At 35.4% G+C, this 72089-nt stretch overlaps 2 protein-coding genes and 1 long non-coding RNA gene across 3 annotated transcripts; 1 reads left to right on the forward strand and 2 right to left on the reverse strand.

The window, feature by feature from the left end:
* Window positions 1-29219: 29219 nt before the first annotated feature.
* Window positions 29220-34241, forward strand: LOC138337517 (uncharacterized). Its single transcript, XM_069287430.1, has 9 exons — window positions 29220-29420; window positions 30105-30917; window positions 31030-31542; window positions 31610-31909; window positions 32111-32233; window positions 32317-32741; window positions 32889-33024; window positions 33253-33833; window positions 33910-34241. Exons 1-9 carry the CDS (start codon window positions 29220-29222, stop codon window positions 34136-34138), a joined length of 3321 nt encoding a protein of 1106 aa, XP_069143531.1. The 3' UTR covers window positions 34139-34241.
* A 919-nt stretch (window positions 34242-35160) lies between these two features.
* LOC104648504 (uncharacterized) lies at window positions 35161-36069 on the reverse strand. The gene is made up of 2 exons (XM_010325827.2): window positions 35719-36069; window positions 35161-35601 (listed from the first exon to the last, which is right to left on the reverse strand). Exons 1-2 carry the CDS (start codon window positions 36067-36069, stop codon window positions 35161-35163), a joined length of 792 nt encoding a protein of 263 aa, XP_010324129.2.
* A 19951-nt stretch (window positions 36070-56020) lies between these two features.
* Window positions 56021-58252, reverse strand: LOC104648442 (uncharacterized). Its single transcript, XR_742476.4, has 2 exons — window positions 56742-58252; window positions 56021-56428 (listed from the first exon to the last, which is right to left on the reverse strand). It is a non-coding gene; the product is annotated as an uncharacterized lncRNA (long non-coding RNA).
* Between the last annotated feature and the right edge of the window lie 13837 nt (window positions 58253-72089).

The following is a 72089-nucleotide window of genomic DNA, read 5'->3' on the forward strand; positions in this document are numbered from 1 at the left end:
TTTTAGAAGTATTTTAACGAATTCATTCGTTAAAACTTGCCCTATTTCTACTTATCGAACTAAGAAGGTAGTTGATAGGAAAAGAATTATCAACATAGATTTAGTATACACTATCTAATAGGCTAGTTTTGATTTGTGTGAAGTAGTAACTAAGACATACATCGAATATGATGCTTAATATGAGGTAAAAGGTAAGGGTTAGTAAATTAAACACATGTAGTCGGACCAAGGTGCAGAGTGAAATTCTCTAGTTTCCAGACCAAGGAATTAGAAATACATAACTCACCACTTTGCATGCAAGACACTAGGAAAGAATTGTTATAGCTAGGATTACCATGTTGTGAACCTAATGGAACTACTTATACCCTAGTTACTCTCATCACTTGATAAACACCAAAATTCTAATCTTGCTACTTGTTTTACTTAGAAATAATTGAACACTTTTGTTTAAAAAAACCCTCCCTTTAATTAACTATTTTCGAAAAGGACTTGACTAAATATATGTAATTGTAGACTAAAGTTAAGTCTAAATCATTTTCCTGGTGGGATCGACCCCAACCTAACAATTGGGTTCTTTACTTGATACGACCACTTATACTTATTTAGGGAAGTATAATTTGAGCGTATCAAATTTTGGCGCCGCTGCCGGGCTAAGTGACTTTTAGATTAATTTTAAGCGCTATTACCAAATTTTAGTCAATAATTTCCTAATTTTACTTTTTTTTTGTGTATTTCAGGTATAGCTCAAGTGTATGCCAAGTACACGCCATTGAGGAGAACCAGTGCTTCCATTTGATCCTGAACTGAACCGTACACTCCACAGAATGAACGAGCCACACAATCTTGATAATATTGGTGATAGGATCAACAATCAACTCACTCCGCCGGTTGATGCTCATAACAAAGTGATCGTGAAAAACCTTGATGAGGGTGCTCTGAGGAGACAACCTCCTGCACCACACCCTCAAGAGTATTATAGGGGAAATGTTAACATAGCCGATTCGGCTGAACCTCTTGTCCTACCTCCTTTACCACAAGGTCATTAATTTGTGGCAACTATTAGCTTGTTGTAGATGCTCACCACTAGCGGTTTGTTTTCGGGGCTACTATATGAGGATCCACATGATCACATCGCCAAACTGAGGTCAGTGTGCAAGAGTTATGTAGGGAGGCCGGAGTTGGACATGGATATCATTGGATTAAGGGTGTTACCTCTCTCACTGACAAGAGAGGTGGCAATTTGGTTTATTGAGTTACCTTATAATTCAATCTATACTTGGGAGCAGTTGAGAGATATATTCCTAGCACGGTATTACCCGATTTCTAAAAAGCATAACCACAAAGATAGGGTTAACAACTTTGTGGCATTGCTTGGAGAGATGGTAAGTAATTCTTAGGATAGGTTCACCTCTATTCAGAGAAGTTTCCCAAACCACTGCATTGATGATGAATCGTTGAAAGAGTACTTCCATCGGGGCAAGATGATAACAACAGGGCGGTACTTGATACGTTTGTGGGTGGTTCTTATGGTTAATGAACTTATGCAGATATCGCGAAAAAGTTGGAGAAAATTTCCCGAAACAACAAGGCTTGTAGCACTAGGGAGTTGGACACTGGGAGAAACACCTTTGTAGTGCAAACTACACACAACCCGGCCGCAGATGAGATTCTTGAAGAGATGGCTAAAATGAGAACTGAGCTTGGGTTAATATTGAAACATGTCACAGGGGTGCAGAGAAAGTGAATGCGGTGAATTATTTGACTAATCCACCACCGTCGGTAAATGAATTTTACTCTAAGGAAAACTCTTATGTAGTGAATTGGTGCAAAGGTCAAGGAAATTAAGGTATGAACTATGGGAATTACAATCGAGAGGATCACTATGTTCTAGATGGCAACTACAACCGCAACAATAACTTCAACCAGGGTAACTATGATAACAAAAACGATCAGAGTGGGCCCTATGTTCAACCTTAAAGTCGAGAAGTTGCTCCTAGGGATGGTGGATGTAATATGGCGCGAGTTGAAGATATGTTGTAGAAAATGATGAGGAGGTTTGATGCTAATGATGAGCACATCAAAAAGTTGAGAGGTGATTTAGCGAATTTTAGGAAAAAGGTGGATGCATATGCAATCTCAATCAAGCATATTGAGTTGCAAATGGCCCAATTGTCTTATACTGTGAACCCACACTAATCGGGTACTCTTTCCTAGAAATACCATCCAAAATCCAAAAAATGATGGACATTGTATGATAGTAACTACTTGAGGGGGTAAGCAAACCATTGACCCACCTATGCTGTCTGGTGTAGAAGATGAGATGAGAGGAGATGATGTGGTAGAGGAAGTTAAATGTGAGTTGGTAGACATATCGAGGAAAGAAGTTGAGATACCCCAAAAGGTGACTCCCATTCCTAGACCACCACCTTCCTAGACCACCATCTCAATTCTCGCAAAGATTGGTGAAAAAGACCGAGGATGGTAAATACCGGTGTTTTATTACTATGTTAAAACAACTTTCCATCAATGTCTCTTTGATAGAAGCTCTTGAACAAATGCCCGGTTACGCCAAGTTCATGAAAGATATGGTCGCTAAGAAGAGATCGGTTAGTTTTGAGGATGATGATCGGATGCAACACTGTAGTGCTATTGCTACAAGGTCTCTTGTGCAAAAGAAAGAAGATCTGGGTGCTCTCATTATTACATGTACAATCGGGTTATTACACTTTGCTAAAGCATTATGTGATTTTGGGACAAGCATAAATCTCATGCCTCTCTCTATTTACAAGAAGTTGGGTTTGGGTGACCCAAAGCCCACTGCAATGCGGCTACCGATGGCCAATCGAACGGTGAAAAGGCCTATTGGGATACTCCCTGATGTGCTGTTGAAAGTGGAGTCATTTATTTTTTTGCCAATTTTGTGATTCTTGATTACGAGGTGGACTTTGAGGTGCCTATTATTCTTGGGAGGTCGTTCCTTGCTACCGGTCTTGTCTTGGTGGATATGGAGAAAGGGTAGATGAAGTTTTGATTGAACAATGAAGAAACGACTTTCAACATTTGTAGGTCCATGAGGCATAGTGGTGAGCTCCAATTGGTATCTACGATGTTCTACAAGGTTGAGAGTTCGTCCGAGGTACAAATAGAAGAGATTCTTGGTGTTGAGGCACTAGCGTCAGTGATCATAAATTTTGAGAGTGATTTTATCGAAGAGTATGGGTCATTGGTTGCGGCACTTGATTGAGGTGATGTTAGGTTCAAACCAAAAAAGTTGGAGTTAGATATGACACATTGTGAGTCTCCACCCGCGAAACCATATATTGAGGAGGCCCCAAAATTGGAGCTTAAGGCTCTACCACCTCATCCGAGGTATGTTTTCTTGGGAAAAAGTGACACTTTGCCGGTAATCATTGCATCAAATTTTAATGTGGAGCAAGTGGAGTGTCTTGTAGAGGTGTTGAAGAGGATCAAACGAGCCATTGGTTGGACTTTTGCAGACATTATTGGGATTCCACCTGGTATTTGTTCACATAAAATCCAACTCATGCCCTATCATAAGCCAAGTTAGAGCATCAAAGACGGTGAAATCCACCTATGCAAGAGGTAGTGAAGAAGGAGATTATTAAGTGGTTGTATGCCGAGGTCATATATCCGATTGCCTATAGTAGTTGGGTTTATCCTGTTCAGTGTGTACCCCAAAAGGGGAGGGGGGGTAGAATGACTGTGGTACCTAATGAAAAGAATGAGCTTATTTCAATGAGACCGGTGATCGGATGGAGAGTTTGTATTGATTACCGGAAGTTGAATGCATGGACTGAGAAAAACCATTTTCAGATGCCTCTCATGGATCAGATGTTGGATAGGCTTGCAGGAAAGGGGAGGTATTGTTTTCTTGATGGGTATTCGGGTTACAATGAAACCTATATTGCACCGGAGGATCAAGAGAAAACCACCTTTATTTGTCCTTATGGAACTTTCACGTTCAAGAGGATGCCTTTTGGGTTGTGTAATGCACTGGCTACTTTTCAGAGATGTATTATGTCGATATTCTCCGATATGGTGGAAGACCTATTGATGTGTTTATGGATAATTTTTTAGTGGTTGGCGACTCCTTTGAGTGTTGTTTGAATCACTTGGCCAAGGTTCTGAAGAGGTGTGAAGATTGCAACCTTGTGCTAAATTGGGAGAAATGTCACTTCATGTTGAAAGAGGGTATTGTATTGGGTCATCGCATCACAGAGAAGGGTATAGCAGGTTGATCGAGCCAAAGTTGAAGTGACAGAGGAACTTCCTCCACCCATCTCTGTAAAAGGTGTGAGGAGTTTTCTTGGGCATGCAGGATTCTATCGGAGGTTTATCAAGGATTTTCCAAAAATTGCACATCCTCTATGCAAGTTACTTGAGAGAGAGTGTAAATTTTATTTTGATGAATCTCGTCTGAAAGTGTTTGGTGAGTTGAAAGAGAAGTTGGTGTCTGCACCCATTATTATTTCCCCGAATTGGAGTAAGCCATTTGAGGTGATGTGTGATGCTAGTGGGGTTGCTCTTGGTATAGTTTTGGGTCAAAGAAGGGATAAAATCCTTCACCCTTATTACGCTAGTAAGGCCCTTAATGAAGCTCAAAAGAAATTGTGACTGATCAAGAGCTCCTTGTGGTAGTTTTTGCTTTCGAGAAATTTTGCTCCCATTTGGTTGGCACGAGAGTCATTGTGCATACTGATCATTCTTCTTTGAGATACTTGATGGAAAATAAGGATGCAAATCCAAGGTTGATTATATGGGTGTTACTGTTGCAAGAATTTAACTTTGAAGTGAAAGATATAAAAAGAACTGAAAATGAAGTTGTCGATCACTTGTCGCGATTAGAAGATGAAGCTATGCAAGAGTTGGGTGAAAAGGCTGCAATTGATGATACTTTACTTGATGAGCATGTTTTGGCCGCTTCTCTTGACTTGATTCCATGGTTAGCCAATTTTGCGAATTATTTGGCTAGTGATATAGTACCATAGGACTTGTCCTTACATCAAAGGAAAAAGTTCATGCATGATATGAAATATTTATTTTGGGATGAGACATATTTATACGGGAGTTATGTTGATGGTCTTATTTGCCGTTGTGTGTCGGAAGTTGAGATGTTAAGTGTTTTGGAGGCATGCCACTTCTCGCCTGTGGGTGGGCATCATAGTGGTATCCGGACTGCCCATAAAATCTTGCAATGTGGCTACTATTGGCCAACCATCCACCAAGATGCTCATGAGTTCGGTAAGGCATGGGATAGGTGCCAAAGAGAAGGAGATATTTCTAGAGGCAAGAGCTCCCTTTAAATCCCATTTTTGTAATTGAGTTGTTTGATGTGTGGGGCGTTGACTTTATGGGCCCTTTTGTGAGTTCTTGTGGGATGAAATACATTCTTGTGGTGGTTGATAATGTGTCAAAATCGGTGGAAGCCATAGCACTTGCAAACAATGAAGGGTAGAGTGTTACCGTGTTCTTGAAAAAGAACATATTTTCCAGATTTGGCACCCATAGAGCCATTATTAGTGATGGAGGAGCCCACTTTTGCAATAAGTTTTTCAAAGGGTTGTTAGAGAAATATGGGGTTCGCCACAATGAAGCCACTCCTTACCATTCTCAAACTAGTGGGCAAGTTGAGGTGTCAAACAGAGAAATCAAGCAAATTCTGGTGAAAACGGTGAATGCTAGTAGAATGGATTGGTCAAGGAGGCTTGATGATGCTCTTTGGACCTACCGACAACATACAAGACTCTCATAGGTATGTCTCCATACCAACTTGTATAAGGGAAGGCTTGTCACTTGCCGGTTGAGTTAGAGCATAAAACCATGTAAGCAATGAAGAAACTGAAGATGGATTGGAATGAATCAGATGAAGAGAGATTAAATGGGTTAAATGAGCTTGATGATTTTCGCTTGAAGGCATATGAAGGTTCATCCCTCTATAATAAAAAAAGATGAATAAGTACCATGAACAAAATATTGAAAGGCGCAAATTTGCAGTTGGGGTTTGGTGCTTTTGTTCAACTCTAGGTTGCGCTAATTTCCAGGCAAACTCAAGTCCAAATGGACTAGTCTATTCTTGATCACTCAAGTGTTCCCTCATGGTGTGGTTAAGTTGTAGAATAAGTAGGGTGCAAGGTTCAAGGTCAATGGGCAAAGAATCAAAATCTACCTTGGGCATGCAGAAAATGCGAATGAAGTGGTTAAGGCATACCATCTTGATGAAGTCCAAGTAATCAAGAGTCGTGCGTCGTGCTGCGACGTTAAATCAAGCACTGATTAAGAGGCAACCCAATATGTATCCTCTACCCAACATTAGGTTTTTCTTGTCTTTATAGGAATAGTTGCATTATTTCGGTTTTTACTTAATGTCATGGCTGGATTTTTAAAATTTCTTTTAGAGTGTTGGATAGAGAGTAGTCTAGGGTCTGTGTCTAAAAAGTGTCCAGAAAGTACAAAAAGAATGGCTTATTGGGTGCTCAATGTGCAAGGACGAAACCTAAAGAAATCTGCAAAAATTGGTCTGGTGCACTGATCTATGGACCCATTGACGGACCGTAGATGGCGTCCGTGGATCCCAGGTATGATTTTTATTTTTTTCTAAGTTAGGGAACAGTCAACGGACCATCATTTGACTTACTATCCATCGGCGGGAAATCGTTAGTTCCCTAGAACCCATGACCCGACCCGACCCGACCGGCTACATATTAAAATAACACCTTTTCAGTTACCCCCACCTTTTTAAATTCTCCCCAAACATTTCCCTCCCCTTACTCTATTACTCCCCTACTCACTCCCACACTAAATCCACCATAATTCCCTTCTAATTTTCCATCTTCTCTAAAAATCCCTAAGTTTCCCAAACATTTCTCTCCTAAATTCCCATCCTTTTCTTTTATTTTCCGATCCGTGTGTGAAGGCGGGCTCGGTGTTGTTATTGCAAAGTTCATCCTTACATTCACTCCACTACAGCGTACATGTATGCCAATCTCATCCGCTCAATGAATTCTCATTCATTTGCATGCAAAAATGATGAAATTGTACGTGGGTCTTGACTTGAGGACAAAATTGCATGATTAACCTATTAAAAATTGGGTCCCTTGTCCCTTAAAATGATGGAAAGTGAATGTGTTGGGGGTGCTAGTGTCTAAATGAACTCTGTTATGTGTTTTGTGGTTTTTTGACTTAGGGCTTGATGGTCTCTTAGAATCTAGGATTGAAATTGGAATAATCTAAGCCCTAGGAATCACGAAATAGTATGTTGATTGCTATATGAACATGATGTGTCTTGATATGCTTGAAATTGTCCTTCGAGGGGTGCTAAAAATGTTTAACAAAATCTATCTCTGACCAAAAATACAAGACCCCATCTACGGACCATCGGTCAATCGACGGACCATCAATGGGGTCCGTCATAGCTGCATCCTATATTTGTTTAACTCTAAGACGAAGGAAGTGGTCTACGGTCCATTGATTGATCGACTGGTCGTTCTGCACATCCATTGTTCCTAAGTGAAACCATATTTTCTGCTGCATTTTAAATTTTTCTAGGTGTCCAACGACGGAAGTGGACTTCAACAGTGGACCATTATGCACGTCCATTGTTTCTAACTGCAAGCACGGTGGACCTGTAACTTCAGAATTTTTCTAAGTGTCCACCGACGAAGCCTATCGATGGGCCGTCGTTTCATCGCCAAACTGTCGATAGTGCCCGCCGTCCTGTTCTGCAATTTTGCACTTAATTGTGCCTTTTGTTCCAAATTTGATTTTGCTTCTCTTGTGTATATAGGATGATTACAATAAATCTAATAACTCTTCCTTGAAGGTACCAATGGCCCCCAAGCCGGATTTAGTCTATTTCAGAGGACAGTCCAAGTCCATGGCACCTTCATGCCGGATGGTGATTGTCTCGTCAAAAGATGAGCGTGATCCCGAATGCGTGCCACCAAGCACCCAGACCGGACACATGCTTCTAGGACCACTCAGGGTACGCCCAAGAAGGTGGCGTCTGACGTAGTCACTGTCTTCTAGTCTGATGAGGAGCGCATATTGACCGACATATCCTCTAGGTTTGCCTCGGGTTTTGCAGGAGCATCTGGCTGTTAGGAGACTTCCGATGCTGAGTCGCCCCACTCTATAGGGTCAAATGAAGCCACCGTCTCAGGTTCTGGTTTAGAGGGTGCCACTTTTCCGGATGCACCTGCCCACCCTGCCTCGTTTGATGAGGCCCAGAGTTTGGAGGCTGCTCCGTCACCCCCACATGAGGATCCTTCACCGATTGATGATCAGCCTAACCGGTGGTGCATAGAGGGGCAACACCAGATATATTGGGACACCACGCTGCTCCATGATAAGGGCATCATGACTCGAACTCTAACAGTTAAGCGATGGGTTCTTATAATGAGTCTACACACGGTCCCTGCCATACATGATATCTTCACCCGCCACCAGCTTGAGTGGATGGCTAGGAGCGTGGGACGCTACAATGAGGAGTTGGTGCGAGAGTTCTACGCTTCTTACGTAGCGACTCTCATTTCTTCTTTGGATAGGCTATCTAATCCCGCCAAAAAGGCAACACTTACCTATGTTCGAGTCTGTGATCGCCGGGTGGACATCTCTTTGCCCACCATTCGCTATTTCTTATATGGTGATGATACTGATTCAACCAAGGTCCCCCTCACCCCCAAGTTTGACTATAGGTGGGATGTGATTAAGCAAGGCCATTTCCAGCGAGACAAGAATCTGAGAGAGACCATCAAGAGGTAGATTTCCCAACACATATCCGTAGACCATGAGGGCGCAGACTTGGTGTTGGACCCAGAGGCATTTTAAAGAAGGCCAACCTCACGTTTGCAGCCAAGCACTGCCTATCCCCCACATCTGCGGACAACATACTTACATGGAATAGACCGGTCTTGGTTGCTGCTATGGTTGCGGGGTTCGAGGTTGATTTTTCGAGGTTATTGCTGGGCAGTCATCCATGAGAGGACTTTTAAGGCCTCGACGACTCACTCCTTTCCCTATATCATTTTCGATTTGTTAAAGGTTGCTGGAGTACCAATTTGGCACATTGATGATCTCCGGACTCCTACTTAGACAATGGACATCGATTTCATCAGGGATGAGGCCATGAGGCGACACCAAATAGGAGGCCCCGAGTGGAGGTGCAGCCGTTGGGTGAGAACCTCGCAGATACGGTAGAGCAAGCCCAAGGGGCTGATCATGCTACTTCATAGCCTACTGACACCATCCTGATTGAGTCTGTCTCGAGCACTAGTGGAGCATCGAGTTCCTCTTAATCTACACCATCATCAGCACTGGTCCTGATTGCTAGGATCCAAAAGCTAGAGGCTCATATGGACACATTGCTACATCATATCTAGCCTTGGATGCATAAGTCCATTGCCGAGGATGAGGATTGAATTGAGAATATGATTGCCCAGTAGATTGAGCAGAAAATTCTTGCGGTCCACCAGCGCCTCGATGAGTTTGAGTTTAGAGTCCTCGCTCGGCCATCCCTCACTATTGATTTGATGACTCTCCAGGCTGCTGTGGCGAGTCTGAGGAATGATGTGGATGCCATTTTGAATGTGTGGGTGCTCGAGTCTGAGGCCACACCTGCGGAGCCTGCTGAGGATACGGTTCTTGCTGCACTGTTCACAACCTCTACTGCACCATTGCCCCTACCACATGAGCGTGCCAAGAGGCACCAATCCAGAGAGAGTGAGGAGGATCGGGATAGGAACAAGGAGCACACTGAGTTGGAGGCCGCGAGAAGAGCTTTTTTGTTAGATGAGGAGGCCCGGCAGATGAAGGCGCGTGAGTTAGCTGCTAGGGCGTCTAGCTCAAAGCTTGATGATGTTGAGAGGAGCACCACTGAGGGTGCTGACATTGTTGAGGATACTACTGATGGTGTCCCTACTACTAATGGAGCGGGTTCCGGGAAAACCGACCCGCTAGCTTATTGATCGTCGGCACTATGCACCTCAGGTTTGCTTCACCTACCACCTTGGGTTATATTTCTTATGCATTGGGGAAAATTGCATGCTTTCTTGTTGGGGTGGGGTAAATGGAAAGTGAGTGGTAGGGTGAAGTCTGAGTAGCCCAACTCACGATCGTGTCTTGGGGTTTTCTAGCATGTGTTCTTTTGCCCCAAGAGACTGGTTATTTTACTGTTGAACCGGAATGTTTATTATCTTGTACAAAGTATGAGTGTGAAATCTAAAGTATGATGGCTAAATACAATGATATCCCTTTCTAAAGAGAATGCTTGCATGATTAGGTATAGTGAATGTGGAATGTGTTGGATCTAAGCATGACATAAAGATACACCATTGAATGACCCTCCATCTAACACTAAAAATAGGTGTACGATAATATGTTAGGGTAATGAGGTGTTAAGAGAGAGTGAGGAAAGTTGAATAGTCCAATGTGGGAACATAGCTAGAACTTTCCCGGTTATTCCTACAAAAAGTAATCTGTGATAGACAATTAGGATAGGATCACAGACCCTTGTTATAGTTAGCCAATATTTATCCTAAATAAAATAAAACCAAATGAAATTGATCCCTTTTTTATCCAAATATTTTGAGCTTACAATGGACCTTTCTTTTCTACCCCAACTCACTTTTTTGGGTATAATGTGTGGCCCTGATCCCTCCTTGAACATGTGCACCTCAACTTAGGCCAACAGCATAAGTTGAGAGTGGCTAATGCAGAAACTAATCTCGTCTTGGCCCTGACCCACCCTTGGGTATTGTGTACCTAGAATCATGGCAAAGCCAAGAGTTGAGGGTGGCTATTATGAGTAATGTTCGAAAAAGTGGGGTTGAAAGAATTATTGTGAAAGGAAAAAGAAAAGAATAGTGAAAAAGAGAAATGACTCAATCAAAGTTAAAATAAAGTGAAAGAAAATAAAATAAAAATAAAATTAAAAGAAGATTAATTTGCACAAGAGGAAGAAAGGAGAAAATAAGGCAAAGAATACAAGAAAAGGAAGAATTGGGCATAATAGACAATGAAAGAGGTAGGACACTTAGCCGTAATGTCAAGGAGGGAAACAAGTCACTAAAATACATCCATATGTGCCATACCTGACCCTGAGCCTACGGTTACAAGCCAAGAAAGTCTTATCGTGATCCTAAGAGTTTAATATGGTGAACATAAAGCAATGAAAATAAGGGCAAGCCTATGGCGACATGTATCAATTAGGTGTGAAGTTGTTCTGAGAGTGAGTGTTGAAAAATGATCCTCATACTCAAATTTGAAACCACCGTGTCAAAAAAGAGGATATCTTTTGAAGTGAGAACACTAGTTGCAATATTGGAGACTTGGTGCCTTTGTGAGAGATAAAAGAGTAGAGGTGTCGGCGTGATGAGTCTGTGTCATGGTTTGATCCACATGAGTCAACCTAAGAGTGATATCACGCATAAAAGCAATGAAAACAATCGGGATTGATAGTCATATGGTTGTGCAATCTTAAATGAGGATACTTTTGTACACATGTATTGTGGTTAGTCATAGTGCATCACATGAGGACAAACAACGAATTTAAGTTGAGGGTGTTGATATACTGTGGTTTCATGGTACTTTCAATGCTTTTTCCTTATGTTTAGTGTGTGTATAGGGACTTTTTGTAGTAATTTTAATGGTTTTATCTGTGTTTTACAGGAAAGTAATCCAAAATATAAATGCAGAAGATTGTGCAGAAGAGGCGATCCACGAAGCCATCAATGACCCGTCATTCCATCGAGAGTCGATAGGTTTTGGTCATCGACTAAAGGTCAAAGAATATAGAAGCAACTCAGGGAATTCTGACCAAGTGTGGGTCTACGGAAGGATCGACAGACCGTACTGGCAAATCGTTGATCAGATTGGAGATTAGACCCAGTACTCAAAGTTGAACAAAAACTAAGTGTGAAACGACTGAGGAATCAACAGACCGTAACTGTAACGATGGACCGTGTTGTTGGTCTGTTGATTGGATCAGAGAAGATGCAAGGATGAAGGCTAAAAAATATGCTAAGTACGGACCGACGGAGGCAGTCGATGGTCCGTCGTTCCATGGACGGACCGTCAGTAGCGTCGTCGATTGAAGACGCGTTTCTTGAGATACTTTTCTTATTTAGAGCCCCTTTTAATTTAGGACTTTATTATTATAAATAGGGTTTAAAACCTCATTTTTTGGGTTAGACATTTTGTTATTTTTCATACTCTTGTTATTGGAAGTTGAACTTGGGATTTTGGGAATTACTTCAAATTTCCAGAATCAATTCTCAAGATATCTTCGTTAATTCAAGTGTTATTTCTGGATTTTCTTCAAACTTATCAAAGTGACTACATGAACTCTTTTTTAACAACCATGAATTGTGTATTTCTAGGCATGGGTAATTAAATCCTACAACCCTAACAAGGTAAAACTAGCAAAATAACAATTGTAGAATAGGTTCTTGCATGATTGATAATCCTTCTGTTTAGAAGTCTTTTTAATGAGTGCATGCATTAGAACTTGCCCTATTTTTACTTGCCGAACCAAGGAGGTAGTTTATAGGAAAAGAATTATCAACATAGATTTAGTATACACTATCTAATAGGCTAGTTTCTGTTGGTGCGATGTAGTAACTAAGCCATACATTGACTATGATGCTTAATATGAGGTAAAAGGTAAGAGTTAAAAATTTAAACACACATTGCCTGACCAAGGTACAGAGTGAAATTCTCTAGTTTCCATACCAAGGAATTAGAAATACATAACTTACCACTTTGCATGCAAGACACTAGGAAAGAATTGTTATAGCTAGGATTACCGTGTTGTGAACCTAATGGAAACACTTATACCCTAGTTACTCTCATCACTTGATAAACACCAAAGTTTTAATCTTGTTACTTTTTTTACTTAGAAATAATTGAACACTTTTGTTTCACAAAAAAAAAACCCTTCAATTAATTGTTTTCAGAAAGGACTTGACTAAATAGATGTAATTATAGACTAAGTTAAGTTTAAACTATTTTCCTCGTGGGATCGATCCCAACCTAACAATTGGGTTCTTTACTTGATATGACCGCTTATACTTCTTTAGGGAAGTATAATTTGAGCGTATCAAATTTTGGTGCCGCTGCGATGAAAGTGGCTTTTAGATTAACTTTAAGCGCAATTATCGAATTTTAATCAATAATTTCCTAATTTTACTTTTTTCTTTGTTTTTGTGTATTTTAGGTCTAGCTCTAGTGTATGCCAAGTACACGAAGTCGAGGAGAACCAGTGCTTCCATTTGATCCTGAACTAAATCGTACACTCTGCAGAATGAACGAGCCACATTATCCTGACACTATTGGTGATGGTATCAACCTTCAACTCCCTCTGCTGGTTGATGGTCATAACCAAGTGATCATGGAAAACCCAGATGAAGGCACTCTGAGGAGACAATCTCCTGCCTCACGCCTTCAAGAGTATTATAAGTCAATGTTAACATCACCGATTTGGATGGAACTCTTGTTTTGCCTCCTCTACCACAAGGTCATTCGTTCGTGGGAACTATTAGCTTAATGAAGATGCTCACCACTAGAGGTTTGTTTTAGGGAGTCCGAACTTGGATATGGATATCATTAGATTGAGGGTGTTCCCTCTCTCAATGACAGGAGAAGCTGCAATTTGGTTTAGTGAGTTACCTTATAATTCGATCTATACTTGGGAGCAGTTGAGGGATGTGATTCTAGCAAGGTATTACCCGGTTTCTGAAAAGCTTAACCACAAATATAGGTTGAACAACTTTGTATCGTTACTTGGAGAGTCAGTAAGCAGTTATTGGGATAGGTTCACCTCATTTCTGAGAAGTCTCCCAATAAGGCGGTACTTCTATAGGGGCAAGATGATAACAATAAGGTGGTACTTGATACTATTGTGGGTGGTTCTTATGGTGAGTGCACTTATGCAGAGATCACAAAAATTTTGGAGAAAATTTGCCGAAATAACAAGGCTTGGAGCATTAGGAAGTCCAACACTGGAGAAACACCTTTGCAATGCAAGCTACACACAACTCGGTTGCAGATGAGATTCCTGAAGAGATGAGTCAAATGATAACTAAGCTTGGGTTAGTATTGAAACATGTCATTGGGGGTGCACAGAAAGTGAATGCGGTGAATTATTTGACTAAGCCACCACCACGCCCCCCGCGATAGTTCTAGCTTGCAGTGAGGGCGGTGGCCGGCTCCATAACAGCGGCTTCTCGGAGAAGAAGTTTTCTCTACAGATCCACGTTGATTTCTTTACTTTTTAGCCACGAGGAGAGAGTAGTTAGGTCAACGGGCGTTGGACTGATGCAAACCGCCTGTTTAATGGAGGAGTAAGCTGATAGGAGCCCCCGAACGACGCACATGACGAGATCTTTTTCGGGAATGATTTCGTTCATGGTGTCGAGGGTTGTGATGATGGTGGAGACCTCGTCTAAATACTCCGCCATAGTTTTCGTGCCTTTGGTAATTATGTGGAGACGATCACGCAATTGAAAAATATGAGAGTGGGAAATTGATGCATAACGTGTTGCGAGGGCCTTCCACAGGGCTGAAGCAGTTGTGTAGGATCGGACGTGTTTCTGAACCGTGGGAGAGATGACTGCAATCAAAAAAACCAAAGGCACAGTTCAGAAACACGTCCGATCCTACACAACTGCTTTAGCCCTGTGGACGGCCCTCGCAACACGCTATGCATCAATTTCTCACTCTCATATTTTTCAATTGCATGATCGTCTCCACATAAGTACCAAAGGCACGAAAACTATGGCAGAGTATTTAGATGAGGTCTCCACGATCATCACAGCCCTCAACACCATGAACGAAATCATTTCCGAAAAAGATCTCGTCATGTGCATCGTTCGGGGGTTCCCATCATCTTACTCATCCATTAAACAGGCGGTTCGCATCAGTCCAACGCCCATTGACCTGGAGTATCATCCATTAAACAGGCGGTTCGCATCAGTCCAACGCCCGTTGACCTGGCTACTCTCTCCCCGTGGATAAAAAGTGAAGAAATCAACGTGGATCTGGAGAGCAAACTTCTTCTCCGAGAAGCCGCTATTATGGAGCTGGCCACCGCCCTTACCGCAAGCCAGAACTATCGCGGGGGGGCGTGGTGGAGGCCGGCAGGGGAGCCGCAGCGGCTACGGCAGAAACAGCGGAGGCCGTGGGCGTGGCGGTCGGTAGGGCAGTCGTCGACCATACGACGGTCAGCAGCACGACAGCAACAACAGCCTGCACTCCTTCGACAGCGGCGGGCAGGGCACTTACGAGCGGGATCGTCCAACTTGTCAAATCTGTCAGAAAATAGGACACACCGCTGTTCGTTGCTGGTTTCGATATGAGGAGAGACGAAATAGTGATAACCGTGCCAATTATGCATCTCAAGCCGGCCCTTCCTCTGAATGGTTGTTGGATACTGGGGCCAACATCCTCATTACTTCTGATCGATCCAAGCTTAACGCTCCAAATCCATATCATGGCTCCAATGGTATTACTGTTGGCAACGGTGAGTCCCTTAATATTTCTCACACTGGCACGGGTACCATTAAAACCCCCACCGCTATCTTTCACCTAGGTAACCTTAGCCACGTCCCTTCTATTAAAACCAATCTTCTTTCAGTTCACCAATTCACAAAAGACAATAATTGCTCACTCTTGTTCACCTCTAATGATTTTCAGATCCTAGACAATACTACCAGAAAGGTGATTTTTCAGGGCCCCTGTGAGCATGGTCTGTACGTTCTTCCTGGCACAAGTTCGTCTGCCCACCCAGTTTCAGAAAGCGTTCCTGTGGCTCCGGTGGCTCTTTCGGCTGATGGCCACAGTTTGTTGTGGCACAGTCGTCTGGGTCACCCGTCTACTCAAATAATAAATTCTTTAATGTCTCAATTAGGTTTTTCTTCCATTCATGTAAACAATTGTAACTCCTGTTCAATTGCTAAATCTCATAAATTACCTTTTACTTTATCTGAGAAACGTACAACTGCACCTTTTCAACTTATTCATTCTGACCTATGGGGTCCTACTGCTGTTCCTTCATTTGCTGGTTTTTGCTATTATATTTGTTTTGTGGATGATTTTACAAAATACACTTGGTTGTACCCACTAAAACACAAATCACAGGCATACACCACCTTTGTCACCTTTGAAAAAATTGTCAAAACACAATTCAATTCTCATGTTAAACTTTTTCGAAGTGACAATGGAAAAATATGTAAATAACATCTTTGGCCAGTTTCTGCAATCCCTGGGAATTATACATCAAACCTCCTGTCCATACACTCCCGAACAGAATGGGCTGGCTGAGCGTAAGCATCGCCATCTCATTGAAACGGTGGTTACTCTTCTACATCAATCTCATCTCCCTGTCTCCTTTTGGGTAGAAGCTCTAGCCACCGCAAACTACCTCATTAACAGAATGCCCAGTCACACCCTCTCCAACAAATCACCCTATCAACTCCTTTACCAAGAACTTCCCAATTATACCAACCTCAGCGTCTTTGGGTGTCTTGCCTACCCTTGGCTACGACTTCATATTACTCACAAATTACAACCCCTATCCCATCCTTGTATTTTTTTGGGCTATAATCCTACCTCCAAGGGTTATCGCTATCTTGATCCACAAACTCATAAAGTCTACATATCTCGTCATGTCAAATTTGTCGAAAATGAGTTTCCCTACGAGTCCATTTCCTCCTCCACAAATACATCATTCATTGACGTCCTTCCCCTTTTTCCAACATACTCACAGGGTCCCTCACCACCTTCCCCCACACCTCCACCCACTACCCAACCACCCCTCAGCACCCCTTCGACCGTCACCATAATACACCCGCAACCACCACCCACACTCACAACCAACCCGAACCACCCCATACCCACAACATCTCCAGCCCGATCCATTTTGGGTCCTTCCCAGCCACCCCCGAATCACCACCGACCGTGCCACCCCCCAATACTCATCCCATGTTAACCCGTGGCAAAGCCGATATCTTTAAACCCAAAACCTTTCAGGCTACCATACTACCAATTACACCCCTTCCCGATAGTGAACCAACAACCTACTCTGTTGCCTCAAAAAATGCTTATTGGTGTCATGCTAAGGATGACGAGTTTAAGGCTTTGACTGATCAGAAGTTCTTGTACCTAAGCCCCATGGGCGGCACCCAGTGGGCTGTAAATGGGTGTACAAAATTAAACACAATGCAGATGGAAGTATTTCCAGGTACAAGGCTCGTTTGGTTGCTAAAGGCTACAATCAGGAGTATGGGCTTGATTACTCCGAGACATTCAGTCCTGTTATTTGGCAGGAAACCATTCGCCTGGTACTGTCACTCGCCGTGCGCAACAATTGGCTCATCAATCAGTTGGATTTTTCCAATGCTTTTCTTCATGGCATGCTTGATGAAACTATCTACATGATGCAACCACCGGGCTATGTTGATCCCCACTTCCCTCAACATGTTTGCAAACTCCAGAAGTCTCTGTATGGTCTCAAGCAAGCCCCCCGTGCTTGGTACACACGTCTAAAAACGTTCCTCCAGGGACTCGGCTTCACGTGTTGCGTACACGACACAAGTCTGTTTACTCGATATTCAGCACACGGTACAGTCATTCTTCTTGTCTATGTAGATGATATCATTATTACAAGATCTACTGCAGCTCTCATTCAGGATGTCACTCGAGCTATGCATACTACCTTCAAAATGAAGGACCTTGGCCCGTTACATTATTTTCTGGGAATGGAGGTTTCTCGGACAGGCAACGACTTGTTTCTTCATCAGTCAAAATATGCTCGAGATCTGTTGCAGAAAGCTGGACTGGAAAAATGCACCAGTCAACCAACACCGATGGCAGTCTCTTCATCTATGAATGGAGCCGACACCCCCTTTGCCGATATCACCCACTTCCGCAGCCTCATTGGGGCTCTACAGTATCTGGCCATTACCCGTCCTGACATCCAGTTTGTTGTCAACCGAGTTTCTCCGCGCATGCATCAACCAAGTGAACATGATTACCATTGTCTAAAACGCATTCTCAGGTACATTTTTGGCACTCTTGGTCATGGTTTACTCATTCGACCCGGGGACTTGGAGCTTCGGGGTTTCTCAGATTCAGATTGGGCGAATGATAAAAATGACAGAAAATCTACATCGGGGTTTCTCATTTTTTTGGGGCCGAACCTGATCTCCTGGTGTACAAAAAAAACCAAGGTCTCTCGGTCCTCGACTGAAGCTGAATACCGCGCCCTTGCTCTTCTTGCTGCTGAGACCATGTAGGTCACATATATTCTTCGCGAACTCCGCGCCAGTCACACTGTTCCTGCTCTCTATTGTGACAACAAATCAACCATCTGTGTGGCCAAGAATTCTGTCCTACACACCAGAATGAAGCATGTTGATACCGATTGTCTCTTTGTTCGCGATGAAGTTCAGGCCGGCACCATGACTGTGCAGTATGCACCCACTGAAGAACAACCGGCTGATATTCTCATCAAACCTCTCCCGAGCCGACAACACGATTACCTCAGTTCCAAGCTTCCGTTCGCTTCCGCTCAGCTCAGCTTGAGGGGGGATAATAACAAATAGTATTAAATAAATAGTATAAAATAATATTAGTATTTACTGTGTACTAATCCTAGTCCTATTGGGATTAGTACTCCTTAATCCTAGTCCTATTAGGATTAGTACTCCTTCCTATATCTCCTATATATATCTCCCATGTATTCCCTTATTAGGTTAACACTTTAATACAATCAATATTCCTTCAAATTCCAACACGTCCAAACACAACTTTGTTGATTTTGCCCGGCAATCTTCATATCTATAATTATCTAAGAAAGGGCAATATTCTATATAGAGAAAGAAATCTCGATAGAAAAATATTTTTGATTGGAAAATTATCCATTTTTCTCTTAGACAAAAAGGAGATATTGAAGCGTGGGTTCAGATCGATACCAACAGTAATCCAAATACTAAAATTGCTATTAATAATTATCAAATAATTGATAAAATTGAGAAAAGGGTATTTTTTTATCTTACAACTCATCAAAATCCAGAAAAAACTCATAAAAATTCAAAAAAAGTCTTTTTTGATTGGATGGGAATGAATGAAAAAATATTTAATCGTCCCATATTGAATTTGGAATTTTGGTTCTTCCCAGAATTTGTACTACTTTATAATGTCTATAAAATAAAACCATGGATTATACCAAGCAAATTCCTTCTTTTAAATTTGAATATATATGAGGTGGAAAATAAACTATAAGTTATTTTTTTTAATTCAAAAGGTAACTCTAAATTGAATTTTTAATTTTTCACTGCCAAATATTACTTTTCAGATAAAGTCAAATTTATTTTGAAATTTGAAGAAAATGTGAATCGTAATTTTATAGTCAAAAAAATAATTTAGAATTTAAATTAAATGAGCAACCACCTAAGCATTTTTTTAATGTCAACAAAAAGAATACAAATTTGCTAAACAATTTTTTTGTCCTTTGAATTTTTGGGTGAATCATGCCATTTACATATAGTAGGATCCTTCTCTTTACGTCTAGCTATGTCCATTACATTAAAAATATATTTTTACTTTTACTCCTTACTTTTTAGTATATCAAGAATTTTTTCCCCATATTTTATTCCCAACATTAATTACTTATTTTAAATCATTTTCAGGATATATGATCATATATCAATTAATATATTTTTGTAGAATATTATTGTTGTGGAAAAAATTTGAGTCTATTTATTGAATGAAAAGAATCGGTAAAAATTTATGGACTTGTGTCCAGGACGTGGAGGTGTCTTGCAAATTCATTTTTTATCAACTCCGCCTCTACGCCACGTGGGGAGGATATGTGTCTTCTCCCTTAAACTCATGCATGGATAGAAATAACTAAATTCATTTTTGCGACGCAGAGGAGATACTGATTAGTGTATTTTTTTCATTTTGACTTTCTCTTCCATTTGATACTTTATCATTCATGCTCTCACGATTGGACCCAACTTTCACTTCACAAGCAGTTGTGTTTATGCCCTTTTTTCCTTTTTTTGGTCAACATTGAGCATTGCCCTTTATTTATTAAAATTCAAAACACAATGACCAGGCCCAAGTCCAATAACAAATGTCCAAAGCTAAAATGAAAAAAAAATTGAAACGAACAAACAATTTTCACTGCTTCTCAACGCTCAATGAGATGCCCAACCTCAAGATGCTTTACTCCTAACCCCACAAGTTTTCGAAACAGAGATTCACCTAAGTATCAGTTAAGAAGGACGATGATACACATTTCACACGGCACACAATTCCATGGATAGTTTCATTTGACATCATGATGGAGGACATAGATTAAGATCATCGACTTTGATCATATCACTAGGCATTTGATTAAAACATTGCACAATGATCCAAACACTTTGTCACATCTTTTCAATATGAATACAATTATGATCATAGCGATCTCTTCTGATACCTACAGGTATGTCAGGATCCAATTGGTAATGAACACCATAAGATGCTGAAATAATCTAGGATGAATCTTCTTGATACCTACAAATAAAAAGAAACATGATTCTCAAAACTTTGCTTATGTTCAACTACAATATAACAAGCATTATAATTGGATTAGATTAATATCAATGGATCCTTCACCATTCAATAATCAGAGAAAGCAGACTGTTGATACTTGTTTTGGTCTAGGTAAATCTCAGACATCAAAGCAACATCTTCTTCCTTCATCAGGTGTCCTCATCAACTTTCCTAAAAATGGTCACGAAATCTTTGATTTCCTTTGTTTAAGTGTTATTGAGGCTTGACAGAGTTTTGAAGAAATAGTCATCACATGACACAAGGGCAAATTAGTCATTACTGTTTTAATGAAGTTAGTTAAAGTTGTTAAGTGTAGTTAGTTAGAAGTTTGTTAGGAAGTTAGTTAGGAAAACAGTATATGTACTGCATCAAGTTACAATACAAAGCATTCAGTTTGTATTTTTCATTTTTACTCAATAAACTTCTTCTCTCTTTTCCTTCTTGTTGAAGCTTCCTCTAATGGATGTTAATGGAAGTTAGAGAAGTTTGATTGTTAGTTTTTAATAGATTTCATCATGGTATCAGATCAATAACCACTGTTGTGAGTTGTTAATCGATTGTTTTAGATAGAGTAGCATTGTAGTTGGAAGGTGAGTGTAATTGCTGAAGCAGAACAACAATGGCAGCCACGAAGATCGACCATACACATGCACTCTTCATACATCCTTCAGATACAACTGGAGGTCCGATTATTCCTATTCAATTAATAGGATCTGAAAACTACTCAATCTGGAGTAGATCAATGCGAATTCAGTTGCTTGGAAAAAACAAGCTTGGGATCGTAGATGGAACCTAGAAGAAAGAGGATTTTCCTTCAGATTTAGCTCATTAATGGGATAGATGTGATGCTATTGTGATTGGATGGATATTAGGATCAGTAACAAGAGAACTACATGCAGGGATTGTATATGCAGAAAATGCAAAGATGATCTAGGAAGATCTTAAGGAAAGATTTGATAAGGTAAACACTTCACGAATTTATCAATTGCATAAAGATATGGTGACCTTGAGTCAAGGAACTGATAGTGTGTCAACTTATTCTCAAAATAGAGACAATTCTGGGCAGAATTTGATAGTATGACACCACCTCCTTGTGATTGTGTTAAATCCAAAGATTTTATGTTGCATATTCAGAGGTTAAAAGTGATGCAATTCCTTATGGGGCTGAATGAAAACTATGAACAAGCTAGAAGCTAAATATTGATGACAAGTCCAACTCCTAACATCAATAAGGCTTACTCTATGTTAATCGAAAGAGAGAGTCAAAGGTCAATTATCAATTCAGGAGAAAGAATTGAATTAGGAGCTATGATGGCAGGAAGAGGAAATATTCATCACAGACCTCCAAAGAATTGGAATCTTCAATGTGATTACTACAAACTTAAAGGTCACACAAAGAATGTATGCTATAAACTGATTGGATATCCACCAGGATATAAAGGAAAGAAGAAGGAAGATTTTCCTAATGCAAACACTGCTCAAAATGAAGATAATAGTAAACAGAGTTATCAGGGAGAAGCTACTGCCTATAATGCTCAAACTGAAAGTGTACATTCAGATATGAATGCAGGATTTAATACTGAATCCTCAAGTGGAAGAGGAGATTTTCAAAGAGCACCATTCTTGACTGAGAAACAGCAGGATAAGATCAAAATGATGCTTGACAATGATATGCAACTAGACTACATGGCTCATATGGCAGGTATTGATTTCAAAACTTTGTCCACAGTAAAGCAGATAAAGTGGATAATAGACACAGGAGCTACAAATAATATGACTGCTAGTTTACATACACAAAATGATATAGAATCTGTGAGATCATATCGTAAAAGGAAAGTTCATTTGCCTAATGGTGAGGTGACAATGGTATATCACATAGGAAAATGCAGTTTGGGAGGAATAGGGATGCTTGATAATGTTTTGTACATACCAGATTTTAAGTATAATCTTTTATCAGTTTCTAAGATAACAAGAGAACGTAATTGCTTTGTCTCTTTTTATCCTGGTTTTTCTGCTTGTTCCAGGACTTTACCAGTGGGACCTTGAAGGGGATTGGTAAGGAGAGTGATGGTTTATACATAATGTTCTCACAGCCAAATGATAAACACTCTAATAGTTCAACTGGAGAAATTCACAGAGTTAATGTTGTAGAGAAGAGACAGGAACATATGTTGTTGTGGCATAAAAGACTTGCTCATCCTTCCAGTGTTTCTATGAAGCATTTGTTTGGTTATAAACTAGATGAGTGTAAAGCTATTGTAGCTGATTGTGAAGTGTGTCCTTTAGCTAAGCACACCACAATTTCTTTTCAGCATTCTACTAGCACTTCTATTGCAGTTTTTGAGTTGTTACACCTAGATGTTTGGGGGCCATATCATGCTGAAACTTTTGATGGGAATAAACATTTTTTGACTGTTGTTGATGACTTCTCTCATATTACCTGGATTTTTCTGCTAAAGTTTAAGAGTGATGTGGTATTAGTATTGAGACAGTTCTTCAAGATGATACACACTCAATTCCAGGCTACTGTTAAAAGGATTAGAACAGATAATGGCAGTGAGTTTGTCAATGCTGAGATGCAGAAATTTCTTCAAGAGCTTGGTATTATACATCAGAAAACCTGTGTCTATACTCCTCAGCAGAATGGTGTGGCTGAAAGGAAACATAGACATTTACTTGAAGTAGCTAGAGCTCTTAGATTTCAAGGACATGTTCCTGTTAAACACTGGGGTCATTGCATTCTAACTGCAGCTTATGTTATTAATAGACTGCCATCAACATTTCTTGGTGGTAAATCTCTTTATGAATTGTTTTTTGGGAAGCCACCTTTAGTTAGTCATTTAAGAACTTTTGGGTGTCTATGTTATGCTAGTGCATTACCTAGAAAGGATAAATTTGCTTCTAGACCTGTACCATCTGTTTTCATGGGCTACTCTACTACTACTAAAGGATATGTTTTATTTGATCTAACTCAACAAAAAAAATTTATCAATAGGGATGTCACTTTCAGGGAACATATTTTTCCTTTTCAATCTTCTTCTAAACCAGTTTCACAGGTTGATCATTTTCCTTGGTCTTCTGAGTCTTTTCCTACTAATGAAGACACAGCTAGTACAGATTCACCTATCATTGAGAATGAAGAGCCTGTTTCTTTGCCTATGCAGTCTTCTAGTTCACCAACTCCATCTCTTGTTGTTCCTCCTACATCTCCAAATATGATCTTACCTATGTCCAATCCTGTTCCATTAAGAAGGTCACACGGAATCTCTAAAGCACCACTTTGGCATGTTGATTATGTCACTAAAAAGGCAGCTCATGTTACTTATCCCATTAGTGCATACTTGTCTTATGAAAATATCTCTCCTTCACATCAAGTATTTCTTAGATCTCTTTCTCATATGCATGAGCCTAGATCCTATGCTGAGGCTATTAAGGATACAAGGTGGGTTGAGGCCATGGCTTCTGAGTTAGAGGCTCTTAAGCTCAATCATACTTGGGATTTGGTTTCTTTACCTCATGGCAAATTAGCCATTGGTTGTCGATGGGTATATAAGGTTAAGTTGAAGGCTTCTGGTGAAGTGGAAAGGATCAAGGCTAGGCTGGTGGCTAAGGGGTATAATCAGCAGGAAGGGCTGGATTATCATGAAACATTCTCTCCTGTTGTCAAGATTGCTACTGTGAGGATTGTTTTATCACTGGCTGCTCAACATAATTGGCATATTCATCAATTAGATGCTTATAATGCTTTTCTCCAAGGTGATTTAGATGATGAGGTATACATGCAACTTCCTCAGGGTTTATCAAGTCAGGGGGAGGGTAGTGGTGGCAACATTGTTTGTAGACTTGTTAAATCCCTGTATGGTTTAAAATAGGCTAGTAGACAGTGGAATATGAAATTATCTGAGGCATTGATTCAATCAGGTTTTATTCAAAGTTCTATGGATCACTCATTGTTCATAAGGAAGAAAGGGAATGACATTTTTATTTTTTTGGTTTATGTGGATGATATGTTAGTAACAGGTAGCAGTATATCTGCTATTGAGGAAACAAAAGCATCCTTACATGCAGCATTCAAAATCAAAGACTTAGGTACACTAAAATTTTTTCTTGGAATGGAGTTTCATAGATCTTCTAAAGGTATCTTGATAAATCAGAGGAAATATGCTTTGGAAATCATTTCAGAACTGGGTATAGGAGCTGTTAAACCAGCATGGACACCACTAAAAGTTAATGCCAAGTTGACTACACTAGAATTTGATAGTTTGGTACAAAGAGGAGATGATAACATGCTGGAAGACAAGACAAAATACCAAAGGTTGATTGGGAAGATGCTATATTTGACACTTACAAGACCTGACATAAGCTATGCAGTACAGACTCTTAGTCAATTTTTGCAACAGCCTAAACAATCTCATTGGGATGCAGCAGTAAGGGTAATGAAGTATATCAAAAGAGAGCCAGCCTTAGGAATATTGCTGAGTAACAAGGTTTCAAATTTACTGACACTCTTCTGTGATTCAGATTGGGCTTCTTGTCCAAACACAAGGAGATCAGTTTCAGGTTTTGTGATCAAACATGGAAACTCACTTGTTTCATGGAAATCGAAGAAGCAGACTGTGGTGTCCAGAAGTTCAGCAGAAGCTGAATATAGAAGTATGGCAAATGCTGTTTCTGAGGTAGTATGGTTAACTACTCTATTGAAAGAATTGGGTAGTGAAATAATGACTCCTGTAATTGTGCACAGCGATAGCAAGGCTGCATTACAGATTGCTGAAAATCCTGTTTTTCATGAACGTACAAAACATATTGAGATAGACTGCCATTTCATTAGACAGAAAATTCAAGAAGGATTGATCAAAACAGTGCATGTATTCTCCAAAGATCAATTGGCAGATGTGCTAACTAAAGGCTTATCGCGACAACAACATGAATATCTAGTAGGCAAGCTAGGCATGTTGAATATCTTCATACCAGACAGCTTGAGTGGGACTGAAGAAATAGGCATCACGTGACACAAGGCCAAATTAGTCATTATTGTTTTAATGAAGTTAGTTAAAGTTGTTAAGTGTAGTTAGTTAGAAGTTTGTTAGGAATTTAGTTATGAAAACAGTATATGTACTGCATCAAGTTACAATACAAAGCATTCAGTTTGTATTTTTTATTTTTACTCAATAAACTTCTTCTCTCTTTTCCTTCTTGTTGAAGCTTCCTCTAATGGCTGTTAATGGAAGTTAGAGAAGTTTGATTGTTAGTTGTTAATAGATTTCATCAAGTTTCACTTAGACACAAGTGTCATGAAATCGACCTCCTTTAAGACTTCTTCAGCTCACAAAGGGTTCTAGGACGTTAAAATTCACGAGTCATCTATACGTTTTAAGACATAGTTCAAGAGAAAAATATCCCTTGAATCTTTCCGGGAGTAAGTTTAAGAGAATTGATACCATTGTGAAGAGGTATTTTCTACTCGATTGGTCTATTATATTTAATGCTTTGGAAAATGAACAACAACCAATCCGCATGTGAAATTTTTATCGTTGTTGCATTAGCTCCTATTTTTCTTCTATATCACCAGAGACCTTTCTGATGCTTAGTCATTAATTGTTCGACTATGCATTGAATCCCTTGTTTTGCATCGTTCTAATCTGTAAATTTAAGATATCATTATTAATATTGTCTTTCTTATTATGGTAATTCATGTATGTTAGTACATTGGTTGACATCAATACCTTCAAAATGAGCAACACGATTAACTAAGAAATCAGTCAAGTTATTTCCTCTCCTGCATATGTGCACCACATCCACCTTTACATTCGCCATCCATCATTTATAAATTGAATGCCAATTGAGACTGACCATGAATCTTTCCATACTCCATAAAACACCTTTTTGATAATCAAAATATCAGTATCCATGATTAGATGTAGTAAGCCATTTTCTAAGCAACATTTCAATCTTTCTCTAAATGCTTGCACTTCTTCTACAACAACAGTACATATTTTTACATTTCTAGCTTCAACAAAGATTAGGTTGCTTTCCTCATTTCGAACACAAGAAGTTATGAAATCAGACCCAGTATTTCCTTTAATGGTCCATCAATATTACATTTAAATGTACCCATGAATACACGACTCAACTACAAATTAGTGGTATATATTCCTCCAAAGTCTCGACTATCAAAGGTCATGTGTTAGAAAGATTTCTCAGCCATGAATATCTACCTTTGGCAAAGAGATATGAATAATTGTAAATCTCCATGAACATACTGTGTGTAGACATAGTTCCTCCATTCTTAACAATGTTCCTTCTCTTCAAAATTTTTGAAATAATGAAGACAGGAACAATATGAAGCAATTTTTTTTATCTTGCTTCCACAATCAACTTCCTGTTGCAATCTGTGTTATAAAACCATAAATTACTGATTCTAATAAATTGTTCAGAAATATGAAGTAACTAAAATTTATAGAACCAGTAAGAGAGATGAACATAAATTTAATTTATAAAAACTAAAATCTGTAAAAAAAAACATACCAGAATCTGAAAAACCTTTTAAATCGAAAAAAGATCAAGTTCACTGAACTCACAATGTCTCCTTAAGGAAATTATTCCCCTCTAGTATTCGAGGTTTGTTTTGGAATATAACCTCCCAGGGTAAAATGATATTAATCAGCAAAGTTTATATACCAAAAACTCTACTGTCAGCGAACCAATCCACAGCAAAAAAGTAAACGAAGAAAAATATGTGCAGAAGAAGAAGATCGAAAAATTCGTATAAAAATATTCTGAAGAATGAGTGATATTTATAGGCAAAAATAAAAGGTTCCTAAAGGTTGCAACCCTTTCAGAATTCACACGGCCATTAATGAAAGTTTGCAACCTTTCAAATGGTACTGACTGTTCCTGAAAGTTGTAATATTTCAGAACAGTCATGGCAGGAAATTTAAATAAAATGAGAAACTTCAAATAAAACAGGTCGAGCGCAGATTCGAGTCGGGTCGGGTTAGTCAACTAAAAATTTAAAACATTTTGGTTAATTTTCAACTACAAATTTTGTCCAAAAAATAATCTCTCGATCATTTGTCGAAGCCGAAGCCGAGCGAGCGACGACGACGACGCGAGGGAGTCCCTCTTTTCAACCCTTTTAACAAATAATAGGAGTGTTAATGTATTTAAACTCTATTATTTTTCATTCCACCACTGATGAGGGACAAATGTCTTTTCATTAAAGCATAAGAAGACTTTTCAAGTTCCCAACTCTTTAAATTCTCAACTTTTCAAATTTCTATCTTTCCCTCTATTTTCCATAAATTCTTGCTACGTACCCAACACTTCCCACCATAAATTTATCACAGTTAAACAATTGATCCTTGAATACATGTTGCTTCTGCTTCATACTAGGGAAGCTATACGACAATGATTAAAAAGGTGATCACATGTCTTGCATTACTGTTGCAAATATAACATTCTATAGAATTAGTAAATTTCATTCTTATCAACACCTCTCTGATAGGAATTTTAACATGCCACAATCTCCATAACAAAAAGAAGATTTTGAAAGGAAACCTTTTTTCTCATATAAATATTATCTTCTCCATTTTGTCCTTTCTTCCCCTCATTAAATTCCAAGCCCTGCCAACAAAAAGTTTTCTTGTACAAGTAGGCATCTACTATGGCTTATCTTTGTCATTAGATTATGTTGACCAACTTCATACAGATGTCATTACTGACTACTTCAGTAATAATCTCATTCAACAAAGTGTTATTCCATCTTTCCAAGGAATTAGTTGATTTAGGACCCGTTTGGATGAGCTTAATAAAAGCAGCTTTAAAAAAGTACTTTTGAAAGTGCTGAAACTTATTTTTAAAATAAGCAGTTATGCGTTTGGATAAAAGTGCTGAAGTTGTTATGCCAAACGTGAAAAGAAAAAAATAGAAGAAAGAGATGTTAGGGTTATATGGGTAATTTGGAGATTGTATAAAAATAGGAAAAATAACTTAAATACACAACTATAATTTTTATATTCTCCAATTTTCCCTACTTTTTTTAAATATTACATAATGCCTTATTTTTTTAATTTTAGTGTAAGTTTTTAGATACATTACACTCTCTCTCCTATAATACACATTTACCAATTTTAATGCCTATTTTTTCTCCATTAAAACACTCAACCTCTTAAATCAGTTTTTGAATTTTAAATTTTTTCCATTTAAACACTCAACCTTTTAATCAGCTTTTTAATTTTGAATTATTAAATTTAATTAAATTTAAATAAAAGAACAAATTTTGAAATTTTGAATTTCAAAATTCAAAAAATATGGAAGTAGGGTAACTTCCACTGCATTCTACCGTTTTGTTCTTACCAAAGTCACCTTTCACTTCTTTTTTTTTTCCTTAATCGTCTTCATCCCACTATTTCTTCATAACTTTGAATCTTCTCAACCCAGCAGATTTTTCTATTTTCTTCTTTTTATTCTTAATCCATATTCGACTATTTCTTCCTAATATTGAATCGTAAGAACCCAGACCCTTTTTATAGTTAATCCATCATCAATTCGTATATTCTTCTCTTTTTCGTTTTTGTTAATTGTTCTATTACTTCATAGTAATGGATCCGTCAATTAATAGAAGGATATATGATTCCGATAATGATAATTGGAAAGAAAATAGGAAAAAGTCTTTGCATGATCCTATGAATCTTCAAAAGGATTCAAACAAAGACCATGGCGAAACATCAAAGGTTGTAAAAATACAACCAAAAAGGAAAAAAGAAGCAGCAAACACTGTTGTTAGGCCTACATTGTCTCGGGTTAGTATTTTGGTACTTAAAAATGGTGTTGTTTAAATTAGTAAAATTTTTAAGGAATCAAGTGTGCTTGCTGATACATTTTAAAAAGGGTGTATAGTGTTTTAGATGGTCAACTGATACGTGAATTTGTTGTGTTTCATAATATTTTATATGTATCATTAGGTTTTTGAAAATTATTATAATGTATCATTCAATAAGTGTAGTAAAGTATAATCTGTGCTTGATGATACATGTTGAATCTGTGTGTACATTGTTTAGTCAATATAATGATACATGTAGTAGCTATGTATCACATGTTCTGCATGTAGTATGAATTCCTGTATGATATCATGTATCAGTAAGGTATTAGTTGTTTAGTTGATTTACTCATACATGTTTTGAAACTTGTTATAATGTATCATTCATTAAGTTTAATAAATGCTTCATCAGATATAGTTGATGATACATATAGATTCTTTGTGTATGTTGTTTAGTCGCTGTTTATGATACATGTATTAGACATGTATCACATGTTATAATGTTTTATTTAATTCAACGATACATGTTATAGACATGTATCACATGTTTTTCATATAGTATGAAATTCTGAAAACTGAAACCATGTATCATTAAGTTATTAGTTGTTTTATTTAGTAGTTATATTTCTATATCGTTTTAATTTGCGGTTTTATTTTCAAATTGCAGCCACTGAAGTACAAGATTAAAAAGATACCAACACATCCCATAAGGTTTGCTGTCAACTTTAACAACAATTTCCTAAAGGACTTTGAAAAATACGTGGGGGATAATGTTATCCAAATGTTTAAGGATACAATTTTTGGAACCTTTTTAGACATCTCTAAATGTAATTTTCAGGGCCAAATAACTAAATGCTTATTGCTTTTAGAATTGGAACAAAGCAACCCTAATGTGTTGCATATTAGACATTCCAACGGGTGTGTCCTGAAATTTGGTTTAGATGATTTTGCATTATTAACAGGACTTAAGGTCAGAGGAAATACCAATGATTTCAAATACCCAGAACAAACTAATTGTATGCTTTTTAAAAAGTATTTCCCTGGTGCAGTCAATAGTGTTACAAAGCATCAACTAGTTCAAAGGTTTAAGATGGGTAATTGGGAGAGCAATCAGGATGCACTCCAAATGTCTATACTGTTCTTTATTCATACATTTGTATTAGCTACTATTGATAACACAGCGATATCTATTGTCGACTTTCTAATGGTTGAAGATGGTAGATATCAACATTTTCCTTGGGGTCAGCTATCATTTTCCAAACTAATTGGTTCACTTAGACAGGATTTTGACGTTAGTAAAAAGTTGTACCGATTATATGGGATGCCATATGCACTAAATGTTTGGATATACGAATGTGCATCCAATTTAAATTCAGAAATAGCTGTGAGAGAACGCAATGTCATCCCAAGAATATGCAATTGGAGAGTTTTGTCTGAAAAGGCAAAGTTTGAAATGCTTATGTCCACCATTTTCCAAAAGGTAAAATTTTATTTTTGTATATGGAATATCGCTATTTATGTCTTTGTGATACATTATGAATTATTACTGTATCTAACAGTTAAATTATCTTATGTGTTTGTGATACATTTAGAATGCATGTTCAAACATTGTCCCAACAGCAGAGGAAATTGAAGCTTTTGATATTGCTCAAGTTGAACATGCTCATTCTACATCAATACCATTAGTACAACCAAACGATCAAGATGATTTAGATGATTTCTCCACAAGACCACCAGAACAGTTATTGAGGACATATTCTAGAGTGTCTGATACATCTCCTCCACCACCGCCAAAAAGAAGAAAAAAATCGATTATTCAAAAAAAGAAGGTGTCAGAACAGAAACAGCCTGATCAATCAAATGTGTCTCCGACACCGGATGATGATGTACATGTTTCCATGTCAAGTCTGCCTCAACATTCGAATGCTGATGATGTACATGGTTCTGTTCCACAAGTGTCACCGAAATCGGCTGCTGATGTACATGGTTCTGTTCCAGACGTTTCTCAGAACCCGGCTGCTGATGTTCATGGATATGCAGATTCACAGAATGTCAACAATATAATTCCTCATATTGAAGAGTTGAAAGGATATTTGAAAACTTACGTAAGTAAATTATTTTGTAATTTTTAAACAAACTTTTATTTATCCTAAATGTATCTACAATTTTTAGGTTGACAAGAAATTTGAGGAATTGATTATTTTGATAAAAGCAAATCACTCCCAGCTGATGCAATCTATTAGCAAAGAGAACATCAATTTTCAGGCTGATACAAGCACATTTCAGTCTGACAAACAAACATCTCAGCAAATACCAGTTGATCTCGATGATATGGGTGGTGTAGCTGAGGATGGTGGTGGTTTTTCTGGTAAAAATGGTGAGCATCATATCGTCGACGATGCAGGGGATGTCGATGTGGATGGTGTTGGTGTTGCCGTAAATGAGGGTGAACCAATAGTCAGTGATCCAAAGGTAATGTTTATGATACATTGGGTATGTTGTGTATCATGCACATATAGTCAATGCTTTGTATCATGATCATTTTTTTCTCATTTTGTATTCTGTCATGTATCATACATATTTAATCAATACTATGTATCATGTGATTGTTATCAATGTTACGTATCAGCACAAATTATATTAACAGTTTTTATTTCAAAACTGCATATTCAGGATGGTGACGCACATCAGTCGCACCAAGATTTAAATGAACATATCATGGACCAAGCCGCTGACGACAATGTTCATCACAACATCCCTCATGTGTTGCCCGAAAAAACAACAACGGATTCATCGGTACATTTTTCAATTTTGATTTATGACACACAATTTCATTACACACAAATTTATTCTAAAAATCATTACATCATATTATACAGAATTCTTCAACTTCAACAACAATATCGTCATCAACTCAAGCAGCAATAGATGCGCTTATCAAAGATTTGGGTAAAGATGCTACCAATGCTAGACCATTATATTCTTATGATCCAAAGAATATAACTAGCAGCCAGTACTTGTTGACCGACAGTCAATTACCCACTGAAATTCCAATAACGGAGATTGCTCTTAAAACTGATGCAGTCACTCCTGCGCATAGAAATAGAATGCCTTCGAGAAGGATTCAATCTCCATATTGTACTTCTTTTGGGTCAAGCGAAAAGGGAAAAGAGAAATTGAAGGATATGGCTCGACTCCATTTCCCGTTCGAAGGATGTGGCATTGCAGATAAAGTTTCACCGAAACTGATTGAGGATTACATGAATTGGTTGTTGAGGGGGCTTCTAAAAAATCATAACAATAAGTAAGTTTTATACATTTTTTTTCTCAGTGTTAGGCGTAATCATTTTATATACAACTAATTCATGATACTTTGTTATATAAAAACTGTAAATAATTGAGTGTTATGTATCATGTACATACATTGAAAACTTATGTATCATATATGCAGGAACCCATCGGACGATAAATACAGATCAAGATCTTCTTCTTTTGGATTTACGATGATGGACTTTGTTGTTGCTTTTCCAATGAACAAGAATTGGTTTTATGTCATGTCACAGCCAAACAAGTGTTGGTCTGATGAGGTAAAATATTAAACTATTTATGAAATATGTATCAGTCATAACTATATTATAACATCATGATACATTATCTATAAGTATCATACTATTTAATTAGCAATGATACATTATGTATAAGTATCATACTATTTAATTTGCAAAAGTATCATACTATATTCACATAATTATATTTCTTTTTTTATATTGTTTAGATGTAAATAATTTCTTACTCTGTTTTCATTTTATTTATAGCACATCGATGTGATTTTTTACTACCTTCGTAAAAAATCAAAACTTTGCAGCATGGATCAATACAGATACACAACAACCCACTGTTTGTTCATGTCACATGTAAAAAACTGTTATGATAGATATTACATGGACGATGATGATGATAGTCTTACTACACAAGAACATATTGATCGCGCTTCAGTTGTATCTGTACATGAGAGGTCAATAATTAACATCATCAAAGGGTTTGGAATACCAGCTGCTTTACCATGGCATCTTGTAGATGAGGTCTACATCCCAATTAACTGTGATCAACAATTCCATTGGGTGTTGGCTGTTGTTGAGTTGAAAAACAGGTTGATAAGGGTTTTTGACTCATCAATTAGCACAAGGAAACAAACAATTCCTCATGAGATCAAGATGTTGTCTAAAATGCTTCCTTCATACCTACTTGACAGTGGATTTTTTGAAGAAAATGAACGCACAAAATTTGCTGATTGTCAAGCATATAAAGACAACAATAATGGCTCACTTCTGGAGCCTCAAGTTCCTTTCATGATAGAATTTGCACAAGACATCCCTACACAGGAAAGCGATAGCCTGTAAGTATTAAGAATTTTTTCATTTGCCCTTTTTAATGTATCATTAAGTTTTTAATTTATTCTGTATTTTTTGTAGAGACTGTGGGTTATATGTTACTGCATTTGCCGAGTATATCAGTGACCAAATCAATATATCTTATGCTGATTTTAATCCTGATTACCTGCGTCAAAGATATGGAGCATTGCTGTGGAGTTATGGAAGTGAGAAGGCTAAGTGCGGATATGTTAGCGACAATGATGATCCACCAAAATCCAGGGGCGTAGTCACACCACCACCAGAAGAAGATTTAGTTCACATAGCGTAGCATTTCATGATAAAACAATGTTTTAATGTTATATTTATTATTTTTATATGTTATTGAACAACTATTTTTATCCTTTTTAATGTTATTTTTTTGGTTTTGTCAATTTCCATGAATATTTTTTTTCACATTACGTAACAAATTTGTTTATATTGAAGATATAAATATCAAATGATAGACGTAAAGATTTTTAAATTTTTAATTAAAAATAGACATAATAAATATACTGACAAAACCAGGTTTAAATCATTTAATAAAGTATAATCAAAGTATTTATAATCAAACATAGACATAAAGATTTTTAAATTTTTTATTTAATCTAGATGATACATTGCCAAAACCAAATGATACATATGTACCAGAAACACACTAAAAATAACTGATACATTGGCCAAACCGTATGTATAATGTACAATATGTTACACTCTAATCCTTAAATTTTACAAGATATTTAGGTAAATTGAATAGCATATTCATATGAATTGCTATTATTTTTTTAAAGGAAAGTTATTTACTGTATATTTCAATAAAAGCATATCAAAAAAAGCATTACACAAGTTAAATTATATAAATTCACATGATACATGATTTATAGTCATTCTAAAGTACTCAATAACATTAACAATATATTTGTATTTTTTATCTAATGGAGATGTATCATTGTGCAAACCAATGATACACACTAGAAGTACATGATACTTTATATAAACAATGTGTATAAAAAATACACAATAAATGTACATGATACACTAGATTAACCATATGTATCATGTACATTATGTTATCTTACTGTAGCATAAGATTTATATATTCAAAACAAATATTGACACAAGTATTTTTATCAACACCAATAATAAGAAAGTATTTATAATCATAAGCACGACTTCAAATGTAATTACCACATGTTTGTACGTTTATTTATCTAAACACAAAGTGTTCAATTTGCAGTCGTAATTAAAACTGAAATTCATTAAAATGTTTACGTGATAAATTATTCTTTATATCATAGAAACATTACGACAAATTCACTTCTCTTTTAGGTAGAAAGTACAAGTTCTTTTGTTGTGCCCTTCTTGTCCACATTGTCCACAACAGTTAGTGTTCACCGAAATCTTTTCATCTGCATTCTTTCTTCTTCTTTTTCTTGGTCGTCCAGATGATCTTCTGTATCTAGGTGGATACACAGTTTCAGCTACCACGTGTTTAGGATCTGACCAATCTTTCTTATCTGGCATTGGCACCATTGGAATTTCATATGTTTTTGCCAACGCATCAGGCTTGTAATAATCAGAGCAATACGGATTCATATCGGTGACATTCTTTTTTTTCAATACAGCGATTGCATGTGAACAAGGTATCTCATCTAGTTGAAATCTACCACAACAACATACTTTCCGCTCAAGACAAACAATATATCTTCTTCCATTTTCATAAACCGAGAAAATAAACTCAGATGATGGAACAACCTGTGTACATTAAAAATTTTAAATATATAACTTTTAAAAACCAAATCATGTTAAAAAAGCATAATGATACACAAAATTAGATATATATAATATAAAGTATCATATAATGATACATACCTCCATTTTTGAACTTTTAGCCGCGTTTATAATCAACAATTCCTCAAATTTTCTACCTAATGTGTCCTTTGTGTATGAGACTACTTCTCTGTTTTTGCAATGCCAAGATCCAAAAAGAATTCTAACCTCTTCCAAGAATACTAATATAGTTAATTGGCGTGCTTCAACAAGACAACCATTGATACATTCTGCAATGTTTGAAGTCATCATTCTACCTCTGTTTACTGTTGCATGAACTCTTGACCACTTTTCGTAACCTTCATATTCAAGGTACTCCTTAACCCTGTGATCAATTCTATCAACCTTAGCCATCAACTTATCAAAATCTTCCTTTCTATATGACTTGGCCATAGAGTAGAATAGATCACTTATGACCTTTTTGCTCCTTTTGAAGTTTCCACATACATTCTTCCAAAGATGCCAGATGCATGCATAATGAGGTACATCGGGGAACACAATCCTTACACTCTTCATGATACTCTCATTTCTATCTGAAACAACACACATATCTTTTCTATCGCCAAATGCATGTTTGAACTATTCGAAAAACCATTTCCACGAACAATCATTTTCGGTGTCAACAACACCATATGCCAATGGAAATATGCAACCTGATTACACACACATTATATTATTTGATACTTAATATATAAAAAGACATCATTACTATAAATAAAAAATACCTGCGCCATCAAGTGTGCTTGCTGATACAAATGTCCCTTTGTAAGCTCCACTCAGATGTGCACCATCCACAACAACTACTGGTCTGCAGTATTTAAATCCCCTAATGAATGGTCTTAAGGCGATGAACAGATACATAAATTCATCCTCTTCAGTCTTATGCATTCTTATATAAGAATCTGGATACACAGTTTTTAACATGTGTATGTATCGCGGCATCCGTCTATATCTAGCAGATGGTTTTCCTCTAATCATGGAGAGTGCACGTTCTTTAGCACGTCATGCTTGCTGGTAAGATATTTCAACACCATAATATTCTCTGATATCATCAATTATATCCCTTGGTGTATAAATTCGTTTATAATTGACCAATTTTGGAGCTGTCACTCCACTTACAAATCCCACTGTTGCTTGGACTTTGGTTAATACCCTCTCCCTCATCGGACATGTATGTTCACTATTGAAATTTCTAACAATGAATATATCAGATTTTTTCCTGCACGACGCCTTCATAGTCCAACCACATTTGTCTGAAAAGCATACCAACACATAGCTGTGTACATTTTTTAAGCATATTAATACACATATCAAATACATCATATATAATATATTCAACAGTAATCAAACAATGAATCACACAAAAAGTATCAACCAATTTTTAAGAAAAGTATCAAACTTTAATGAAATTTATCCACTATTTGTGATATGACTGTTTAAAATGATACAGTCCTTACTATATCAGTAGTAGTACTTTCAAGTATCAAATATACTTATTTCAATGTATCAAAAACAAATTCCTGAAATGATGATACATTAGATTATAAAATAACATATGAAACTTGCAGGTTTTCATATAGAACAGTAATGTTTCATGTACTAATTAAATTATAAAACAACACATGATACATTAAAATATCAAAATACTGTCATACCTTTGTTGATCAGACCTCTTCATTTTGCAGTTGAAGTTGTTCTTTATCTTATATTTCGTCATCACATCTACAAGTGTTGCTTTATCCTTGTATATCTGACCTGTCTTCACATCAACAATATCTGAATTGATTATAACATTTGCAACTCCAACTTCTGAATTTTCATGTGTCTCAAATAAGCTATTTTCAACTATTGCCAAAGCCTGTATATCATTTGTTGTGCCTTCTACACACGTTATTTCTCCACTTCTTCCATCAAAGTTATGTACAGTACCACTATTCTTCTCAATTGTGTCAATACATAATGGATATATTGAAAATCCAGGCTCGTTTTTTTTCAGTTCAAAATATAGTTTAACACTCATGTCGTTCTTAAGTTTCATCGGACAGGAGTTACCTTCTACAATGTATCGAATTTCAATTTCTTTCCTTGATACATCAATGTTCAACTCGGCCGCAATTGCTGCTTTGAGATTGAAAAACGAAATTGAATCTCCAACAACGATTCCATCAATTTTGTAATTTTCATACTGCAATTCGTTCACCCAAATTCCGGAATGTCTCATCAAAATCGAAGTATTCATCTTCAAAAACCCACTGCAACAACAAAAAAATTTCGGCAGCTCCAATTGTTTTCTAAATAACTGATGCAATCTTTGATTTTCAAATTATGAAATTAATATCCAATTAAGTGCTGATTTAATGCTGATTAATGATCTGTTACCACAAATTAAGCTGTTTTAGTAACAGCTTTAAATTTACCGTTTTTATCCCCTATTTTTTCTTAACATTTTTAAGTTACTATGTATCATTTACCATGTATCACAACTTTCTAAAGTATCACGACTCAGCAATTTTAAGGGATTTTTTGTAATTATTAAACTTATCGGGACAGAATGTAATTATTGAATTACACTATGGGATTCCTTAAATTTATACATAAAAATATTAAGGGAAAAAACATAAAAATATGGTCAACTTAAAACAGCTTATAAGCTAAAAAAAAAAAGCACCCCTACCCCAGCTTTTAACTTTTGGCTTAAAATAAGTTTTTTTTAACTTAAAATAAGCTATTTTGAGTATTGTCAAACAGTTAAATAAGTCAAAAACCAGCTTTTAAGTCAGTTTGACCAGCTTTTAAGCTGAGCCAAACAGGCTCTTATATCATCTATGTGACCATGAACATGGTCAATGAGCTAGTAGTAGTGTAATGCCTCCAATTGTGTCCAGTTATCAAAACAAAAACTACGTCGAGAAATCATGGGTTCCTACCAAATCTCTTGGTCCATGAGATCTTTCGCATGTAGCTTGAGTTTTCATACCTGAGAATCCCCTTTCCGTTCTAGTACTTTTGGGCTATATCTTAACAATGTACTAGTGTCCAAAAATTTCACCATAATTTAACAAAGAGTACCTTAGAAACATCAAATATAGATCTAAAATAAAGCCCTCCTTTCATCTTTGGTAAACATATGTCATCTAAATCAATTCAGTGTTTAACCTTTTCACTCTCCTTGAAATTCCTTGGCAATTTAAAAAAAAAACCTATGAATATAATAAATAACACTATTTTGGGACAAATAACTGATAACAAGTATATAAGAATACTTTGTAATACATGATTATTAACACTATTTTACCTCTAAAAAAATATTTTTCCCTTCCAAACCTGCAATTTGCATTGAATCTTCTTAATCAATTCTGAAAAGTGGACCTTATTCTTTTTAGCATTTCCAATAGGATATTTAAGGTTAAAAAAAAAGTATCCTTTAGTAAACCCTGTAGTATCTCGACCACTTGAATGATAGCTTGTGCAAGCTTGTTGAACATGTAAAATAAATCTTCCTTTTATTAATAAGTTAGCATGACTAAGCTTCATACAGTTGAAGAGTTACCATTATTAATTGCAGAGACCTCTTGTCTGCAGATGTAAATATGATGGTGTTATCTACATAAAAAAGATGATTTAATTGATCACTCCATTTAAATAATTCAAAACTCTTAAATTCATAGTAGTAAAAAAATGATTAAAAGTTTTTGTTAACATTTATGCTGTTAAGATAAAAGTGCAGGAGATAAGGGATCCCTCCAATTTACCCCTCTAATAGAATGAAAACGGAAAATGACCTAAAATATCTTTGAAGTATTGAAAATGATACACAATTACCCTTCATCCACCTATTGACTCTAAAATACCCTTGACATCCACCTTTGGATTCAAAATTGACCACTTATTTAACGGTTTCATATCTTAACTATTTAATTTTTTTAAAATAGTTGGCGCTCGACGATTAGATATAATTTAATTTATTAATATCATTTATAAATCAATTTACTACCGACCCATTATTAATTAAATTCCATCCAATTAATAAACAAATTATAATATCAGAATGGCCCTAAACACTACTAAAACACGATGAAATTACAGATTCCTAAAAATGACATCCAAAATTATTTAGTTTGAATTAAAGCCCCAATTAAATTTAGGTTGAGTCGATTATTTAGGACACTTTCAATAGGATTCTCTTTCAAGCTTGAATTCGAATTTTATGATTAAAGGTAAAGAAGTAGTACACCCCGAATTAATTTGTTCACTTTTTAAATATAATTTTATAAAAAATTATTATTTGTTTTAAATACTTTAATATATTCTTTTTAAAAAAAGTTATCTGTTAAGTAACATCACATAATCGAGAGGAATAAATAACTTAGATGAACATAGTCATACTTTTAAGTTTATCGACAATTTTATTTTAGACACTTGAATTATAATATGTTTTGAATGAGAACCTTAATATATGATAATGTACTTCTATAGATATTTCCGTCTCAAAGTTTTAGAAACACGCAATAGTTTTCTGTTGTTGCATTAGTAATGGGGTGGATTTATTAATTGGGCGTGATTTAATTAGTAATGGGTGGTAGATTGATTCATAAATTATATTAATAAATTAAATTATAACAATAGTTGAGAGTCATGTATTAGAAAAATTATTTAAATGGTTGAAATATATAATCGTTAAATAAGTGGTTAGTTTTGAACCAAAAGGTGGATAAGAAGGGGTATTTTGAAACCAATAGGTGGATGAAAATGGTATTTTGAAGCCAATAGGTGAATGAATGGTAATTTTGTACCACTTTTGATACTTCAAGGGTAGTTTAGGCTCTTTTCCGGAATGAAAATATCCATGAATCTGACCATTAACAAGGACAAAGTATCAACTACTGCCTACCAACCTCTAAACCATATCCAACATCTAGGTTTTAAAGTCCACTTTCTCTAAGACTTCAATCAGAAACTTTCAATCCACCCATTCATAAGTTTTAATCATATCCAATTTGATGATCAAATTAGCAGGCTTCTTAAAGATCTCTAAGTTTATTTCTTGTGTCAATAACATATTTTTTGAGATATTTCTTCCTTTCACGAGTTCTGACTATTAGGAGAAATTAGATTTGGCAAGATCCCCTTCAACTTATTACAAAGAAGTCTAGAAATAATCATATTAATTATTCAAACTGATTGGCCTAAGATCTGAAAAAAAATTAAATGCTATCTTTTTCATGTAATAGGACCAGGTTAATATGAGTGATAGACTTAAATTAACAATGACCCTGAAAAAAAAAACATGAAGCACCTTCACAATATCTTCCCTAGATATATCCCAACATGTTTGATAAAAGTGACATGCAAACCCATCTGGACCATAAGCACTATCAACATTAATCTCAAATACCATTTTCTGATTTTATTTCTAGCGGTAATGCAGTCATTCTATCATTTTCATATTGTTTTATTTGGGGTTGTATACTATAACAAAGATGTTTAAGAATCAGTAGCCCTACTGTGAATTGGTCTTTAAAAAGCTCACTGCCTCTTCTACTATCTGTTTATTCCCTATATCCCAAGAGGCATATGCTTTTATCATTATGTTATATAATAGTCAGTTTCTTTCTTCTTCCCTTTACCAAACAATGATAAAAAAAAAATATAGTATTTCTATTCATTTTTCAAATCATCGCATCCTTAATTTTAGCCTCCAATACTCTTACTCATAGTGAATATGAAGCTTTACATCAGCTTGAGCTTGCGGCAATACTGTTCTATTTTTTGGAGATGGACATTCTTCAAAGAATTCTTCTTTTACTTTCACAATTTCCTCCTAATAACCAATTGATTAAAGATGTCTCCAAATTTCTTCTTGCTCCACTTTGATAGTATATGCTTAGGTCTTTTTTGATTCAACTTTAATTGAATAAATATATCATTCACATCTTCAAACACCCACCACTTCTTGAAAGTCTTTTTTTTCTATCCAGAACTTTAGAAACCTGAAGGGACTGACTAACAATAATACCCCCACAAGTTAATAATGATAGGGAATGGTCAAACCCTGTTCCGGCAAGACGTTGTAAACTAATGTTACCACACAACTTTGAAAACCTTTGATTCACCATTACTCTATCAAGCCTTTTGAAAATGCAATCTTCATTTACTCTACAATTCTACCAAGTAAAAGAACTTCCAGAGAAGTTGACGTCAAATAGATTACAAGAATTAACAAAGAGGGCAAAATCTTCATATTCCTAAGGATACACAAGTGCCATTTTTTCCTTTTGTTTTTCAACCTATAAACTCTAATCATATTGGTTAATCATAATGCAACAACATGACTCAAACACTATTATTAACTAAAGAATTTATCGTCGTACTCAGCTAAAGCATAAGTGTTGTCTGGATCCTAGGCATATAAATACGTCCAAGATCAGTGATCATTTTTCTTCATCTTTCTTCGAGGCTTTAGAGGATACATTAAGAGGTTGCTGCTTGTCATCTTGGCAAACCCTCTTGTTCCTTATTTTATGTTTTGTTCTATTTGAGAAATAAAGACATTAAGACTTGTACTTATCTTTCAAATTTTGTATTATTACATCAGTGACTTGTACACCTGACAACCAAATTTTAGGAGTATTTATGAATTGACTTTAAAAAAATTCATATTTATGTTATTGTTGATTTATTTCACATTCCTTTCGTATCATTTGAATTTTAGACTGGCTTGTCTTGGTGAGTTTAGAAGACTGTCATCACATTCATTTTTAGATCATGATTTAATTTATAAAAACTGAATTCACCACCTTTTGAAATCTATATTTTATAGAATCGATTGTTTTATTTCTTAGCTAATTATTTTTAATTAACTCCAGATAAAGTTGCACATATGAGCATGATTTTATGATAAATAGGACAATATCCTTGAAGTTGACCTAGTAGAATAAATGACTATTTTTTCTTCTCCATTTGTCATAAGTATAAATTGTTTTGAGTGAATAATATATCAAAACAATTTAAATATCGAGAAGAGCTCATATTTAAATTTTTGAGTTGTTTAGAGGAAGATTTGAGTTAACGTCGTTAAAATGCTTTAAAGCTAAAATTTTAAATTTGACATGCTACAAACTGAATCATTTTGAGTGATTAATATACCAAAAGACTCAAAACACTGAGATCAAGAGCTAATATCAAAATTTGGGACTGTTTAGAGAAAATTTGTGATGGTTGAGATTGAAAAGAAAAATCAGTTCATTGAAGAAGTTGAACTGCCGCAATGAATAAATATTGTATAATGATATATATATGAATGTATAACTTATCTGATACAAAGACCTACTCTATAGATACATTAGAATACTTTGTTCATACAATTGAAATACATTACATATACATCCGATCGTTTTTATTCAAAATACTTTTTACAACAACATACTTACGTAAGAAACCCACTAGAATAACTATACATACATTGTGTACATACGGTAAACTCTTTATTTTAAAAAAAAAAGAATATTGCCTAACAATGATAACCTATTGGTAATAAAAGCCCATTTTTATTTTTTTGATAATTCTTTTTAAAAAATATTTATTTGTCATTAAATAGCCATATTTGTTTTCCTTGAAAAGTTATTTTTTCTAATTTTCTCTCTATTTCCTATACACACACATTTATTATTTTCCCTTTTTTCACTCTCTCGTTATTATTTATCAACTGTTTTTGTCATTATCAGACCCAAAACAGTTGCTGAAAAGTTGGAAAACACTATATATATGAAAAACCCTTTTGAATAGAAAATTTTGATCATAATTTGATCAGAATGGTAAAAAGACTCATTCACACTATAAATTAGTTTTTTTTGTGACATTTAACCTTTTAACTTAAAAATTAAATATATTCTTGAGAGAATCCATTCTTGGGATCTCTATATTCTTCCATCACGTTTCCGACATATTAAAAATAATTAATTGCATCAATTATTGAGAATTCCATAGTCAATTTTGTATTGCAGAATCCCTATGTACTACAAATTCGACCAAAGAGCACATTGATCATTAAGTAGATTGGATTTCCCAATATGTCAAAAAAAAATATTTTCAATTATTTTTAAAAAATAATATTATGACATCAATAGTAAAAAATATTTTTTTAATCACATTATATTCTTGTTGGTTGTATTATAATAAAAAAAATTACTTAACTGATATTACAATAAACTATGGCCAAAATATTTCTGTTAACTAAATTTAATTAACACTAATTTATAGTATTCAAACATAATAATTAAAAAAATACTTAATTAGAAGTTGAAGTTCATTTTAACAAATATAAGTAATGATTCATAATTTATCAAATCGACGTGATATAGGGATTAAAACATGAATGATTAATAATATTAATATTTTTTTCTCTTTGAGTCGACATACATGAATGATACACATGATTTCTATTATTTTTTATATTTACCGGGTCTAATGTATTTGGTATTCTCATTATCTCAACATTTTACAAATTACATTTAAAAGTTATTTAAATATATAGATTAATTTTATTTAAATATAATAATTAAAAATTACTTAATAGAAGGTCATTTTACTAATAAATATAAGTAATTATTTACAATTCATCAAATCTACGTAATGTAAGAGATAAGTCTTGTTTGATCAATATTATTAATATCTGACTCTCTTTAGCTTGATACATATGAGCTATAGTAGGGCTGGCAGGGGGACCGGGTTGGCCCGCCCCGGCCCGCGTCCCGTCCCGAACCCGGCCCATCCCCCAGGGTTTAAGGGGATTAAGGGATGGGGGATAAGGGGACCGGTCAGGGGCCGGTTCACCCCTGCGTCCCGGTCGACCCGGTCCGGTTGAACCAGCCGGTTCGCGGGATCCCACCCCCCCCTCCCCCCAATTTTTTTTTAAAATTTTAAAAAACTATCTGTTACTATCCATTGGGGAAACGGCTAGTGCCCCCCCCCCCCAACGGATTTATGCCTCTTTTTGTCTTCCCAAACACCCCCTACCACCCCCCTACTTTTAAAACTTTATTTTAAACCCTCAAGTTATTATAATTACATTTTAACCCATTTTTAATACTATAAATACATCTATCCTCTACTATTTCTTACAAAATTATCTATTCCCATTTCTCTCATCTATTTTCTATATTCTATCAACTCTCAACTCTCAAGTGTCAATTTTAATTTCTATTCAATTTTAATTCTCATATTATTAGAATCCATATATTTCAATTTTCAATTCAAAATTTTCATATTATATCAATAAATATAATTATATTATCTCATATTTGTTATCAAGTATTGGCTTGGAGTTACAAATTACAAGTTACAACAAATCACAAGTTTCAACAATCGGTTTAACGTCTGCTATTAACGCAGACGTTTGGTACATTCGTTTCATAATATTCATATTTTATTATTCGTCTTTACTTTTGTGTTATTATTATTTTTATATTACACTATATATATTTTATATATATTTTATATATATATATATATATATATATATATATATATATATAAAAAAAAAAATTAAGTATGAGTTGTAGCAAAAAAAATAGCGGTAAAGGAAAAGAGAAAGCACAAGACAACGAAGAAAGTAGACTTCTTAAATTATTTAATTTTGGTAAAAAAAAATAGTAAAGAAAAAAAGAGTAGTAAAAGTGGTGGTACTTCATCTAAATCAACAAGTAGAGTTAGATTTAACATAAATGATTCTACTTATGTTGATGATACTCCTTATAATATTGATTCAAATGTTTAACTCGATTACGAAAGTTTAGAACCACGTTATGGTAATATTAATCCTAATGTTGATGAAAATTCAGGTGAAGAAGTAGAAGCTGATTTGGGAGAAGAGGAGTTAGATGAAACACCTACTAGTCCGGTGACAGAAGTTCCAATTGAGACTATCAATTTACCGGAGCAAAATTTTGGACATCCACCCCTTATACCTCCCACAAGGGAGAAGGTGAAGTATCAACGACCTAAAACTTCTATTGTGTGGCAATTTATGACTTTTGATAAAGAAAATAGTGTTGCTATTTGTAATAAGTGTAAGCAAGCTTTTAAACATAAACAAGGTGGGGGTCAAGGTGGAACGGGGGGATTAAATAGACATTTGTTATCTTGTGTGCCGATTCAATATAAAGAAGCTAAAGCATTAGCCAAAAGAAAAAAGGGAATTTCAATTAATGAATTAGATATCACCGGTAATGCATCGATAGAGGCTTCTAACATGGTTCAAGGAACATTAGATCCTTTTAACCCCGCTGGTCCAATAACACAACGTAAATATAATAAGGAATTAGATCGGGAAAATTTAGCTAAAATGGTTTCTATTTGTGGTTTGCCTTATAGTTTTCCTTCAAATCCCGGTTTTGTCGAATATATTCAACAAACTTATAATCCGGATTATAGAGCTTTTCAAGAAATATTGTCAAAATTGATGTTTTTGAATATCAAGGTAAACATTGTCAATTTCTTCGTTGTCTATTTAGCATATTAGATAGTAGAGCGTCTATTACTTCGGACATGGGTCGTAGTGTTAATGGAAATGATTATTTAATTGTAACTGCACATTGGATTGATCATAATTGGAATTTGCAAAAAAGAATTATATGTTATAAACTATGTGTGGAGAAAAAAACTGGTGCATATTTAGCTTCAAATATTTTAAGTTTTTTAGATTATTACATGATTATATATAAAATAATGTCTGTCGCATTAGATAATGCATCTAATAATACAAATGCTGCTAACATGTTAAAAGTTAGATTATGTCTAATTGACAATAAAGTTTTTCATGTTAGATATGTTGCACATATATTAAATTTAGTTGTACAAGAGGGTATTTCATTATTTGATTGTGGTAGCGTAAAAGTTGAATATGTTGTTACCTGAATTTTTCATACAAACAATGCTGCTAGAATTAGGGAATTTAATGAGCGTTGTTCACTATGTGAATTGTCACCTAGAAAAATTTCAAAATATATTAAAACAGGGTGGAATTCTCTTTACGAAATGCTTTCGGTTGCTTATAAATATAGAAGACCCATACAAATGGTTTTTAATGCTCATAATGCTGACCCATTAGATAGAATTTGTGATGAAGATTGGGAAGAAACTAAAGAACTATTACAATTTTTAAGACTTTTTTATGATGCTACTACCATGTTTTCAGGAATTTATTATCCTACTATTTCATCCGTTTGAATAAATATTTGTGCTCTTTCAATTCAATTTTGTAAATATAAAAAAATAGATAAATTTAGAGTTGCAATCGAAGGTATGATTGAAAAATTTAAAAAATACTTTTTTCCTATTCCTCATGTTTTTTTAATGGCTACTTTACTTCATCCTACTTATAAATTACAAGGTGTGAAAGGCCTTGTCGACACTTTTTATGAAACTTTAAAAATTTTACTGGAAGAAATTCCAGATTGGGAAACGTGTAAGTCTAGCATAAAAATAGAAGCAAAAGTTTTGTATGAAAAATATAGAAATACTGAAAATTTTCAAGGAGAAGTTGGTCAAACTTCTAATGTTGAGATTGATTTGTCAGTTCCAATTTCATGTTATATGCGAGGTTTTCTTGGTCTTAATTCTACTAACCATGATGATTTTGAAGAATATCTTAATCAATCTTTAGAAAACTTGGAAATCAAAGATGGCAGTGAAGATTTATTAGGATGGTGGAGTAGACGAAGCGATGCATTTCCAACTTTGAGAAAAATGGTTCGTGATATTCTAGCTATTCAAGCTTCATCAATTGCATCGGAGGCTGCTTTCAGTGCGGCAAGGTTTCAAATCGGTGATCATAGACATTCATCGGCGGGAGACAGTTTGGAAACAACAGTTTTATTTAGAGACTGGTGCAATGCCGAAAGGAGGAATAACAATTTGCTAAAGTTAACTAAAAAACAAGCAACTTGGATCAAAATACAAATTGAATGCAGTGATGATGAATTAGAGGCACAAGAATTTCTAACAAGTTTGCCAACACCGGAGGATATCACCATCGATATGATGCGACAATTAGAATTAGATTTTAAAGGAGAAAACAGATATTATTAGATTACATTCGAGAACTAATTGAAACAGAACCCTTCCTAGAAGGTGGCTGCGTAAAATTAGTTAATCATCTAATATCTGTAACAAATATTAGTTTTACGTATGAGAACTTATTGAAACAGAACCCTTCCTAGAAGGTGGCTGCGTAGATTAGTTATTCCACTAATATTTGTTAATGGTAAGTTGTAACTTATAAGTTCTATTGAATAAATTTGAAGGTTTAAACTTTTGTTCAAGTTTTTTTTTTATACAATTATTGTTTTGAATTTTAATTTTAATTTTAATATATACAATTAAATATATATACTAAAGTACTAAACTAATTTTAAAATACTTAATTTAAAGTTTACAATTTAAATTACTTTAAAATATTTAAATTACAAATTTAAACTTCTCAAATTTGAAATTTAAAACTTTAAAGTTGAAACTTGAAATTTGAAAAATGAATCTTAAAATTTGAAAATTGAAACTTTAAATTAGAAAATTTATTTTGATATTTAAAAATCAAAAATTAAATTTAAAATTTATTAGCTAAAGACGTATCATTTCAATAAAAATATATAAATATTTTTAAAAAAAGAATCCCTCGTCCCATGCCATCCCTTCCCGTCCCGTCCCCCCAAATCCCATCTCATCCCGTATATATAGTGGGACGGGATGGGACCTATTTTCGTCCCCCCAATCCCGGTCCCGTGTCAAATCCCCCCTCCCCGTCCCCCGTCCCGTCCCGTCCCCCTTCGTCCTGTCCCCCAGACCCCTTCCCCGTCCCCTTGCCAGCCCTAAGCTATAGACATAATTTCTATAACTGTTGACAGTTATTAGGTCTAATGTGTTTTGAGTTGTCATTATCCCAATAATTTATAAATTACATTTAAAAATTATTTATTTATATAGATTAATTTTATTGAAACTTAATAATTAAACAAATTACATAGTTGGAGGTCAACAAACATAAGTAATGATTCATAATTTATCGAATCGACATAATATAGGAGATAAATCTTATATGATTAATAATATCAAAGTTTGACTCGCTTTAATTCGACACATATGAACTATATACATTATTTCTATAACTATCGATATTTACCAAGTGTAATGCGTTTTGAGTTGTCCTTGTCTCAATATTTTATAAATTACATTTTAAAATGATTAAATTATATATTTTAATTATAATTAAACATAATAATTTTAAAAATTACTTAATTGGAGATCGTTTTCGTAACAAATATAAGTGATGATTCACAACTTATCAAATCGACGTAATATAAGAGGAAAGACTTGTATGAATAATACTATAAACATCTAGCTCTCTTTGGTTCGATTCATATGAACTTAATACATGGTTTCTATAATCATCTACATTTACCAGGTTTAATGTATTTTGATATGTCTTCATCTCAATATTTACAAACTACATTTAAAATTATTTAAATATATAGTTTATTTTTATTTATACACAATAATTAAAAAAACTACTTTATTGAAGGTTATTTTAGTACCAAATGTAAGTAATGATTCACAATTTATCAAATTGACATAAGATAGAGGATAAGAAGTGACCAAACGTTTTAGTCTTCACATAAGTGTTCTAAATTTACACTACGGAATCAAATGATAATATCAAGAATAAGAGTATAAAGTAAAAAACAAGATACTTTAGAACATACATCTAAAAATAAGTTAAATGATCAGATAAAATAGGTTAAAATCAATGAGAACTCAAAATAACAAGAGGATCATTTTTAATAACCGAAAAACATAATTAACCTTTAAGATGAATCAATATATTATAGTATCTTAAATACGAGTTAATAGTATAAGAGATTATCTAACAAAATCATTAAATTTTATTTTATATCAATAAAATCACTTAATTTAAAGCATTTTAGCTTTAAAAATTACTCAAAATCAAAATAAATTTGAGATGATAAAACAAATTATTTTATATGCCACGTAAATATGGACCTCATGACAAATAAACAAAATTTAAATAGATATCTTTAATTTATCATTGAGATACATCTGACATGATAAATATGTTTTTTTAACCATATAAATTTGAATCCCAAAAGTAAAATCTTATAAATCGGCTCGCCTAGTATAAATTCTACTTGTACCCACATTATTTAAATTTTCAATTCCTACACTTTGAGCCACTATTCGTAGAAAATTAGCTATTTATTTTTTAATTGAAGTGACCATTATATATTGGTTATTTTATTTAGATACTTCACTACATATATTTATCAGGTGTAATATATTTTGAGTTATTGTTGTCACAATATTTTACAAATTATATTGAAAAAAATAATTTAAATATATAGTCTAATTTAATGTATAAATTATTTATATATAAATAATTTGATTTATTTTTTTAAAAAAAATCTGACTTTATCTACAAAAGTAAATGCCTAACTTATAAGAATTTGATCTAAACTATTTATCACGCTTAAACCTCAATGATCCTATATATGAACATGCCCAAAAAAAAAATATTTCAGCATCCCACCTCAAGCAACTCAAGCATAAGTGAAGAAAACATGGATAGAAAAGATTACTAGACATGGATCTCCAGTCAATCATAATATATGTAAGGAAACTCGTAACAAACTTAAGGATCTGACATTGGAGGTAGAATTGGTACTACTAAATATGATAGTGTAAAACAGATGTTAATGGATAATTATTTGTTCGCTACTCTTTATGACATTCTTGGAGAGTTAGTTAGTGCCGTTTCTGAAAAAAATGAAAAGGGAAATTCTGTGATTGTTCTAAGCAGTGATACCAAGAACTGTTGCATCTGCATCAAAGATTCCACCCGTGAATCAAAAGAGCAATTAACACCTTTTCATTTGTTTGTGTTTTGATCGTCTTTTTTCTGGATATGTTTTGTTTAATCTTTTTTCTATTTTAATGAAGTTACACATTGTTGCATTTTGTTTTGTCTTTTCCTTTTTAAAATTTTACTAGATGATTAGTTATATTAAAAAGGGTCAATTTTAGCTTTCACAAAAGCAAAAAAACAATACATCACATCTCTTCATTACAGTACTTATGATGAAGCTTCCTTTTGACAACAAGCTCATGAGTTCCTGCATCTAATCACTCTCGACAAGCCCAAACTACAATTCTCAAATGACTCCATCTCACAGCTATTCACAAACAAAGATATTATCACATTCTTATCCTCAACATAAATTTTGTGAAATTCAGCTTCATTTGCATGCATAGTCTCGGATATGATTTTAATCAACATGTGAGAAATCACACGGATGACTCTAAGCAGAGCCTAAGAGTCAATAAAAAATGTTTGTATGAAGAGTGTCAACAAAAGTTAAAGAAAAAGGATATAAATCATGTTAGGACCGGAAATAAGCAGGTGTAAATGCGGAAGCTAGCAAAGCAAACCTCAAAAGACCACGAGTAAGAAGACAACGAGAAATATACCAAAAGACACAAAGATTTAACGTGGTTCGGTCAATCGACCTACGTCTACAAAGGAGATGAGCAATCCACTATAAATATGAGATATGAGAGTACAAAATACAGAGGGAAACAACCTCAACCAATTCACTCAGAATACACGGGAGGTTCACACAAGTGATAACGTATCAAACTTGTGACCCACAAATTCTCCCTCTAACCAAAACTCTCAAAGCCCTTAAGACTACATTGTGAATGCTGATTAAGTTAGAAGGAATATCTCTATTTATAGAATCCTAAATCTTTTCCTACCAAAAAAGGATTAGTCAATTCAAAACCTTTTCCTAAGAGGAAAACCTATTTGTGGTAAGAAATCAAGGCAAATAAAACCCAACAAATCTCCCCCTTGGCCTGAATTTCTGACAAAATAAATTTGTCCACCTTCTTCACTTAATCCTCAACAACTTGCTTCTCCTCTTCATAATCTCCTTTGCAAAATTTATGTCTCAACACAAAAAATCTCTCTGAAACAATTTCTCCAACAAAATCTTCATTACTGTCAAAAAGGTTACTGCTAGAACTTCAATCATCGATTATCGAACCACTGAACCTGACTCCGTCATTGAATCTGGCTGTGATACCACTTGTTAGGACCGGAAATAAACAGGTGTAAATGCGGAAGCTAGCAAAGCAAACATCAAAAGACCACGAGTAAGAAGGCAACGAGAAATATACCAAAAGACACAAAAATTTAACGTGGTTCGGTCAATCGACCTACGTCCACAAAGGAGATGAGCAATCCACTATAAATATGAGAGTACAAAATACAGAGGGAAACAACCTCAACCAATTCACTCAGAATACATGGGAGGTTCACACAAGTGATAACGTATCAAACTTGTGACCCACAAATTCTCCCTCTAACCAAAACTCTCAAAGCCCTTAAGACTACATTGTGAATGCTGATTAAGTTAGAATATGTCTCTATTTATAGAATCCTAAACCTTTTCCTACCAAAAAAGTATTAGTCAATTCAAAATCTTTTTCTAAGAGGAAAACCTATTTATGGTAAGAAATCAGGGCAAATAAAACCCAACAAATCATTGATATACCTTTTCGTGTTACAAGTTTTGATGCATCTAAAGCCCAAGGATTTCTAACAAGGTATACAGTCCTCACGGCTAGTGAGATTAAAGAGGAAAGTCCGTGTCTTGGTCGAGGAGGATCCTTCAATTTCAGAGCTGGGGAAGCAAGATGATCAAATCTGAAAAACTCACAGTTTCAACTAAAATTAGCGCCAATTACTTTAAATATCCACGTTGATCACAACCAAATATTGTTTCATAGACGCAGTTAGTTTAGGTCATTATTCTTGTCATCTTCTGAATTATCAAAGGAATGAAACGTTATTAACATACGCCATGTTGACATTTCAGAAAGTATCAAGTATTGGTTAAACTTCAAACTCCTAACTGTATATAACAGACAGTTTAGGAGAACTCAAAATAAAAAAGTAAAGTTAATAACTGAAGAAAAGATTAACCTTAAGATGAATCAAAGTATCTTTAATACAATCCTTATGTTATCTTAGAACATGCATCTAAAAATAAGAAAATTCGTCAATTTAAACACGAGTTGTCAAAATATAGCATAAAAAGTTAATTAATTCGCTAAATCCACAAGATAGGAATACTTTAGCAGGAACCAGTGCAATGTGTTGTAACACACAACGACATCACCCCCTTATAAATCCAAGTTTGGATCAATATTGAGATCAAAGAAGGTCCTTTGCAAGAGTAGAGCGTCAATTTGCAACTATTGAAATCAAGACGATAGTATATGAAAACAAATTTGTTTTAAACTTTAAATTAATTATAAAAGCACCTCATTCTCAAAGAGAGAATCATCATAACCTATGCTTGTATCTCTGCGTAGCCCATTACCTCAATCGCTGCTTTGGTTGGTTCTCCCACTGCCTCTTCCACCACGATTACGACCGCTGCCACCAACTCTGCCTCCACTCCTGCCGCCACCGCTAACTGAAGATTTACAGAGTTGTTTGTAGAGTAAACATAGAAGACTAATCTTTCATTAATTGAGAAGAAAAAGAGTATTTTTACATGAAGCTAGATTACAACTATTTATACACTAAACTTTACCTCTAATTTCTGTTAGACTGTAACTAACTTCCCGACTCCTTTAATTAACTACTAACTAATAAATGTAAGAGTCATTACTCTTTGAATTTCTGTCAACACTCCCCCTCAAGCTTGGAGGAGTAAATATGTTTAGAACTCCTAGCTTGGACAATAATAGTTCATGTTGTACTCTATTTAACCCTTTGGTCAGAACATCATCTGGCGGATTTTGAGTTGGTATATAACTGATGTCGATAAGTCTTTGTTGCAACTTCTCTCTAATGAAATGACAATCAATCTCAATATGCTTGGTACGTTTATGATAAACTGGATTGGCTGCTAATTGAATTGCAGACTTGCTATCACTGTAAATTTTTACTGGAAGAGCTATTTCAGCTTCCAAACTTTTTAACAGCCCAACTAACCATACTAATTCAGTCACAGTGGATGCCAAGCTCATGTACTCAGCCTCAGCTGAACTTCTTGATATGGTTGTTTGCTTCTTAGACTTCCAAGACACCCCATAGACTCTCCTAACTTGACCACAAGAGCAGTCACAGACTTCCTTGTTTTAGGGCATGCTGCCCAATCTGCATCACAATAGGTTGTGATCTCAGTACTTGAACTACTGGATAATAACACACCCTGACCTGGTTATTTGTTTATGTATTTGACCACTCTTAGTGCCGCATCCATGTAAGACTTCTTAGGTTCCTGCAAGAATTGACTTAATGTCTGTACGCCAAATGAAATATCAGGTCTAGTCATGTTCAAGTATAGAAGTTTTCTAATCAAATTTCAATAAGCACTAGGATCAACCAGCTTATCTCCTTGGTTTTCCTTTGTTTGATCATCATATTGTTTTGATGTTAGCTTGACATTCACATCCATAGGAATGCCTGATGGCTTAGCACCAGATAATTCAACTTCAGCAAATAGTTGGAGTGCGTACTTCCTTTGGTGCATAACCATCCCAGCCTCACATCTTGCGAATTATATTCCAAGAAAAAATCTTAGTTCTCCCAAGTCCTTCATCTTGAATACTTGTTGTAAGGCTTCTTTTGTTTCTTTGATAAGCTTAAGACTACTTCCAGTAACCAAGATATCATCCACATACACTAAAATTGTTGTAGTTCCCTCATATGTTTTTCTTGTAAAGAGAGAATGATCATGTTGACTTTGAGTGAAGGGGATATTTTTTAATGCCTCTTTAAGTTTTTGATTTCATTGTCTAGGTGCTTGTTTAAGACCATATAAAGACTTAACCAGTCTGCATACTTTCCTCTCCCCCTGACTGTGACTGGTAAATCCTTATGGCAATGTCATGTATATTTCATCCTGTAGATCACCATTTAGGAAGGCATTATACACATCCATTTGATGACTGTCATTTCCTTGCCACAGCTAAAGCCAGTATAGTTCTTACAGTCACCATCTTTACCACAGGAGAAAAAGTTTCTTTATAATCTATCCCCTTTTTCTGACTGTATCCTTTTGCCCCTAACCTTGCCTTATACCTATCTACTTCACCAGTCGACTTATATTTTATTTTGTAGATCCATCTACATCTAGTTGCAGTCTTTCCTTTAGGCAACTCAGACAAATCCCAAGTATTGTTGCTTTGCTAAGCAAGTATTTCAGCCTTCACTGCTTCTATCCACTTTGGATCTTTACTAGCTTCTGCATATGTAGCTGGTTCTTGAAGCATAGACGTTGATGCTATAAAAGTCAGATAGGATTTAGACAAATATTTGTAAGCCACACAATCAGAAATGGCAAACTGTATTTCCTTGTTAATGTTTAATGAAACAAAATCCTTCATCCATATTGGTGGATGAGCTCCTTTTGAAGACTCTCTTGTGACCACTAGCTCTATAGGTTTTTGACTTTCAGCACTCTCAGGATCAGGTTCTTTTAACATTTGATCTAACATTGGATTATGCTCAGGTTCTTATGGCATATCTGTTTCTTTTTCACACTCTACCCTTATACTACCACCTCTTGTGACACTGTCACTCCATTCTAAGTTCGTCAAATCCAACTTATATCATTTACAAAAGGACCTGCATCATCTGTTGACATTCCTGATATAAATGGAAACATAGACTCTTGAAACCTTACATCTCTACTTACAAAGAAATTCTTGGAAGCCCAATCTAGCAATATATATCCTTTTTGAGTTTCTGAATACCCAATAAGGACTGAAGCTTTTGACCTGGATGCTAATTTATCATTTTCTGATAGATTCTTAACATAGCACAAGCATCCTAATACCCTTAGATGTGATAACATTGGCTTATTTCCATAGAGCTTTTCATATGGAGATTGTCCTTCTAGCACCTTACAAGGCATCCTATTTATCAAATAAATTGCTGCAAGAACACACTGCCCCCAATATATCAAATGAATGTTTCCCTGAAACCTTATGGTCCGAGTAACCTCTAACACATGTCTATGCTTCCTTTCTGCCACTCCATTTTGTTTGTGGAGTGTAAGGACAAGACCTCTGATGAACTATTCCTCTATCTTTGAACAACTTATCACACATAGAATTAACAAACTCTGTCCCATTATCTGACCTTACCTTCTTTACTATTTTACCAAACTGAGTTTTAACAAACTGCAGAAAATGTGAAAAAGTAACAACACATACATCAGACTTATTTTTTAACAGAAACAACCAAGTCATCCTTGAGTAATCATCAATCACTGTAAGAAAGAATCTATTACCATCAAAAGTAGTTTTTTTGTATGGACCCTATACATCCAAATAAACCAAATCAAAATACTCAATATTTCTAATGCTACTACTTGGAAACACAATTCTTGTTTGTTTTGCACAAGGACAAACATTACATTTATTCAAAGCTTTGTTCACAACCTCTGGATTGACAGAAAATAACTTGCTCAAAGTATGTAAGGATATGTCTCCTAGTCTTTTGTGTCATACATTCACTTCTTCTTCTGTCAACTTCTTTGCTTCTTTACTTCTCCTTTCTGCCAAACAAGATTGAAACTGCACTTGCCCTTGTAAGATTTTTCAACAGCAAATACAACCCAGCCTCTTCCTTACCAATCTTCCTCACCTTTCCATTGTAGAGTTCCTGAATCACACAGAAATGTGGAAAGAAAGTGAATAAGCATCCTAATTCCTTTGTCATCTGACTGAATGATAACAAATTATATTTGAACTCTGGAATATGAAACACATTTGTAATCACACTCCTTGGGGATATTAAGCAAGACCCAGTGTGAGTTACATAAGCCACTTCACCATTAGGCAAACTTACAGATTTTGGATTTTTGACCTTAACTACAGATTCCTTAGCTAACATCCCAATATTAGAGGTCATATGGTTGGTGGCACCTGTGTCTATAATCCATGTCTCACTATGTTTAGAACTAATAGAGCTTTACCTGCTGAATTAGCTTGAACTCCATGAGCTGCACTCCCTGATATATTTGTACAGTCTTGATTTTGGTTAAGCATTCTTAGAATTTGCTATATTGGTCTTTGGTAAACTTAAACCCTTGCAGATGATTTTCAGTTTCACTTACTACACTGGTGTTAACTTGTGACTTTTGTCCTTTTACCCTTAGTAGCATTCTCAGAGTTGAATGAAGACTCATTTGACATCCCATCATATCCATCTCTTCTTGCAGTAGTAAACTCATTTCCAGTCATGTAAGCATTGTGCCCTGCTCCATTAATCACTTTTCTCTTTGACTTGAAGTCATGAGGATATCCTATCAAATTGTAACCTTGTTCTTTAGAATGTCCTTTGCGTCTACAGAATTCACACACTAATCCCAAGTTTTTCTTGAACCTGTTATATCCTTTATTTTAAGACTGACCTCCAGTTCTTGAATACATCACTAGAGAATCAACTCCAGTAGAACAAATGAATTTCAATCCTATATTAACACCACTAGAAGTCAATTTTTGACATTCATCATTCACCACCATTGCATAAGCCTCATTGACTCCAGGAACTGGACACATCAACAATATTTGCCTATCCAAACGATTCATTCAATCCCATCAGGAATTGATAGAGTTTTTGTCTATTTAGATGCTCAACAACACCACTCGACCTCTCATAGTCACACCCAGGAGATGGCATCAAGGTTTCATATTCATCCCACAATTCTTTAAGCTTTCTAAAATATATAGACACAAAATCTGTACCTTGTTGCATTGTAGCGATTTCTTTATGCAAACTGAAAGTTCTTGATCCATCCAATCGATCGAATCTTTCTTTCAAATCACTCCAGACTCCTTGAGTAGATGTTGCAAATACCCCTGCATACAGACTTTTGGACACAGAATTCAGAATCCACGAGAGAACTATAGAATTTTCTCTTTCTCACTAACCCCCTAGTTCTGCACTAACATCATTCTTTCTACAGGATCCATCCACTAATCCGTTTTTGTTTCTTCCAACCAAGGCCAATCGAATGGATCGACTCCACACAGCATAGATTTTGATCCTAAGAAGTTGAAACGAGATGAGGTTAATCCCACTAACGTCATCAGGACTTAAAGTATAGAGGATGATTATAATCCATTGTTTGATTTCCAGGTATCACAGGTGTAGAACTTCCATTAGCCAAAATTGCAATGTTTGCCATTGATCTTTCTATTTTCTGATTTATATTGCAGAAGCTTGATGAATTTTCATATTCTGATCTTTAGAAATCTTGGAAACTTGATGAATTTTTCAGATTCTGATCTTCAGAAATCTGATCCAAAATATGCTTGATGAATTTACAGAGTCTGATCTTCAGAAATATGATCTAAACATTGAACTACTCAGACTTTGATTGATTCAGACTTTGATCGGTGCTCTGATACCATGAAGATTTACAGAGTTTTTGTAGAGTAAACATAGAAGACTAATCTTTCATCGATTGAGAACAAACAGAGTACTTTTACATAAAGCTAGCTTACAACTATTTATACACTTAACTTTAACTCTAATTTTTGTTAGACTGTAACTAACTTCCTGACACCTTTAATTAACTACTATCTAATAAATGTAAGAGTCATTACTCTTTTAATTTCTGTCACAAACACTAACACCAGTTCTTCCACCATTGCTAGCTCCAAATCCAGCATGTGGCCGTGAACTTAGAAAGTAATATTCCATTCTTCCTCGACTTTGAGTTATATCTGGCCTTCCATGTGAACGAATGTATTGGGGATCTTGTAGAATTTACCTTCAGTTTGTTCTGTGTCATCCAATTCAGAGTCTGCCACAATCATCTCATCGGTCTAGTTTTGAGGATCATGCACAATTCTTTTCAAATTATATTTAACATAATGAACTTTCACGTCGGTACCCAATGCTATATCACAAGCCTGGTCAAAATACATTAGCATGCTCCGATATGTCTTGTACTCAACAACATATTTGGGTAACCTCCTAAAAAGAATCGACTCAAATGAGGTCGAATAACATCTCGTCTCCACCTTGTCAATATACCTTTCATCAATTTTATCGATATTCTTGTGTGAAAAAATCTTGAGTATATGACAACAAAGTATACCTCTAGACTCAAACCTTTTCCAACTACAACTAAAATAATTACAGATAGGCGTATATTCAATTGTGTACTCGAATGGATTGCCGCCATTTTTATGCATAATTGAATAATCTCCAATGATGAATTTTTCAACACCGGGGATAGCTTTGTGTGGTGCTAACTTCACAATGATACAGTTTTCTTAATTGTATCTTGAAAAATTCATACACCATGCGAGTGTAACATTGAGTTACCTATTCCTCCCACTTGAAGAGTAAGTGACTTATAATATGAAATCCCCAGGACCGATACTCTGCTTCCAACTCTTTCTCATGCTTAGCTCTTATAGCTAATTCATATTGGTGTACAAATAGCTTCAAGGTGCCTTGACGAGAGATGAATCCTTCAAAAAAAAAAATACATGCATTCCCTCACTTCTTTGTGTAGATAACATACCAGCCCAAAAGAATATATCAAGGTACGCAGTAATTCATTTCTCCTTCTCAATATAAAAGCTTGTTGAAGTAGTCCCTTGTTTGAAATATATTCTGCCCATCTTATCTCAAAGTTTTCAATACTAATACTATCAAGGATCATGGACTTGAATTCTCCATGTGCAATTTTAGAATTGAGAAGCTCAATCCAAGTTCTAAAAATCAATTTGTAACTAACGATATCTTCATGAGACAAGAGAGCACATCCTAGTAGTATCGATTGCATTTGGTTATTTGATGCCAACAAAGCACATGTCATATTGTAGAGATTCACAAGATGTGTCGTATCAAAGCATATCGCATCATGGAAGTGCTCATAAGCATCCTTAAAATGTGAATGCACCCATACCATATTCTGCAGCCTTCTACAATCCTTCGGAGTGCAACTCAAGTTTTGTGGTCCACCGCGTTGAACCTCGGTAAGCCTAATGTTCTTGGAGGGTCTAATCCCAGAGCGATCGTGAGCTACAAGATCCCTTTTCAAAAATTGACTAATTGACCTGTGACAAACCATTAATCGAGCTATGGTAGGAATAAATCATGATTTTGTCATTGTAAACTTTAGTGAAACGCCAAAAATCATAGTTATCAACAATGGTTGTGATCCTAGCTTCACAATTGTTACTCTTTGTGCTATACTTAACTTTGTGATTCCTAGTTCGATCACAACAATAAGTTAAATACTTAAAAGTGTCATCCAACTATCTTTTTGGAATTTCTTTTCACAATAGAAAATCTTTTCCATCCTACGTGCATGCTCTTTGCAGAATGTAAACAAAGAATTTTCATCTTTAAATTGTGTTGCCAATCTGTGTTAAGAAAATCAGAAATTACAGGTTGTAATAAATCATTCAGAAACACGAAGTAACTGAGATTTTTAGAATCAGTAAATAAGATGAACAGAAATTTATTTGTAAAAAATAATTTAATCTGTAAAACTTACCAGAATGTTGAATACTCTTTTATTTCTCTTTTTAGGAAGAAAATCAAGTCCACTGAATTCACAGTGTCTCCTTAAGGAAATTATTCTCCTCTAGTATCCGAGGTTTGATTTGGAATATAACCTCCCATGATAAAATGATCTTAATCAGTAGAGTATAGATACCAAAAACTCTACTGTCAGCGAATCAATCCACAGCAGGAAAGTACACGAAGAAATATATGTTTTTAAGAAAAAGGAAGATCAGAAAATTCGTTAGTAAATATTCTGAATACTGAATGGTATTTATAGGCAAGAATAATATATTCTGAAAGGTTGCTACCCTTTCAGAATTGACACGACCATTAATGAAAGGTTGCAAACTTTCAAATGGTATTGACTGTTCCTGAAAGTTGCAACCTTTCAGAACAGTCATGGAAGGAAATTTTGAATATAACGGAATTTAAAACGGGTCACTCGCGCGGATCCGAGTCGGGTCGGGTTAACTAAAAAGTTGAAAACATTTCGGTTAAATTCTGTTATCAACTTATTTATTGAAAAATAATTTTTGGCCATTTAAATTAGCCGAAGCCGAAGCGAGTGAGCGACGACGACGACGGCGCGAGGGGGGTCCCTCTTTCCAACCCTTTTAACAATTAATAGGAGTGTTTATTTATTTAAACTCTCCTATTTTCATTTCCATTACCGATGAGGGACTATTACCTTTTTCAATAAAGCATTAGAGGACTTTTCAAGTTCCCAACCTTTCAAGTTCTAAACTTTTTAAATTTCTCTCCTTCCCTCTATTTCCCATCAATTCTTGCTACATACCCAACAATCCCCCACATTGATGGGAAATAGTTATAACATAGGAATGCACGGACAATTGTATACTTTACAAGCAAGGATTAATTGCATCTGGATAAGTAGGTTTCCCCTTGGACTTTCCATAGTGAACATATGTCGGATATACTCGGTCAATCGGTAGATGTGATATCTTTGAACCGTCGAACTTTGGTGTATACCTAGACAACCATATGTCACACAATTAACCCTTTACTGTTTATGATTCTTACGGTTGTGTTCGTTTCAGCCATGAACACCTCCTGGTTTCATGAGTGTATAGAGAATAGGCTTTTGACATAAAATTCTCTTTGAAGCGGCTTCCACTTCACACTCACATAGGTAATTTCTAACCGTGTCATCTCGTAGATACACTATTTGGTCAAATCTACCAAACTTAGCAAATCATTAAAAACTTTAAGCTTTATTACCTCATTAACAAGCCTTAAAGTTTTAACCTTTTCCTGAACATTGTCTTCATCATGAGAATGGATTGAGTTAATTGACAATGTCGAACCGTCAGCCACAAACCCATTCCCTTAGATGATCTTTCAACTGCCTCTCTCACTAGGCCTTTCGTTAGTGGATCTGACACATTATTGCTTGACTTTACATAGTCAATTGTGATAATTCCACTAGAGAGCAGTTGTCTTATGGTGTTATGTCTACATCGTATATGACGAGACTTCCCGTGTACATAACGCTCCCTGCCCTACCTATTGCTGCTTAACTATCGCAATGTATTCAAATTGGTCCAACAGGTTTGGGCCAGAATGGAATATCCTCTAGGAAATTCCGGAGCCATTCCGCTTCTTCACCAGCCTTATCCAAAGCAATGAATTCAGATTCCATTGTGGAGCGAGCAATACATGTATGTTTGGAAGATTTTCAAGAGACAGCTCCTCCACCAAGTATGAATACATAACCACTCGTGGATTTTACATCATTTGACCCGGTGATCCAATTTGCATCACTATATCCTTCAATCACAGCAAGATATTTATTATAATGCAAAGCATAATGTTGTGTCCATTTTAGATAACTCAACACACGTTTCATAGCCATCCAGTGAGTTTGATTCAGATTACTAGTGTACCGACTCAATTTACTAATAGCACATGTTATATCTGGTCGCGTGCAATTCATAATATACATCAAACTTCCCAACACTCTGGCATATTCCAATTGAGAGTCACTTTGACCTTCATTCTTTTTAAATTTATAACTTAAATCAATTGGAGTTTTGACTACATTGAAATTCAAGTAATTGAACTTATCCAATACTTTTTCAATATAATGAGATTGAGATAGTGCCAGTCCTTGGGGAGTTTTGATAATCCTGACCCCTAAGATCAAATCAGCAACTCCTAAGTCTTTCATATCGAACTTGCTGGACAACATGCGCTTAGTAGCATTTATATCGTCAATTTCTTTACTCATTATTAACATGTCATCAACATACAAACAAACAATGACTTCATGATTCATAACGTTTTTAATGTAAACACATTTATCACATTCGTTAATCTTGAATTCATTTGCCAACATTATTTGATCAAATTTAGCATGCCATTGTTTGGGTGCTTGCTTGAGTCCATAAAGTGACTTCACAAGTCTGCACACTTTCTTTTCTTTACCGGGAACTATAAACCCTTCAGGTTGTTCCATGTAAATTTCTTCTTCTAATTCTCCATTTAAGAAGGCTGTCTTTACATCCATTTGGTGGATTTTAAGATCATGCACTGCTGCTAGTGCTATTAACATCCTAATTGATATTATCCTTGTTACTGGAAAATATGTATCAAAGTAGTTCAGACCTTCCTTTTGTCTGTACCCTTTGACTACCAGTCTAGCCTTATATTTTTCAATAATCCCATCAGGTTTCATTTTCCTTTTAAAGATCCATTTTGATCCTAAAGGTTTATTTTCTGGAGGAAGATCAGTCAATTCCCAAGTGTGATTGCTTAAAATTGATTCAATCTCACTATTGACTGCTTCTTTCCAATAAGTTGACTCTGACGAAGACATAGCTGCTTTAAATGTTTAAGGCTCATTTTCAAGCAATAGTGCTACAAAATCTGGTCCGAAAGAAACAGATTTTCGTTGTCGAGTACTTCGCCTAGGTTCCTCACTAGTTAGAATATTTTCCATTGATTCTTCTCGTGGTCGTTTAGGTCTTTCACTTGTTGACTCACTTTCAGTTTTATACGGATAAATATTTCCAAAAAACTCTGCATTATCTGATTCAATTATCGTATTAACATGAATCTCAGGATTATCAGATTTGTGAACCAAAAATCGACAGGCTTTACTATTCACAGCATACCCAATAAAGACACAATCTATTGTTTTTGGTCCAATTTTAATCCTCTTAGGTAAAGGAACCTCTACCTTGGCTAAACACCCCCACACTTTGAAATATTTCAAGTTGGGTTTTCTTCCTTTCCACAACTCATATGGAATTGATTGTGTTTTTCTATTGAGTATTTTATTAGCTGTAAGGATGGCTTCCCCCCAAAGATTTCGTGGTGAACCAGAATTGATCATTAAGGCATTCATCATTTCCTTTAATGTTCTGTTCTTCCGTTCTGCCAAACCATTTGACTGTGGTGTATAAGGTGCAGTAGTTTGATGAATAATACCATATTCCAAACATATCTCTGCAAAAGGAGATTCATATTCTCCACCCCTATCACTCCGAATCATTTTAATCTTTAGATTCAATTGGTTTTCCACTTCATTTTTGTATTGCTTAAATGCATCAATTGCTTCATCCTTACTATTAAGCAAATATACATAACAAAATCGAGTGCAGTCATCAATAAAAGTTATAAAATACTTTTTCCCACCACGAGATGGTGTTGACTTCATATCGCATATATCTGTGTGAATTAAGTCTAAAGTTTTAGAATTTCTTTCAACAGACTTGTAAGGATGTTTAACAAACTTACTTTCCACACAAATTTCACATTTCGACTTATCGCACTTAAAATCAGGCAATACTTCTAGATTAACCAATTTTCGCAAGGCTTTGTAATTTACATGTCCCAAACGGGCATGCCATAAATCACTTAACTCCAATAAGTAAACAGAAGCAGAATTTTTATTAATACTGTCAATAACCATTACATTTAGTTTGAAAAGACCCTCATTGAGGTAGCCCTTTCCTATAAAATTTCATTCTTACTTATTACAGCTTTATCACTAACTAGGACACACTTAAACCCGTTCTTAACGAGTAGTGCAACAGAAACTAAATTCTTTCTAATAGTAGGGACATGCAGAACATTGTTTAAAGTCAACACTTTGCCGGATGTCATTTTCAACATTACTTTCCCAGTTTCTGCAATCCTTGTTGTTGCTGTGTTTCTCATGAATAAATCTTCATCGTACTCAGCAAGAGTGTACGTTGCAAAGGCTTCTTTTGCAGAGCAAATATGTCTAGTAGCACCTGAGTCGAGAAACCACTCCTTGGGATTTCCAACTAAGTTACATTCTGATATTATTGCACACAAGTCATCTGCATCTTCCATCTTTTCCACTATGTTTGCTTGACTTTTGCCTTTGCCTTTGTTTTTGTCTTTGTCCTTTCTTGGAGCATGACAATCAGAAGATCTATGACCAACCTTGCCACAATTATAACATTTGCCTTTGAATTTCTTCTTGGCCTGTTCTGACTTCTGCCCGTTGGACTTCTTTCTCTTTTTGTCTTTGGTAGGAGCTTCTTCAATAATATTAACTCCAATGATTGTTGAACTCTTACGCGACTTCTTTTCAGCATTTCTGTTATCTTCCTCAATCTTGAGACGAATCACAAGATCTTCAAGCTTCATTTCTTTATGCTTGTGCTTTAGATAATTCTTGAAATCATTCCACGAAGGAGGCAACTTCTTGATCATTGCAGCCACTTGAAAAGCTTCATTTACTACCATATCTTCAGCAATCAGATCATGGAGAATAAGTTGAAGTTCCTGCACTTGTGATCCAACAGTTTTACTATCTACCATTTTATAGTCTAAAAACTTTGCGACCACAAATTTTTTCAAGCATGCATCTTCTGTCTTATATTTCTTCTCAAGTGCACTCCACAACTCTTTTGAAGTTGTTATTGCACTATAGACATTATATAAGTCATCCTCTAAAGCACTCAAAATGTAACCTTTACATAGGAAGTCTGACTGTTTCCATGCTTCAACAATCATAAATTTTTCCCTGTCTGGCATATCATCAGCAGGTACTGGAGTATCTTCACTTGTAAATTTCTGCAGACCAAGAGTGGTAAGACAGAAAAATACTCGTTGCTGCCATCCTTTGAAATTCACACCTGTGAATTTACCCGGTTTCTCTGCTTGTGATACAAGAGTTCGGTTTGGTGCATCAACAGCCACTGTAACACCAGTGTTTTCCATTTCTGATAAACAAAATTGATACAATATAAGTAAGCAATAAATTATAATTGCAGACTTAAAGGAGTATAAAATCACAAAGATTTTTGTCTCCACCAGAAACACAGAATTATATAATTTCCTTAAGATTGTTGCCAATCTGTGTTAAGAAAATCAGAAATTACTGGTTGTAATAAATCATTCAGAAACACGAAGTAACTGAGATTTTTAGAATCAGTAAATAAGATGAACAGAAATTTATTTGTAAAAAATAATTTAATCTGTAAAACTTACCAGAATGTTGAATACTCTTTTATTTCTCTTTTTAGGAAGAAAATCAAGTCCACTGAATTCACAGTGTCCCCTTAAGGAAATTATTCCCCTCTAGTATCCGAGGTTTGATTTGGAATATAACCTACCAGGGTAAAATGATCTTAATCAGTAGAGTATAGATACCAAAAACTCTATTGTCAGCGAATCAATCCACAGCAGGAAAGTACACGAAGAAATATATGTTTTTAAGAAGAAGGAAGATCAGAAAATTCGTTAGTAAATATTCTGAATACTGAATGGTATTTATAGGCAAGAATAATAAATTCTGAAAGGTTGCTACCCTTTCAGAATTGACACGACCATTAACGAAAGGTTGCAAACTTTCAAATGGGATTGACTATTCCTGAAAGTTGCAACCTTTCAGAACAGTCATGGCGGGAAATTTTGAATATAACGGAATTTAAAACGGGTCACTCACGCGGATCCGAGTCGGGTCGGGTTAACTAAAAAGTTGAAAACATTTCGGTTAAATCTGTTATCAACTAATTTATTGAAAAATAATTTTTGGCCATTTAAATTAATTAATAAATAATTTAAAATAAATTTTGTCCAAAAAATTATCTCTCGATCATTTGCCAAAGCCAAAGCCAAAGCCGAAGCAAGCGAGTGACGACGACGACGCGAGGGGGGTCCCTCTTTCCAACCCTTTTAACAATTAATAGGAGTGTTTATTTATTTAAACTCTCCTATTTTCATTTCCATTACCGATGAGGGACTATTACCTTTTTCAATAAAGCATTAGAGGACTTTTCAAGTTCTCAACCTTTCAAGTTCTAAACTTTTTAAATTCCTCTCCTTCCCTCTATTTCCCATCAATTCTTGCTACATACCCAACAAATTGCAATCCAAAAATTGTTAGAATTTGTACGTCCACTATCAGTCAATGGACCAGATCCTTTGACACATAAATAAGGATATAGCAGAAAGTAAATGCACTTTAACAATAGAGGAGTTTTACGTGGAAACCTCCTTGCTCAAGGGAGTAAAATCACGACTTGTCTCACAGGATTTTCACAACAGTTTCACCAGTCTTCACAAGTAAAAGTAAATCCGGTTACACAAATATGAGAAAATATTTTTAATCTCACCAACAAGAAATAACTCTATTGCTTGATGAGTCTGAGTAGATGTTACTCTATCCACTAAGCTATCACTCTAGACAACTTAGAATTTTTTAAGCAACACAAAGGTTACCCACTAAATTAGTTCAACTAACTAACTTAGAATTTCATATCAGACCACACTGATTCCTCTATAGATTTAGGATTAGTTTACAGTGTAAGATCGAACGAATATATTCTCAAACAACTACACAATGTATGCCTGAGTTTAAGTTGTTCTTGAATGATTCTTCTCCTTGATTTTCTTAAGCCTTTGCAAGAGTTCTTGAATGTGCTTTTACAAGTTGCAAAAACTAAAGAGCAATGTGTGGAAAGATGACATTGTATAGAAAAGGCACTTTCCTTAAACCCCTGCCATTGGTTGGAAAGGCCTGACGTTTTTGACGCAGTTGGGAACAGTGCACCAACGTTCTGTACTTTCTCTAGCTGGCAGTCAACAAATGAATCATATTGAGAACCGGGTACCTTCACAAGGTCCCTGATTTTGTTACATCATCAAAATACAAATAATATTTTCCCTCTTTTTGATGATGACAAACAATACTCCAGTCTCCACTCCAGCTTCAGGACAAGTTCCCCCTGAATTGCTTGTCCACCCTCATAGCATAGAATCGATAGCATAGAATCGAAAACAAAAAGGAAACACAATATACACTGCACTAGTTGTATCCCCCCTCACAAACATGTCCAATCACAACCAGTTAAAATTCCCCCTTTTGGCATCATAAAAAAGAGATACAGTAAACAAATAGTGTCAATAATAATATTAGAGAAGATCATAGCCTTTTGTCAATCAAACATAAAAGAAAGCATTTGACAAGATATCAGCTAGATTACCAGGGGAATAATATAAATAGCATTTCAAAATTAGCATTCAATACATTAACAGCAAACTGAAATCCAAGGACGAAAAGACAAGCCACACAAAGAAGACACGGGAAGATTATGGGACAGACTATGAAGAGGGAGGCTGATGGGAAAGAGATTGAATGATGAGAGTGAGTCTAGCATTAGCAACATCATTATCCTTTATTACTTTTTCTTGTAAAGCAATAATTTTGTCCCTTAGTTCTGCATTTTCCCTTTCCAGGGCTTGAACCACATCAATATCAGGTCCCTCTATCTGCGCAGTGAATAGCTCGACCTTAAGAATAGCAATTTCAGCATCCTTGCCACTCAGCCTCATAGTCAGTTCTTCAACTTTATGCTTGAGTTGGTCCTGGTCTTCAATGAGTTGAGCCATTTTGCTCTTGGGATTTTTTTCCCCTTCAATGTACTTACATTCAACAAAGGTAGTCTCTGAAAAGGCTTGCTTCCCTGTACCGACTTTGCCAACACCCAGCAGAACGTTAAAGTATTTGAATACTTCAGTGAGAAAGTATCCATATCCCATAACATTAGGCCTGGGCGTTCGGTCGGTTCGGTTCGGTTCATAAATATCGATTCGGTTTTTTGGTTTTTGGTTTGGCCAAATATGAAACCAAACAAGACCAAAATAAATTCGGTTTGGTTCGATTATTATAAATTCGGTTTGGTTTATTTCGGTTCGATTTTGGTTTAACCAAATTTAAAAAAAATAGTAAAACGGCCATCGTGATAATTAAATATCGACTCAATCGATAATAATAAAAAAACTATGAAAAGTCAAGACTCAAGACAACATCACAACAACACTAGAAGAAAGTTTAACAAACTTGTGTCCATCACTAAAATAGAGTTAGTACAAACTAAAATCATCATTATCTGGCTCATTGCAACTTCCAGCAACAAAGAGATTTAGAAAACCAACAAAACATCATTGCAACTTGCAACCTCCATTGCAATAGCTCTCAAGTTCTAGTAGATAGCAACCAAGAAAATAACAAAACATTGATGGACCTGCGAGAAAACAGAACTGTTCAGACAAATGATCTACATTTCATAATAGAATATACAAAACTATCAAGCAAGTTATGTAAATAAGTTCTTTACTTACTCGTTACGCACATCACTAGTTGATAGTTGAACTTACAAGCTGCAACTATATATCAATTTTACTAGATTCAGTCCCACTAAAAGAAAAATCTAAAAAAATATGAAAGAATTTGTTAGTTGTTAAGAAACACAAGTAACAAAATTATTTTCAATATAGTTAATACAAATATCAAATTATTACCAAGTTCAAGTTGTTCAAGATATTCTAAATCTTCCTCAATATTGATTGGAAAAGACTCACTTCTAAGCCAATCTTAAACACAAATAAGAGATTGCACAATTTTAGGAGTTAATGAACTCCAAAAGGGATCAAGAACACGACCTCCTGTGCTAAATGCACATTCCGATGTGACACTTGAAATGGGAATGACTAACACATCACGAACCATCTCCGCGAGAATAGGAAATCTCAACTCATTAACTTTCCACCACATTAATATATCAAAGTCACCACTATCTAGCTCAATATCTTCCGCAAGATATCTTTCCAATTCTGATTTATTACTTGAACTTCCACTAACTTCTTTATGCTTCTCAAATTGTTGTTTCGTTCTCAATCTTCCTCTATTTACAAAGTTGCCACAACCACTCACACTAGATATACTTGATGAATTGCCAGATGAAGTGGGTGAAGATGGTACATGTAAAGAGCTTTTTGGGGATTTCTTGACATAATACTCAAACAATTTGTTCATGTAATTTTTCACTTCTAAACATAGCTTTTTGCCAACTTCTTTTCCAAACATATCCACAATTGCAAATGGAACATAATCAAGCTTGTTACAGGGATCCAAGATAGATGAAATAGAGATCATCTTGTTCATTTTTTGTGGTTCACCCCAATACTTTTTGAACTTCTCATTCATACTTTCCGCCATTTCTTTCAAATTATGATCTTTATTTGTCATCATCTCTTTCACAATAAGATTAAGTTCAGCAATTTCAACAAAGTGTGTATTGCTAGTGACATAATTAGAACCAGAAACCTTCAAAGTAAGTACATAAAAAGTTTCAAGAAATTTCACCATTGAACTCACATTTTTCCAGTCACCACTTGAAAGAATATTTGCAGTAGTTCCATCTTCAACACTAAATTCATCTTCAACACTAGTTCCATCTTCAACACTAGTTCCATCTTTGTTTTCAGAAGAATCACAACCAAAGGTACGAAGATGATTCAAGTATCCAATATCATAAAAACTATATCTTTCAAATGCAAGCTCAAAATGTTGTGCTATATCAAGCATCGAATATGTAGAATTCCACCTAGTAGGAACATCTAAACATAATGATTTCTTACAATTTATCAATTCAGATTCACAACATTCTTTAAATTTTCTAAGTCTTGCAGGAGATTGTTTAATGTATATCACGGCTTGTCTCACTAGCTTGACAGACTTACCAATTTCCTTCAACCCATCTTGCACAATAAGATTAAGGATATGTGTCATACACCTCACATGAAGATGGTCACCATCCATAATGTTAGTTCCCCAATTGCTCAATTTTTTAGACATTTCTTTCACAGTAACATCATTAGAACTAGCATTATCAACTGTAATAGTAAACACATTATCCGAACCCCATTCAAGCAAACAATTGGTAATGCAAGCCGCCATATCCACGCCCTTATGACTAGAAATAGGACAAAAATTTATTATTCTTTTATGCAGAATCCAATTTCTATCTATAAAGTGTGCTGTCAAACACATGTGGTTTATTTTTTGTATAAAGGTCCAAGTATCCGTTGTAAGACAAACTCTTGGACGTTCTTCTTTGAAAACCTTCTTCAAAAGTTTTTTTTCTTCAAGGTATAGTTCATAACAATCTCTCGTCACAGTTCTACGAGAAGGAATATGAAATTGTGGCATTGTAACTCTCATGAAGTTTTTAAAACCCTCTTTTTCAACAAAACTAAATGGTAGCTCGTCAACAATTATCATTTTGGCTAAAGCTTTCCTACTTTGTTCTTGGTCAAATTTCCAAGTGCTAATGACCCCTTCTTTTGATCCCGTTGAAGATGGTAGAAAATTAATTAGATTTTGACCTTTATCTACGGTGTCACGAGGAAATTTAGGACATGTTCTCAAATGAGTATTCATTGATGACGTACCATTAGATGATGTAGAAGCTGCATAAGATTTTGCACAATACTTGCATTTGGCTTTACTAGCTCCATTTTCATTGGTGAACTTTTCAAAATGCTTCCAACAATTAGCTCTAGGTTCCATGGTTTTTCTTTTCTTTGAAGTATCAACATCAACTTCAACCTCACTTGGAGATGAGGTACAAGGTATGCTCTCATTTGAAGCTCCACTTTCACTTTCCTTACTTCCAGTTTGTGCCATCTATACAAAAGTGAAACACACAACAAGAACAACAATCAACATCTTACAACACTTTTTCACTACACAAAACTCCAAAAAAAATTACCCACACTATTATTTTCAATCTATATGAATAGTACTTAAATTTTCTTTATCTATTGTAAATCATAAAGAATCATTCTAATTTTAGAATTGTAATTATTAATTAAAAAAAAAGTCATAAGATACAAATAATTTAGTATTAGCAAAATAGAAAATAATGGAAAAACAAAAAAAAATCATACAATTAAGACTAACAAAAAATGATTTGAATTAAATCATACAATTAAGACTAACAAAAATCATTTAGTATAACCAAAAAATTTTATCATTTCTTCAGCTTCAATACCAAAACAGCAGATTTGCACAGAAAAGAAAAAAGTATTTTCACAAACTTAGTTATCTTCTTTCTTTCACTACTACTACTACTACTATTATTATTATTATTATTCATATTTTGGATGTGTTTTATAAAAGCATAAGAAACTTACGACTTACTAGTGACGAAAACGAGAGATGAGAGTTGAGAGATGAATGAGAGTGGTGGTTGACTGGCTGTGGGCCTGTGGAGAGTCGGTGGGCGGCGATCGACAACGACGACTAGCAGTGCTGTTGGCTGCGGCGGCGGCTGGCCTGCGTGGCTGTTGGCGGTGTGGCGAGTGGCGACTGGCAGCGGACGGACGGAGGAGTTAACGATAGTGGACGGTGACGAAGGGTCGATGTCGGTGGCAGTGGACTGGAAGTGTTTGGTGAATGGTGTTTCAAAGAAGAAGGTTTCACTTTCAAGTTTCAAAGAAGAAGGTT

The sequence above is a fragment of the Solanum lycopersicum genome, chromosome 7, assembly GCF_036512215.1.
Source record: "Solanum lycopersicum chromosome 7, SLM_r2.1".
NCBI lineage: Eukaryota > Viridiplantae > Streptophyta > Magnoliopsida > Solanales > Solanaceae > Solanum > Solanum lycopersicum.

Coding starts and splice junctions, on each gene's coding strand:
- LOC138337517 (XM_069287430.1), top strand. CDS start 29,220: ATGGATCCGTCAATTAATAGAAGGATATATGATTCCGATAATGATAAT. Junction 29,421..30,104: donor TTAGGCCTACATTGTCTCGG/GTTAGTATTTTG, acceptor TTCAAATTGCAG/CCACTGAAGTACAAGATTAA. Junction 31,543..31,609: donor AAGGATATTTGAAAACTTAC/GTAAGTAAATTA, acceptor TACAATTTTTAG/GTTGACAAGAAATTTGAGGA.
- LOC104648504 (XM_010325827.2), bottom strand. CDS start 36,069: ATGGCCAAGTCATATAGAAAGGAAGATTTTGATAAGTTGATGGCTAAG. Junction 35,602..35,718: donor CTAAAAGTTCAAAAATGGAG/GTATGTATCATT, acceptor TAATGTACACAG/GTTGTTCCATCATCTGAGTT.